The sequence below is a fragment of the Arvicanthis niloticus genome, chromosome 4, assembly GCF_011762505.2.
Source record: "Arvicanthis niloticus isolate mArvNil1 chromosome 4, mArvNil1.pat.X, whole genome shotgun sequence".
NCBI classification, from domain to species: Eukaryota; Metazoa; Chordata; class Mammalia; order Rodentia; family Muridae; genus Arvicanthis; species Arvicanthis niloticus.
Window position 1 is genome coordinate 4,075,496 of NC_047661.1, and position 72,089 is coordinate 4,147,584.

General features: G+C 37.7%; 1 pseudogene; it reads left to right on the forward strand.

Moving 5' to 3' along the window:
* Positions 1-40,773: 40,773 nt before the first annotated feature.
* Positions 40,774-40,897, forward strand: LOC117708044 (small nucleolar RNA SNORA17; annotated as a pseudogene).
* The last annotated feature ends 31,192 nt before the right edge of the window (positions 40,898-72,089 follow it).

Sequence of the window (72,089 nt, forward strand, 5' to 3'; positions counted from 1 at the left end):
TGATGTTTAAAATGTCTAGTGGTTTCAGTGAAATAATGATCTTAAGGGTAAAAGAAGACGCAAAATTAAAATTCTGGTATTTATTATTAAAAATTATTCTTTATGAGTAAGTGAAAAATATGCAGCTATAGCTGAATTATTCTGCATAACCAATGTGTAGTTTGGAATAAGAGACTAATTTTAATATAAATGAAGAAAAAATTAATCTAGGCTGTATACATACATATGATATGTGTGTTCTGATAATTAGAGATTTTAACGTGTTGGATTCAACAGTAGTAAGATAAGAGCCAGGAACAAAAGGCTTTGGTGGTTCTATTTGTTATTTTGGGTTTGAACTTCCGTATGCAAATGTCTATCTCTTTTGTTGCTTATAGGATTTGAGTGATTCCTAATTGATGAGGACCTGCTATGGATGGTGGTGGTTTGGGCTTGTAATATGAAAAAAAAATATGGTTGTCTAACAAGTGCTGATGTTTTTCTTAATATGGGCATACATTTAAATTTCTCCAGTCTTTCTTTCCTCCCCCCTCTGCACAAAGCAAAATACATTCAGCTTAGAGCTGAAGGAAATGCTGGTTGAAGCCACATCTCCTGATTCACCCAGGCATTAGCATTGTCTCCGTGGCCTCCTTCTGCAGCTTTATATGATAAAACAAACCACATCAAATGGGCTAGTCTGTAATATTAGACAAAATGTAATTTCAGTTTGGTTATCATATAGTGTTCATTTCCCTAAGGGAGGGAAAAAATTAAATTTGTAACCTTAAGATTCCAGCTGCAGCACTGGAGAGTGAGAGCGGTGTCATCGGCGTTTACCATTCACTTTATGAATTAGCCTGAATTTACTTGTTTCTATCGGGTGTCGACATATTTCTGAATACTATTAGCATAGCAATCAGGGCTGTTCTCAGGTTATTGAATGGTGTGTTGACTTCCGAAATAAATAGATATGCAGTGTGAAGGGCGAGCTGTCACTTTAGGAGAGCTTTCCTGATCTAAATTAAAAGGCACTTCTAATTGAAAACTATAATAGCAGGAGGGTTAGGGAGACAATGAAACTGCTCAGTCCCTTTCAATTTTCTCAGATTCTGTTAGTGAATGTTAGAAAAAAAGTAAAATGAAAATATTAAATTACAAATGGCAATTTAAGCCACAATATTAAATTATACCTAAATAGCCATATTGCAGTGAAGCAATTTTGGATGCCTGATTTAAAGACTGAACACGAGCTTTCTCCATTATACTCTAATCTCACTGTTTTATCACTTAACATATAATTCCATGTTTAAACCAGCAAGTGTGCCTTTATCTATGAAAGAAGGGATCAGTCTCCAAAGACTTTTCATTTTACATTCTGTGATCACTCATTCAGTGTTGGGTTCATTTTTGTGTGTCTTTTATCAATACCCAACCAAACATATAAGAAGGAATCTCAAACTCAGGACAATCTCATTAAATCTGTAGTGATTATTCATTAGCTGTCAAACTGAAGTATTTTCAGAAATTAACAACAGTAAATCACTTATGAATTTTACTAATATATGGAATTACTAGCTATTTCAGCTACATGAAGAGCTACCAGCTGTCTGAGTTTATATGTTTTGGTCCTTTAAGGGTTAACAATTGAGGCCTGTCTATAGCTCATTTCTATAGTAACAGCAAGACTGAGACTTTTTATGGGCACCTAATAATTAGAAAGTGCTAGAAGGTATAACAATATAATGAATCAAAACTGATAGACTTGTGGGTTTCCATAGAAACATGTATAATTATGATAATCGGTCCCTGGCGAACCCTCCGAATCGTATACATTCAGTTAAATGCAATAAACATTAGGCACTATTTAGTGAGCTGTGATGCAGATTGACAGTGTGAGATACAGTGAGGCTATGAATAAAATCGCTGTACAGTTTATCTCAAACTAATTTCCCCGATTGCTTTAATAGATGTTGTGTGTGATTGTGAAAAATTGGAAGTGTATTTTTGTTAGTGGTAAAGCTAACAAAGATACTATTTCATAAAATGGCTGACTGTTAATTTCAGTGCACATCAAAATGGGCTGTGGAATATTATTCAGTGTGAGACCCCAGAGTCCTCAGAGCAAATGGCAGATCAGGCCTTCCTTTGCTGATTCATTTTAAAAGTAAATCCTAAATCGTTTTATGGTTGTTTATTTTATTTTTTTTACCTTTTCTCTTCCCTTGTTCCACTTTTCATTTTCTGAAGAAAAATTTTCAAGTCTGATTGTAGAGAAAACTAGTCAATGCACATTTACTTCTTTTATTTCTGATCTTAAAATAGCAATAATTTCTTTTGGTTATTTTGCTCAGTTAGCTTTAAATATTTCTGTAATTTTTCAGTTTCTATATTTAAATGAACTGGACCTTCATACTTGCAAAGGTGTGAGAAACTGCCAGAATTCCCTACAATGTAGGGAACAAAATGATACATGCATTGTGTACTCTGTGTGTGTGTGTGTGTGTGTGCATGTGTGGGAACTGTGTGAGACAAGCAGGATTTTACCCTGTTAAATATCATCATCATTATTTATTTATTTCCTTCCTTCCTTCCTTCCTTCCTTTCTTCTTTTATTTTTTTTTTAACAGGAGATTTAACACTCTAGTAAGGAAGAGCCTAGACTGTTCTCAGGAGGAAAGATGTAGCTGAGATAAGGTGAGGGGGAGGAACTGTATGAGAGTGTGTTACTAGAAAATGACAGAAGAGGCAGGGAGTAGAAGTATTTAAGCTATGTGTTTGTGTGTTGATGTTGTGTGTGACTGTGAAACATTGTGAAGGGAGGGTATGCACATGAGGATGAGTCTGCATTATCTACCAGTATTGCCCTCCATGACCAATTTCCACGACACTTCTCAGAAAGACTTCATAAGAGAAATGTCTTGTGAATTCCCCCTGAAGCAGATGAGGAAGGATGCAAATTTGGATTTAGGAGTTTGGAACCCTTTATAGGGACAGGGTCAAGCTTCAGGATGAAACCACACAGGTGTGATGCATTATTTCTTATACTAAATTTAATAAACAACGTGAATACAATGTTTCTTGGGGATAAATACTTTTCTGAAACAGCTTCAGGGCTGCTCCTAGACCACATGGATTTGTCCTGTGGGTTTTACTGAGTCTCATGCTGTTTCAAGATTCAGCATGGGGGGCTTTTATGTCACAGAGCAGTGCATGCAGAGCCTCTCTCTTCTTCATGACTGTGTGACTTCCTAATACTATAATGGTGTGGCACAAAAGATTCCAGCTCCTGCCTGGCAGGAGCTGAAGTGGAGAGGGTGTGGGGGAGGGATCTTAGCCATATTCTCTTTAAAAACACCATTTCCTACCATTTCTCAGTCTTTCTGGCTTCCAAAGACCGCAAGCTAAGGGGAGAAAGCCCATAGGTTTTTCTGCTTTGCACGACAATTGCAAATGCTTAAGCAGTTCCCCTTCCAGAGGAACTCTTTTGGCATCCTGTCTCTCTCTTATCTGTACTGAAAAAAAAATAAAACAATAAAGAAACAATTATGTCTAAGTTTTTTTATTTTCAGCTTATTTCATATGCTTTATCTTTTATTTTCATTCAAATTTAGAATTTTTCTTTGCTCATAGTTTAATCCTCTGACATTTCACAGGCAAAATTCATACAAGTATTTATGCTGTTATTTGGCAATATCTGAATGAAGATATGGTCTGTCTTTATATGTTTGTGAATATATTAGTGTGTTAGACAATAAATAGGCAGAAATGTACTATTAGGTACATATACATATCCACACATAATACACTTGTGGCTTAGACTTGAAGATATGCATATATATGAATGACAATTCCACATTACTTTATTTTATAAACCTTTTACCTGGCTTGGTAAAAAAAATATATATATGAATCTGCATTTCCAGGGAATACATAATTGTTGTGTTGTAACTACCTCCAAATCACTAATTTCTTTTACTTATTTTTCAACTTACCCCACTGTCTTTCACATATGTACTGCTTATATAAGAGACTCATATTAAATGTTGACTGTTCCATGTGTTTAAATGGAGCTGGAAAAACATCTTCTCTACTTTGTTACTCATTGCAATTAAAAGTCCTCTTGTCAGACATAAATGAAATAATTTTATTTTAATTTTAACAGATGCTTATTGAATTTTCTGTATGTAATAGGCACAATGTTTTTCAAGTGAATATTCACCACTGAAAATATATTTCTGCCTCTTATTCTCCTAGGATCGTATTTTGAGGTCAGAAAGTTGAGTCAGATAAGTAAATGGGTATTAAGTGGTGATAAATGCCAGGAAATAAAATAAATAGGAAGTATTATGTAGACAATACAGATAAGCTAAGGAAATGCTTTGAAATTATGTGGTAATAGTAAGAAATAAGCCATATGCAAACTCCATAGCATAGGTTACATGGACATTAGAGTATAAGTATTTACAGCAGAATATTTTTAAAAAAATGAAGGGGCAAAATAAGTATTTGTTGAACAACTAGTAGGTGTTTGGTACTCAGTTAACCTCTATTCTGTATATCATTTACTACATTTGTATGCTCTGAGATTTGGACAAATATTGCTACCCATAGTGTACCAGGAAGGGAGCTGAAATTCTAAGGTCACATTGCAGATACACTGAAACTTAAGCCAGCTCATCACTTTCCCTTGCTGTATTAGCAACTTGGCTTCTTTATACCTTTAGAACAAAGGATAGTTGGCATCTTCATACCACACTGATGGTTATACAATCTTCTGTTTCTTTTTGTAGCCTGAGTATTGTACTTCTGAGGAAAGGTGGGAAATGTAACCTGACTAGACAGATCTAACTCACCAAACACTACTCTGTACCACACAGCTATTATTCTCAACAGTTTTTATTCAAAACCATCAAGGATTTGTAGGTAAAAAGTCCTTTACATGACTGAATCTTTGCTGTTTATTTTTAGCTGAGTAATGAGTTGCTGTGAGAATCCATTTATACTTTTTATTGCATTGTGTATAAACATTTGTTCCTACTGCATGAACTCTGAAAGCCTTTTTGGAGTGCGGTGTGTTTGAATACCCTTGCTTACCTCTCTTGACTGAGCTTCTTCAATCATCAGGTAAAAAGGAAGGAGGTCAAATGGTTAAAAATGTACCTATTGCCGGGCGGTGTTGGCGCACGCCTTTAATCCCAGCACTTGGGAGGCAGAGGCAGGCGGATTTCTGAGTTTGAGGCCAGCCTGGTCTACAGAGTGAGTTCCAGGACAGCCAGGACTACACAGAAAAACCCTGTCTCAAAAAACAAAACAAATAAACAAACAAAAAAAAAACCCAAAAAAACCCAAACAAAAACAAACAAACAAAAAACCCAAAAACCAAAACAAAAGAAAACAACAAAACAAAACAAAACTTACCTATTCTTTGTTCAGAAGAGCCTGAATTCATCTGTTCATCAGAAGTTTGGAAAGTAGAAGTAATAATATCCAACTATGTTATAGCTAGATTAGTATACTTTTTTTTTTTTCACGAAGAAAGGTAGACATGAGTTTAAATAAGAAATAGTATTTAACATGATCATTTATGATAGTAATTTTAAAGATTGGTAGGAAGAGGCAGGAGGATTGCTACAAGCTTGTGGAAAGCCTGCCCAACATAAAAAATTTCAGGCTAATGCATGGGAGCTTTCCTCAAGAACTATATTAATTTGCTGATTATAGAAAATAAGTATATGACACATATGCTGTATATATGCATACAGCAATCCTCATTATCAACTCTAATCAAAAGTGATGACCATTTGATAGGACTATTAAATTTAGTTAGCATTCTTATTTCCTAAATTAAAAATTATTGATTCACTTACTCACAAAAGGCAATGAAATGTAAAAATTATAGGTAATGTATTTTATAAACAGCATAAATCTTGTTTTTTAGAATTGGTCTAATCAATACTAATGACCACTTTAGTGATGTAGTAAAAATTAGCTAATATGCTCATAGATGTGGCTAAATGCATTGCTTTTATTTGTGCACTTACCATTTCTATTTTCTTAAAAATGGTAAACTTGGCTTGGGATGTGCCTCAATGGTAGAACACTTACATAGCAAGTGCAAGACTTTATGTTCAAGCTTCAGTGTTGAAACACATTAGATTTATATTGACCTTAGCCTTCAAATGTATGTGAGGAGTGCTTTTTAGCTTTAATGCTTTTCTAGAGAAAACAAAATAAAGAGTAAAGGTTTCTGTCATGTTTTACTTATTCTCTTATACTGTTCTTTTTTTTTTTTTTTAAATTCATACAACTTAGTGTACCAATTACTCCTAATGTTGCCACTCATTTGACAAATGGATATTCATGAATTGTTGTTTGGTTTTAAAATGACAAGCTTTCTTACTGTCCTCTTCAGCAATTTTGTAAATAACATTGTTGTTATATATGAGAGAAGGACAAGAGAACTTTCTATCTGAACAATGGTTGGTGCTATTTCAATCCTTTTTCTCCTGTCAGTCTTATCTAGGCTAGCCTGCTGATGTTGATGCCAAAAGCACCTAGGTAGACCTAAGTTTGAAGCACAATTGGATCTCCTGATTCTCTGATCAGTCTGTATACTCTGACCTTAATATCTCTCTCTCTCTCTCTCTCTCTCTCTCTCTCTCTCTCTCTCTCTCTCTCTCTCTCTCTTTCTCTCCCTCCCTCTCTCTCTCATACACACACAGACACACACACACAGACACACACACACAGACACACACACACACACAGACACACACACACAGACACACACACACAGAGACACACACAGACACACACACACAGACACACACACACACACAGACACACACACACAGACACACACACACAGACACACACACACACACACACCCCACATTTACAGCCTTCAACTAGCTATTATCTTGAATAACACTAACGAAAAATACCCAGCTCTATAACTGAAATACCATTCTTTAGTTTTTATTCTTTAGGAAAATTATCTATCCATTATCCAAAAGACTTTATTATTATTCAAGACAAGATCATTCAGTCAGTATATGTGGCACTGAGGTTCAGATGTTCGTGATACACTGCTACATGGGAAAATAGATAAAAGCAAGAAGTGATATACTATTATATGCATGCTATAAAAAGAATAAGGATATCCAAATGTAGATATAGTAGAAATGTGAATAATTATCCTCACATTTTCTAGAGTCCCTAAAATAAGTAACCATTATTCTTATAAAATAGCCTTTTAAAATATCGTCTACATTATAATTATACCATATACACATATGAAGAATATCATATATGCATATAAAAATAAAAACTGAAATCTTATCAAAATTTATTTTTGAATCATAAGACTGTGTTTAGATATTTAAAAATCTTTCCTTCTAAACTATATTTTTCTCCAGTTTGAATGTATGACTTGAATGAATTGAAAAGGGATGCAATGTTTCCTATTGTCAGTGATAAGAGTTTGTTCAGAAGGTGAGAATAAGGCAGTTTCCCAGTGGCTCTTCACAAAAGAGGTTCTGGCATCCTGTGTCACAACATAGGCAACCATGAGGCCACCAGCACTTTGGCACAGTCACCACACCATGGTGACAGTTGCATTGTGAGAATGTGTGCCATGTTCTTTGTTTTGTAATCCTGGAAAAGCAGGCTGATTTTATCCAGAATTCATAGGACTCTCAGAGGCTTGAGAGATCTTGTTTAGCACTTTTCTTTTCTCTTTTACTTTTGGTACCAATGATCATCTGAGACAGAGTTTGTTTCTACTCGTACCTACAGATGTAAGATATGGTTACTAAATTCAAGCACTATTGCAGGAGTTCAGCTTTGGTGGGGCTCTGGAACTTGAGGACAGATGTGTGCTATCTAGGAAAGTGAAGACAGTAACCATCTGTTTACTTCCAAGAAAATAGCCCCAAATAGCTTGGCTCATCTTTACTTAAACAATTACAATCTTCCTTACCTGAGCAGTGACATCATTGTTTATTCTATTAAAAAATTATAATATCAGCATTATAAAAACTCTATCATTACAAAAAGCCCCCAATATTTTCCTCTTTATTGTCCCCTCTTATGGGTCAATCACCCAGTAACATTATTTTGTAGTACAAAGCACAATTTCAGCAAACCAAAAAGAAATGTGTAGACAGACATGTCCTGTAGTCATGAGCAAATACCCTGGTGGTAGCAAATATGGTTTACAGTTATGCAAGGTGAGATAGATTACACATTTGTAGGTATAAGACCAGTCACCAAATAGCACTTCCTGTGTTAACACTTTTTAATTGAAGACAGAGACATGTTTATTGTACCAAGTAACAATTCCTGATCTGCATCTATCAATTCCTGATATCATCTCTCCAGGAACCCTTTTTAAGTCTCTATTGATCAGAAATAGCTTCCCTATTTTAAGTCTCCATTGATCAGACATAGCATCCTTATTTAAAGTCTCTGTTGATCAAGTACAGTTTCCTCAGATCAGTTACACAAGCAGAATATATTCTCCTCCACAACTGCCACAGGCTTACTCAGTGTGATTGCAGCTGCTTCTCTAGCATGTGTGTCCCAAAATACCCAGAATTAATGGACACATCAGGAGGATTGATAGAGGCAGAGAGAGGAGAGGAAGATTTTATCCCTCAAAAGAGTATTGAGGAAAATGTGGATTCACCCAGAGGAAATTAGCCTGCAAGATCATGGTTTTTCCAGTGTCCAACAAGTTAAAACTAAGTACTTTTGTGAATATTAACAGCATAATGAAAGCAAGAAGACCTTGTAGCACACATGATCTAGGTAATAAGCATAGAGGTCACCAAGTTTACCACAGGTTCTTGCCAAAATGGGAAAGTGTAGGTAATTGGCTGGAAAAGCAGGGTTCCTCACACTGGGCTGTGGGTAATTGGCTGGGAACGCTCTGGGTTCTTCCAGGGTGAAGTTAGGCATGATGCCTCACTAAAGGCCTCTCCATGGCTCCTCACGGGTGGCCCCAATGACACAAGAAAGTCCATGGGTTTTTACAGGTTTTAATGTCATGTTGGATGGTGGATGGCTCTGTATGCACCGCCCCCCCCCCCAAACCTAGGGCAGACCTGAGTTAAATAGGGAGAAAGAGAAGGGGGAGGGGCTGGGGAAGACTCTTTAATGGCCTCCACCCTCTGGCTTTCAGGCACCTCATTAGTATGTAAATCTCTCTAGGACCTGAGGCCTGTTGACTGTTGGCCATACACCTCTCTGTGGGAGTGGTTGTTGGAGGGCTGAAGCTAAATAAAAAGAACCAGGGCCCCAGAGCAGAGCTGAACTCCTGCCATCTGTAAAAAGTTCCGGGGTGCCAAGCTCCTGCTCGACCAAGCACCCAAGCTGCTTCTCACAGCCCACCACCCCACAACTCCTCCTTTTTTCTTTTTAAAATAGAAGGGGGGGGGGTGTCACTGTCATTTGTAGTGAAAATTTTGGATGAGGAAGTCAAAAGAAAATACTATGAAGGCAATAGGGTGTGGCACAATTAAGCCACAGGGTAAGGGGAGCTGGGGGTGAGGGTTAGGAAGGCAAGGGATCATTGAAACAATTAAACACAGGTGGTACAGTTTGAGGGTAATAACATCTGATTAATCTAAATAGACATTATGTTTTCCTTACTAACATGTAACTTTAGCTATATGACTTTGGCAAAGAGTTCACTTGTAGCTGGAAGGTCTGGATCTGTCTTCTGAAGGACTCAGCATGTGCCTCTGGGTTTTAGCGTGTGTCTGAGTCTTCAGCATGTGTCTCTGGATCTCAGCTTTGTGTCTGGGTCTCAGCATGTATCTTTGGGGTCTTCAGTCAGACGAGGTGGCTGGAAGAAGGTAGCTTGGCATTGCAGAAAGAATCCAAGAGATAGTGTTGTCTTTGCTGGACTTGTGGGAGCACCTATAGGATAATTGAAGACCCCCATACTCGGGAGACCCTTCCTCAAGTCTCAGGAAATCACGACCACCCAAAGATCACAAGAAACCATACCTGGATGCAATCAGCAGAGGTTTATTAGGGAAAAGAGATGGCAGCCAGTGGTCTGACCACGTACTCATGCAGGAGTAGGGTCCGACCCCAATATCCAGTCCGTGGAGCATTTTAAAGAGAAAAACTACAAACCCAGGGAGTGGGGCAGGGGTGAGGGGTTGCCAAGGATACATAACATAAGAATAGCAAAACATTCCAGAGAAACCCACCCTGAAAGGTTAATAGCCATGGAAATTACTCAGTACAATCATTTTTCTAAAAAATGTAGTCTTACCAAGTCACTTTCCCCTATACCATCATTACAAAATATTTCTCACTTCCTCTGGTCACAGCCCCACTTAGACGACTTGTATTTTTTATGGTCAGGAATGCCTTCCTGCCTTGGGCCTCTTCCCCCCTGAATGTGCCCCAGGGAAAGTGAAGGCCTGAAATCTTATTTTCAGTTCCTTGTTCTGGAATCTGCACTTTTCTGCTCAGGTCTAAGGCGAAAAATCTACACATATTTCATAAAATGGCCTTTATAGTTTTTCACTCTACATAATCACAACAGGGAAGCAGCACCCCGGCAGGGGGATGTCTGCAAAGGGTGTGTAGCAAGCATTAGGCTACTTGGGAGCAAGCAAGTCATGGTTTGTCACTGAGATCCTAGAAAAGCAAAAGTGTTTGAGAAAATTTAGTCTTAGAAGGCACCTTTGAGTCTGCTTTGGGTGGCTGAGGAAGAAAAATATCATGTTAATTATGTATCTGGGGTAGGCAGCAACAGTCTGTCTATAAAAAGAAACTAGTTTTTAATTAAAAGCTGAAAGTGGTGATCAGCATGTTGATTTAACCTGTGGAAGAAGATTAGTGTGGGGAACCGACAGAAGGCGGCTATCATCCTTGCAGCCATCTTGAGCCATATACCCTGACAACAGACTTGTTTACAATAGCCTACAACAGCTGAGTACACTCTGGTAACATCTTGTTGTAGATACCCAGGATTTTCCCTTGGGTGTGTGAGACTTAAAGGTGCGTGACTTAAGGGCGTGACTGAGAGATCGGATTTAGAGACAAGGCCTAAGGGCATGACTTAAAGGCATGACTTAAAGGTGTGGCTTAGAAGTGAGACATATAAAAGGCGAGAGGCAGACAGAAGAAATGATTATTAAGTATTAGGCACTTGGAGGAAGAACTTGGAATTAGACATTAGGCACTTAGCACTTGGAGAAAGAACTTGGAACTTGAAGGCACTAGGGACTAGGAACTAGGGACTAGGAACTCAAGACTTGAGACTTGGAGAGAAGAAGAGAGAATGAAGAATAAACGGGATTGAATCACACTCTGTCTGGTCTCCATTCCTTGAGTCTGTCCTCACTCTCTCTCTTGCTGAACCTCGACCTGAAGACTGGGCAGTGTGGGCTCTAACATTTAGCCCCCAAGGCTTTTGGCAGTGTGGGTTCCAACACTGATAGAGCGGTCCCCAACATTTTTGCCCCCAAACACAAGGCAGCTTGGGCCGCAACAGATTAGATGACTTTTGAACCTTAAAGAAATCTTAAAATTTGAAAAAAAAAAAAAAGTTGGACATATATCACAAGTGTTAGAGAGAATAGGAGACATTTAAACATAAAGAAGAAAATTTTTGCTTGAAAAGCACAAACATTGTTGCTTTAGGTGTTCTTGTTAGGGAGAAAAGGAAATGTTTAAAATTTTTGGTTGAAAAACAGGAACATTGTTGCAGGTCTTCCTGTTGGGGAGAAGAAGCATTAATAGTGGGTTTAGAAGCAGTGGGGGGAGGGCCTTGCTCTTCCATGTGCTCTAGCAGAGTAGCCAGGGTATTCCCCCTTTGTTTTTCTTAGGAATCTTAAATGTAGAGAAGGAGAAGAAGGCTAACTTTGAAGAAAGCTTAGAGGAAGAGACATAGAGGCTTGATAGGAGAGTCAAGAGTCAGAAGGAGTTTAAGGCTGTGTCTATGGGAGAGACACTTGGAAGCTGGATTTGAGCTGGCAGCTCCTGGGGCAAACTGGCAGGTGGTATGCATTTTTTTCAGGCTCAACTTGGAGTTTCTAGCCATGCAAAAGAAACTGTCTAAGGAACAGAGGGGCTGGGTAGCAAGCAGGATTTCACCCCTGTTGCCTCAGGCAAACCAGCTAAGCCAAATAGCTGTAGCCTGCTGCAAATGAAGGGAGCAGGGAAAGAAGTTGCCTGGCAGAATGTTGGGGACTAAAGTTTGGAGCCAGTGATCTTGACAACTTAGCAGGGACTGACCCCTGGGGGAGGGACAGAGAGTGGAGATTAAGGAGTCTCCACCATCTTGTTGAGTTGGAGAACTCGAGTGGGGAGAGAGAAAGAGAGAAAGAAACCTATGTTAGCAGGCAGTACTCAAAGACTAAAATCGGTGCTCCTGAGAGCTCAAAACAATAGGGTCCAAGGGAAAGAGTCTTAGAACAAGGGTCACAGCAGGCGCTGTGGCTTGAAAGACAGTTGTTAGCTGTGAAGGAGCCTCCTCTGAGGAGCTGGGGGGATGGGCAAAGTGGAGGCTAGGGAGTCCGCCATCTTGCCCTTGAGCTGGAGAGCACATGGAGAGGGAGAGACAGAGAGAAAGAGGAGGAGAGAGGAGTTAAAGCAGAGAAGCTGACCAGGAACATATTGGAGAGAGGAAGAGAGGGACCTAGTCTTTTTGAACTAGGCAGGAGCTGGTGGTAGCTAGGAATTAGAGAGAAGATGCTAGCAAGGAACACCTGGAGAGAGAAAGAAAGGGGGAGACAGAAAGAGGCCTGCTGAGTCTTGTGAACTAGGCTGGGGGTTACTCCCTATCTTAAAGTTTCCTGGAGAGGCTTTTTTGTGGGCACCAGCAGGGGGTGGGGCACTCTTGGAGCTGGCTCTGCCCACGTCCTCTACCACCTGTAGGGAAAGATGTAGGCTCCGGTGTGGGCATGAGTCTGTGTTGTCTTGTGGGTCCGTGTGTCTGTCACAGCTCAGTTGATTAGAACTGTGGCTCAGCATGGCAGAAGCAGAAGTGTGGGATCTTTGAGTTGGTTCCATGCTCCACGGGGGGGTGGGGTGGGCGGGGGGGGGTGTGCTATGGCCCCCATTCAGTGGGGATAGTTCTCACTCAATCTGAAGTTCCATGGGGTGCAGAGCTCCTAGGTAGGGACCCCCGGGTAAGAAGGCTTGTGGGGATCGACTGGTCTTGTAGAGTGAAAAATTATAAAGGCCATTTTATGAAATATGTGTAGATTTTTCGCCTTACAGAACTCAGGACTGAAAATAAGATTTCAGGCCTTCACATTCCAGGTGAAGGACACTTGCTGGATTACATTCCTCAAGCCTCTTCTACCTATGGGTGGGAGAGGCCCAAGGCAGGAAGGCATTCCTGACTACAGATAAAGATGCTGCTACCTAGGTGGGGCTATAGTCAGACAATAGTTAATCTGAAATAGTTGGTAAAGGTAAATGGCAGGATAGGACACAATAGCATGGTAAAAAACACATTTTTGAGAAGAATGAGTGTGCAGTGATTTTCACATGACTCTAGATCATTTGGGCTAGATTCTCTGAAATGTTCCACTGTTCTTGGTTACCCCTCCCTTGGTCTTCCCAGTGCTATGTTCAAAATTTGTAATGCAACCATTCATGTGTAAGCTCTCAAAAATGCAACCATTCATGTGTAAGCGCACGAAAATGCCTTCCTTCCCCCACCCCATGCTATAAAAGACCTTTTAACCCACCACTCAGGGCCAAAACCCTGCTCTTGGAGCTAAAGAGCTTGTCGTTTTGACCGGGCCAGCTTATTTCCCTAATAAAGCCTCTGCTGATTGCATCCTTGTGATGGTTTCTTGTGATCTTTGGGTGGTCGTGATTTCCAGAGGCTTGAGGAAGGGTTTCCCAAATATGGGGGTCTTCAGCCTCAGACTCCTGGGCTCCCAGGTGTCACTGAAAACTTCAGAAGAGTTGAGACTGGGGGCAAGCAGGCCAAACCAACCTGCAGCCAAGAGGGGCTAGAGGGAAAGCTTTGGTGGGGCCCCACAAGGTGAGCGTCTGCCTTGGTTGAATAGGTGGAGAATGATTAACTAGAATGTGGGTGTGGGCATGGCTTCTTGAATCTTGTTGGGCTGTTGTGATTCCCACGGCTCCAAAAGACTGGAGCATGGGAGTCTTGACTGAGTTCACTCTGCTCAGGGCACCAGGTGAGAGTGACAGGGGTGCAGAGCTCTTGGATTGGGGATCCCTGGGCCCCAGAGGTGACCAGAGACCAACTGGTCTCAAGCCCTTGGGCTCTCAGAGGCCTCGGAAGGACCAAGAAAAGGGGGCATGTGGGAGCACTACCAGCTAGGCCATAGCCAAGAGAAATGAGGGTGAGGGGAGAAGAAAGAGGCTCTGGAAGTACCTCACAGGAGAGAGGTTATTGTACTTGCTTGGTTGCATGGGTGATCAAGTCCCACATTGGTCATGCCAGCTGTAGGTAATTGTGGATGGGAATGCTCTGGGTTCCTCCAGGGGGAAGTTAGGCATGGCTGCTGTAGCTCAATGGTTCCTCATGGCATGACCCCAATGACACAAGAAAATCCATGGGTTTTTACAGGTTTTAATGTCATGGTGGATGGTGGATGGATCTGGATGCACCCTCATTCAATCCCAGGGCAGACCTGAGTTAAATAGGGAGGGAGGAGGGGAGGAGCAGGGGAAGAATGTTTAAGGGCCCTCTGCCCTTCAGGTACCTCATTAGTATGTAAATCTCTCTAGGGCCTGGGGCCTGTTCCTCATGACTGTTGGCCATACACCTCTCTGTGAAAGTGGTTGTTGGGCTGAAGCTAAATGAAAAGAACCAGGGCCTGGGAGCAAAGCTGAACTCCTGCCGTCCAGGTTCCAAGGTTCTAAGCTCATGCTTGACCAAGCACCCAGCTGCTTCTCACAGCCCACTGCCCCACAGGAAAGGGTTTCCATGAGCACAATAGAGTCCCATCAGTAAAGCACTCATGTGCAGTTTTGTACAGATGCTGCATGGCCTCCACCACACTATCTTCCCCAAGCTTCATATTTTCCTTTGTCACACTAAAATGCTATTTGAAAAATAGTCTTCCAACATACAAAATGGAATCTGAAAAGTAGCAGATCCAATTGGCAAATGAAGAAAGAAAAAGGGATCCAATTTTAGCATCTTGCAAGCAGACTAATGATTTATGTGTCCTTTATGTGTGATTATGTGTGCTTTATGTGATAATACTTTTATTCACTTTTCAGTTTCTCTTGAACCGGGATATATTAATTTTTGGTTTATTTTGATGCAGGTATAGATTTGTTTATTTAATAATCTAGTGCTGAACTTGGTTTTGAACTGTTAATTATTTCAATTAATCCTATCTTTTTGACACATAGAGGTGGGAGGAGAGAAACTGAATGAAAAATAACTTGTAGAACAAAAATACTAGTACACATTTCTAGTAATCTTAGAAGCAGCTAAATTAGTATCTACATGCCCTATTAAGAAATGATGAAGAAAAGATAGGACACTCACCTGCTCATAGAGCTTTCTTACTGGCTTTGCTCCAAAAGTCTCAATCTGCTGCCAACTCTTCCATGTCTACCATCCTACCCAGACACCATGCCCTTACCCCAAACTCAGGAGGACATCCTAATCAGGTACAGGCCAGATCAGCCAGAAGAACAAGTAGGCAAACTCAGGTAGAGACTTACTGATAAAAGAGAGACCCCCACCTTCTGCCAAAATTCCAAATAGTTTGCTCATCCATGGACCTCCTCTATTCTCTCAGTGTTGCTTCCCTTCTTTCCTTATCATCATGTCCCAACACCAACTTGGGTGGGGACCCCTGCCAGAATACCAGGCCACATAAGACCAGAAGATCAGATAAAAAACAGAAATGAAGAAACAAAAAACTCACCTAACCAAGCCAAAGTCACTGACACCAAGATCAATAACAACTACAAACCAAGATGCCTAGACAGCCAAGACCAGTGAGAGAAAACAATAACAGCCAAGGCAATATGTCACCAACAGAGCTCAGTTATTCTACTTCAGCAAGCCTTGAATATTCCAACATAGCTGGAACATAAGAAAAAGACCTTAAATCCAACTTTATGAAGATGGTAGAGGTACCTTAAGAAAAAAATAAATATCTTAAAGATACTGAGGGAAGGACAAACAAAAATTGAAAAAATGAGTAAATATTTCAAAGAAAGCAAAAAAAGTTGGACAAAGAGATAAAGAAAATTAACAAAACTGTTTAAAACCTGAGGAAAAAAATAGAACAAAAACAACAGCAACAACAACAACAACAAAACAAAACAAAGAACTCCCACAATTCTGGAAATAAGAATATATAGGTAAGCAAATAGGAACGGAAAATCTAAGTAAGTAATACAGATACAAGCATTACTATCACTAACAGAATATAAGAATATAAGAGATGAAAGACAGACTCTCAGCTGTTAAGAACATGATAGAAGAAGTAGATGCATCAGTCAAAGAAAATATTAAATATAAAAATTTCCTGAAACAGAAAATCTAGGAAATCTGGGATACTTTAAAGAGACTAAACTTAATAGGAGAAGAATTCCAGCTCAAAGACCAAGAAAATATTTTCTACAAGATCATTGAGGACATTTTCCTAACCTAAAGAAAGAGATGCCTAAAGCATACAGAACAACAAACAGAACCAGAAAATAAAGTCTTTTCAATACATATCGATCAAAACATTAAATACAGAACAAATAAATAACATTAAAAGCTGCAAGGCAGACCAATGGGAATTACACCAAACTTTTCAATGGAAACACCAAAAAACCAGAAGGGCCTGGACAGATGTCTTGCAGGCTCCAAGAGAACACAGATATCAACACAGACTACTATACCCAAACTTTCAATCATCATACCTAGAGAATTGTACGATAAAGTCAAATTCAAGCAATATCCATCAGCAAATCAAGCGCTATAGAACATACTAGAAAGAGAACTCTAATCCAAGAAGGATAACTACAAGCAGGGAAACTCAGGAAACAAATCATCTCAGAACAGAAAGCCAACAGAAGGGAGACACACACACACACATTTACACATATACATATACTACCACCACCAAGAAACTAACAAGAGGAATAAAAATCATTCATCATTAGTATCTCTCAGTATCAATGGGTTCAATTTCCAAATAAAAATGACAGCCTAACAGAATATATGTTAAAAAAGGATCCATCTTTCAAATACATGCAATGAATATACTCCAACATCAATGATAGCCATTATATCAGAGTAAAGGTTTGAATAAAGACTTTTCCAAGCGAATGGACCTAAGAAAATAGCTGACATAACCATTTTATTATCTAGCAAACAGATTTTAAACCAAAATCATTCAAAACAGATAGAGAAGGATACTTCATAGTCACAAAGGAAAAATCATTTTTAGCAGCTTTTTAACATAAATTGCCCAAGTACAAGGGAACACACATTTGTAACCAAAACATTGCTAAATCTTAAATCACACATTGATAGTTGGAAACTTCAATACCCTGCTCTCACCATTGGGCAGGCAGAAATAATGAAGCTTATAAGATGTTATGAACCAAATAGATCCAACAAATTTCTACTGAACATTTCACCCAAAACACAGTGGAACTGTCTCCAAAATAGGGAACATACTTGGTCACAAAGCAAGTCCCATTAGATAAGATAAAATTGAAATAACTCCTTGCCTTCTATCAGAATACCATGGATTAAAGCTAGATTTCAACAGCAGAAACAACAGAAAACTTATGAATTCACAGAAACTGAAGACTTCTCCACTGAACGAATACCAGGTCAAGACAAAAATAAAGAAAAATATAAGAGTCCTGGTATTCAATAAAAATAAATGTACAACATATAAAATACTGATTGGACACAATGAAAGCAGTGCTAAGAGGAATGAAAGTTCATAGCACTATGTGCCAACTGAAAAAAAAAATGGAGAAATCTCATATTAGCAGCTTAACAGTGCATCACCTGAAAGCTCTAGAACAAAAAGAAGGAAGCACACCCAAGAGATGAAGATGGTAAGAAATCATCAAATGTAAGGCTGAAATCAACAAAATAGAAACAAAGAGAACAATACAAAGAATCAATGAAACAAAGAGTTGGTTCTTTGAGAAAATCAACAAGATAGACAAACCCTCATCTAAACTAACTAAAACACACAGACTATCCAAATGAACAAAGTCAGAAGTGAAAAGAGAATACAACAGACATCAAGAAAATCTAAAGAATCTTTAGATTCTGCTTTAAAACCCTATACTTCACTAAATTGGAAAAGTAATGGACAATTTTTCAATAGATAGTACTTGCCAAAAATAGATCAAGATGGCATAAACAATTTAAATAGATGTCTAATTCTTAAGACAATAAAAGCATTCACTAAAAGTTTCCCAACCAAAAAGAAAGAAAGAAAAGAAAAAAGAAAAGAGAGAGAGAGAGAAGGAGAGAGAGAGAGAGAGAGAGAGAGAGAGAGAGAGAGAGAGAGAGAGAGAGAGAGGCCCTGTGCTACATGAATTAAGTGCAATGTTCTACCAAACTTCACAAGAACAACTAATGGCAAAATTTCCCAAATTATTCCACAAAAAGAAACAGAAGAAACATTGCCAAATTTATTTTTGAAGCCAAAATTACCCTCATATCCAAATCACATAAATATAAACAATGAAAGAGAATTACAGACCAATTTTTCTCATGAACATAAATGTATAATACAACAAAATACTTGCAAACCTAATTCAAGAAAATAATAAAAGATAATTCACCATAATGAAGTAGTGTTCATCTCAGAGATGCAGGAATGGTTCAACATAAAAAAAAATCTGTCAATGTAATTCACCAAGTAAACAAACTGAAAGAAAGAAAGAAAGAAAGAAAGAAAGAAAGAAAGAAAGAAAGAAAGAAAGAAAGGTAGAAAGGAAGAAACAAAGAAAAATATCATCATCTGAAAAAGCCTTTGAGAAAAATCAAACACCCCTTTCTGATAATAGTCTTGGAGAGATTAAGATATAAAGTACACACTTAAACATAATAAAGGCAATTTAAAGAATGCCAATAGGCAACACCAAATTATTAATTAACTGATGTAGAAAAACTCAAGGCAATTACACAAAAATCAAGAACTTGACAAGCTATCCACTTTCTCCATGTCTACTCAATATAGTACTCAAATTTCTAGCTGGAGCAATAAGAAAATGGAAGGGTATCCGGTGCATTTCAGTTGGAAAGAAAGCAATGTATTGTTATTTGCAGATGATATGCTAAAATACATAAGTGACCCCCAAAATTCTACTGGAGAATGCCTACAACTATTAAACTTTTGATTAAGTAAATGGAGTAACTAAAAATCTTAAGACGGCTACTCTGACTCATTTGCTTGTTTTTGGTACCCTTTTCCTCCTACTTGGTTGCCTCATCCAAACTTCATATGAGAGTATATGCCTAGTATTATTATAACTTGCTATCCTTTGGTTGGTTGTATCCTCAAGAGTCCTTTTCTGATGGGAAAGGGAGGAGTGGATCTGGGAGAGAAGCCAATATGGGGGAGGGACTGGGAAGAGTGTAAAGAGGGGAAACTGTTATCAGGATGTAATTTCTGAGACAACAACAAGAAATAATAATAACACATAATTTCTATCTAGTAAAACACAAGATTTTTTTAGCTTGTAGAAACATGGCTTTTTTGTGTCCCTTTTCTTCTTTTATAAAATGTAAAACATTTTCCAACTTCCTCCCTTGTCATCTCAACTTCTCATCAAAATCACTTTGTGTTGGGAATGACCTTGTTTATACATTAATGATCTAAGTCAGCCATAGGCCTAAGTCAGACATAGGTGCCCACTGACACAAAGTCTTGGTCTCTGTGGGAAAGTACTAACCTTAGAACAGATAGCTATAGATCTTGTAGACAGGAAGCCTTGATGGGAAAGTACTAGCCTAGACCAGAACAAATGAATAATAGATCTTGTGGACAGGTACATAGTGACCTGTTCCATCCTGCTTCTTCTGCGAACTCTTCACCCAGCCAATACCCTGTTCTGGAGAACATCTGTACTCCCCATGAGATCACCTGCTCTACCCAGAAACAAAGAAGACCCTACGTCATCCCCCTCCCCATATCCTGCTTCTATGTGTATATAACCCCTATGTGGAAAAATTAAAAATTGACAGCTTGATCAGACTCTAGATAGGCTGTCGGTTTTTTGCATTCCCTCACCCCCTGGTTCTTTCTTTCAGGTCTTCTGATCCCAGTTCAATGCCCTGTGGAACTGGAGCAACTATGTAGAAGATAACAGTTCCTAAGAGGAAGTCAATGTCTAGTGTCAGAAAAACCAGTTCTTAGCTCACCCAAATTCCACACCTGATATTTTTCCTCAGTCCAGAACCCATTGCTACTTAATCAAGAAAGTGCACTCTTCAGTTTAATGTCTATAAAGAGTTGTAGTTATTGCCTTCCTCAGTAATTAATTATTAGTAGAACCAAGCCAGTGTCTTTTACCATACCTTGGGATTTAGATTATATTTTAATATCTGGAAAAACTTTGTCCCAGTAAGAAGTATCCAGAAAGTATGTAATGAATCTGAGTATTCTTATTTACAAAGTTACTTTCTTTGTGTATTTTCCTAAGAATTAAGTGTGTAAAACTACTTGAATGTTTCCTTTTCTTACCAGGAAAGCTCTAGTGGTGTTGCCATAACAAAGTCAAGTAGCACTACCAGTGCCACTCTAAATTGCCACAATCACAGTGGTGACAATACTCAGTAATTTCAATGTGCCAAGCATATCAAGAGTTCATAGAACACAGTCACTGAGTTCTCACCACAAGCCTTTACCTTAAGATTTGTCACTATTTCTAAGTTTCTACTGAGGCACTGAGGGCCAGTTACATTCAGGTAAAAGCCAGCAAATTGTCAGGAGCAGCCTTGCTTGTACACTGAAGGCCTAAAATCAGCCATACGCCTAAAAACAGCAATAGGCCTGACATACATGCCTGCTAACACAAAGTCTTGGGTCTTTGAGGAAAAACACTGAAACAGATGGCTAGAAGCTATTGTAAACAAGCAGCTTTGGTGGAAATTTGCCAGCCTGAATAGTCATAGACCTTGTAGATACGTAGCCTTGGTGAATAGTAGCAACTTAGATGAGGAAAAGTGAATCATAGGCAGAGTCATAGCGATCTGTCCCCTGAACCTTCACCCAGCTGACACTCTGTTCTAAAAGATATCTGTACTCCCCCTGAACACCTTTGCTCCTGCATCATCCCCTTGCCCACATCCTGCCTTTTTGTGTATATAACCCCTGTGTGAAAAAGTAAAAAATGACGATTTGATCAGCTTATAGACAAACCATGGTTCTTTGTGTTTTTGCCTGTTTCCCCCACTCTCTTTCAGGTGTCCTTCCCAGACCCCTGTTTAATTCCCTGCTAGTCAGGACAGCAAGTGACAGACCTACAGTTGGAGCCACACAATCACTTTTGCAAGTAAATCAATACTTAATTTTTAACTTGTTTTTCAAGGTTAAAATTTCTAAAGCAGTACCTTACATTAGAATTTAATACATAACAATTGAAAATTGTGGCTTGTTACCAATATAGTTATATAAATCCTTACTACCTGCTTATGCATGTTTTAAAGATATTTGTCTGTTTAACTTTGACTTGTTAGTTATTTTCTGGATGGTTTCTTTATTTTCTTTCTTACTTTGCCATTTATAAAAGAGTAGATTAGCTTAGCATCTCTTTTGCATAGTGTAAAGATAGAAACAGAGAAATATGTGGTATTGGATATAGAAATATATTGTAAGTCTTCCTTTGTACAATTGTTATTACAGTTGTTTCATTTAGCTCCTAGAATAAGAACATTATTCTTGAGCATTCCATGGGCATGGCAACCATTATCTATCTGGCTGTGCCACACATGGATGACAAGAACCAAATATCATTTCCTACAGCAGAGCCTCCTGCCTTTCCTGCTTGATCTGGACAATAAAACAAAGCCATTTTTTCCTGCTGGCCCATGTTGTCATTTTATATAATACTAAGAAGCTCTTGTCTATGTTACCAACATTTCCACAAGCCATAGATAGCATCTATCAAGACCGCTAGTGAGTCTATGTTATTAAATTCTTGCTTCACATTTGTAGATTTGACCAATGTTTCACAAGCTCTCATTGGTGTGCAGGAGTGGCAGATTAATAGATGCTTTCATTATCTAACAGGAAAAGATGGCAAAGAAATACACAAAGATACTTCAGAGAATAATTATTCCTTTGGAGAGAAAGCATGACATTAGTTGAGAATTTTCCTTTTGTAATGGTGGCTTTGTTTTAGAAGTGTGAACATTTTTCTTGTAAAAGAACCTTTTTTGAATCATATATGTGCACTTCAACAGACTTCCTTCCAAGTTCTCTGTTTCTTTAATTCAATTGGTTATAGGTGCCAATTATTTATACCAAATAAGAAGGAAAATGTCTGTTATGGCATTCTAATAGTCAAAATGATTTTGAATATTTGTGTTCCATTGTTTTACCAAAAGGAGTAATATTCTAGGTCTTAGTTTTACATACTTAAAAAACACATTTTGAAGGGAACTTCTTATTAGGTCTACTCTCAAGGATTTGATGGTAAATACAGTACTGAAGTTCCATCTCTGGCTGAGCTTCCATCTTAGCAATATCCTGAGTTTGCCTACCACAAATTGGACTTACTTCTCAGGAATGCCCTTAATTCTGGCTGACCCACTCCAGAAATCTTACGGTGAGTGAGTGTCACAGGCAGGAAAGGAGAGGATAAAAGGCAGGCTGAGCTTCCATCTCAGCAATGTCCTGAGACTGTCTAGCCCAAAGCAACAATTCAATAGCAGCATTTGCTCTCGTGTTCCTGACAGAGAGGTGAAGTAACCTAGTTATCTCACATCAGCAATATACAGTAAATCCAAACTTCATTCACAGCAAATTCTGCTTCTGACAATTTCTTTCAAAACTGACTCCCTCCTAAGCAGTTAATGATAAGTTTTGGTTGAGGGTGCAGCTCTCTGGAGCAGCTCCTGCTTAGCATACACAAAACCATAGGTTCCATGCACAGAATCCCAAAGAAAAACAAACATCCAAACAAATGAACAAATAAGCAACCCTAACATACATTCATTGGTTCTTTATTACATTTCTCTTTCCAAGTATTTTACCTGTGTGCCGTGTGTTGTGTGTGTGAGAGAGCATGAATGAAATCAATATTAAGTCTTTTCCTTTACTTCTCTCTAGCCTAATTTTTGAGACAATCTCTCATTGGACTTGTATAAGGTTCAGAAAGTCTAGCTGGCTAGTGAGCTCCAGAAACCTGCCTGTCTCTGCCTCTCTGGCACTATGATTACAAGGAAAGTGCTACCAAACTCAGGCTTTGGTCTAAACTCAGTCCCTCACATTCTGAGCAACAGGCTCTTTAGTAACTGAGCTATCTTTTCAGCCCATTTTCAAGATTTTTATTTTTGGATGAATTTATTAAAAGCAAAATGTCCCTGGAAACTCAACTGTAAGAATAACTTCTCTTTGTTCTTGATACTACTCACCATGTAAGAGGTATGGTAACTCCTAGGGCATCACTGAAATGACCTGCTTTGTGTTGGTTAACATTGATATACAAATGCCATTTGTGTTGTGTGTGGAGCCCACTGTATAGGTGGCTTTTCTTTGAGGGATAGAAAAAGGTACTTTTAAAGTACATATTGGGAGTTATGTGCCAGAAGCTCTGTTGAGAAGGCAATACATGTTCTGAAAGCAAATAATAGACAAGAAATCACAGGGAAAAAAACAACAAATACAAAACCAACAACATTATAAGCATAATGAAGATTGAATTATTTTCTGCCTTAGGAATTTTAGAGCTCAAAATTAAAATTGCTGCTATTTACTCTCTTTGTTTAAGTAGTGTTAAACAGTGAGAAATTTGCTGCTGCAATACATCCCTAAGCTATTTAAACAGTTTAAACATAAACCTTTTATTGCTTCTATCTTAGTGTTAGATTTGTATAGATTTTAGGCATAAGCTTCTTTTAGGTTACAGTCAAAACATTATGTGTTTAAACATACATATTATTATTCAAAATATAATTCCAAACACAAGCAAAACAATGCTCCTGAAAGCTAAAAGAATAAAACCAAGCTAAGTGGTTAGGGTGCTGCTGTAGCCTTCAACTTACACAATTCTATTAGTGAAGAAGCAAAAGGAACATGAAGGAAAAGACAGAAGGAAAGGAATTGGGGAGAGGGAGAAGAAGGAGGGAAGAAAAGAGGAAGAAAAGCACGAGAGGATACAATGAAATGCAGGAACAAAGAAGAGAAAAAGCAATGGTGTTTTCTATATTTGATCCTTCAGTTAAAACCTAAACTAAAGACACCTTCATCAAGAAATTCTTCATTACATAATCGATTATGACCTCATAGCCTTGGTGGTTGAGAAGCTCCAGGGCAGGAGACTCAGGGGCCGGAGTTCTTGTCATCTTGCAGTGTTTAATCCCTTACCCATCCAGGAAATGATGAACAAAGTAAGTATTATAAAGGGATATCATGGGAGCATCAGTAAGACAGCACTGTCCATGCTCCCAGTCATAAAACATTTTATAGACAAAGTAAAAGACTAGGTAATACCCTATAAGTTTATGTTCAGGAAATGCTAACAGACCTGAGCACTAAACAGTCTCTGCCACATGTGGTTTTTCTGTTACAGTATAGTCACTTGAATTTAAGAAGAAAAGGAGAATTATAGTTTCTGAAGGAGCTGAACTTTCTTTCTTAATTTTTTATACCTAAATTCTAAGCACAAATGCTGACAATTAATCAGCTTAACTTAACTGTGGAAAGAATCTGTTTTGAATTCTACGGAGTTCCTTGTTATTCACCAGTATATCTCCCCTATTGGTGCACTTAGATAAAACCTCTTTTCTTCAGAAAAGTCCAGGAAAATCTTTAGTGGAAAAGTGAGGTATATACTCAGTATACTCTACTGAGATAGCATAAGATAAGCTGAACATTTTCTGTGTTAAATAAACACACTTTAGATTTCTCTACATTTAAATTTTGCCATGAACTTGCCCTTTGATTTTGACATCTCTCAAATGATTTTCTGTTCTCATATACATGAATACATTTTAAAATTTTTTGTGTTTTTTTTTCTTTTCCCTAATTCCATATCATTTAATAATGATAAGAAATGTAAAGCATTCATGCTTCACGTCAGAAGTTATACTTTTATATTCTTATAATTATGCAGACAAGGGAAGAGAATAAAATTACTGGAGTAAATGTAGCTTCTATACAAAAGAAATCTTGTTAGAACTATAACTATTACAATGGCATAGTAAATATACAGACTGAAATATGCAGCTATTTTTCAGTATTATTATTATACTGTTGCTATTACTAGAACCAATTTACTATAGATTTACTAGGCAAAATATTAGTTACTCTATTTTTCATGTAATAACTGTAATTTGCTATGGTTTTATGAAAAAACTAAAATGCTATTATAATAGATTTTATTATGTTGTCCTTATAAGTTGTAGAGAGGGACTTTCAGGTTGTTTTATAGGTTGGCTTTGTGCAAACTGTGTGACCTAGGGGATGTCACTTGAGCTTTGCTCATCCTTATTTTTCACTGTGTTAAAAGAAACATTCATTAAGCATAAGAATTCTATTAAAATATAAAGCCTCATGCTAATTAATTGTTTTTTATCCTCTTCCTGGATTAATTAAGGTGAAATTGTAACTTTTGTTATTAAATATATATGTTTGCATGTTCTTTGTCCCCACAGTGGATTAAGCACTGACAATAGCCATGATATTTGCTCTAAACATAAATAATGAAAACAAGACCATGTGTTGGGAGGTCCTTTTGCTCATTACTATTTTGTTGCAAATGTTTTGCCTAGCTAAATTCTTCTAAGCTTTAAATATTTTCCCATTTCATGCTGGAGTTTTACTGTAATCTCTAGTCTATCATGAGTTTCTGCTTCTATATATTGCCAGACACAGCAAAGCTGTTCACAGAATCATTTTTGTCACCTATTGATGTATTGTTCTAGTCCTGATATGCAACACCAAACTATAATCAAGAATACAACTGTGCCGGGTGGTGGTGGCACACGCCTTTAATCCCAGCACTTGGGAGGCAGAGGCAGGCGGATTTCTAAGTTCGAGAGTTCGAGGCTAGCCTGGTCTACAGAGTGAGTTCCAGGACAGCCAGGACTACACAGAGAAACCCTGTCTCAGAAAAAAAAAAAAAAAAAAAAAAAAAAAAGAAGAAGAATACAACTGTGAAACTGTGAGGGCTGGGGGCGAGGGGGACTCAATGGGTAATGTGTCCCTCCACAAGCATGAAGATATGAGTTCAGATGTCAAGTACCCATAAAAACAAGCCAGGCATGATGACACATATTTGTGGAGGGATTTGCAAAGGCAAACAGATCTTGGAAGTATGCTGGGTTACTAGACTGTTCAAAATAGACAGTTCTAAGTGCAGTAAAGAAAAAAAAAAAAAGATCCCACATAAAAATTAATGCAGGAAAAGAAACTGATGAATACATCAATATACCAATTTCTGAACTCAATATGCCTATACATATGAGCATATGCCAGTGCACATGTGACTACCAAACACACTCACACACACACACACACACACACACACACACACACACACACACACATACATGAACATACATAAAAGCAAATACATTTTTTAAAAAGCACAAATGGAGAGAATTATATGTTATATGAAATCTATTATTATTTTAATTTCCATGAAACTTCTGCACCAAAAATGCATTCTGAGAGTTTAGTCAATTTAATCATGTTTACTTTTATTTTATGCATTAATCTACTAGTATTCTAGCAAAGCAAGTTGTTATATAATAAGTAATACTCCATTATTCCTTCTCTGAAATTTTGTAACATTTGGGAGAGATCATTGAGACAGAGAGAAATCAAGATAAAACTGATATTAACTGAAATAATTAATTGGAAATTAACTGAATTAACTGAAATTAATTGGAGTAGTAGATTTTTTCTCTTTGTTAATATCATCTTTTGTTTTTCTTTTTTCTTTTATTAGTTATTTTATTTATTACATTTCAAATGTTATTCACCTTCCTGGATTCCCCTTCAGAACCCCCTTATACCATCCCCCTTCTTCCTGCTCCTATAAGGATGCTCCTCCACTGACCCACCCACCAATCCCTCTTCACTGTCTGAGCATTCTCTACACTGGGGCAACAACAAGCCTTCATAGGACCAAAGCCACCCCTCCCATTGAAGCCAGATAAGGCCATCCTCTGCTACATATGCAGCTGGAGCCACAGGTCCCACCTTGTGTACTCTTTGTTTGGTGGTTCAGTCCTTAGTCGCACTGGGGGGGGGGGTCTGTCTGTTTGAAATTGTTGTTCTTCCAATGGGATTGCAAACTGTTCCTTCAGCTCCTTCAGTCCTACTTCTAACTTCTCCATTGGGGTTCTGTGCTCAGTCCAATGGTTGGCAGCAAGCATCTGCATCTGTACTTGTCCAGCTCTGGCAAAGCCTCTCAGGAGACAGCTATATTAGCAAGCACTTCTTGGCATCAGCAATAGTGTCTGGGCTTGGTGGTTGCATATGTGATGGATCCCTAGGTGAGGAAGTGTCTAAGTGGCCTTTCCTCCAGTTTCTACTCGTCCCTATATTTCTTTTAGATAGGAGAAAATCTGGTTTAATAGTTTTGACATGGGTGGGTGGCCCCAAGTAGATATGCTACAAAGCAAAACAGTAAAAACTTTCCTATGTATCTACACTCATGGTTCAGGACAGAGCTACAAGGTGACTCTGAAAAGGCACGTTTTCCCTATAGCAGAAGGACAGACAAAGGCCTTCTAGACACATCAGCACTAGATAGGATGCTATCCTAGTGTTCAGCAAGCTCAGACCTTCTTTCACAATCACAAATCAAATGAATTGCTAAAAAGAGCAATGGAGTGTGTCTTAGTTTATTTTCATGTTGCTCTAATAAAATATATCAACAAAAAACTTACGAGAAATAAGGTTTATTTTAGTTCACAATTCTCAGTTACAGCCCACCATACCTGTGCCCAACATATTTGAAAAATCACAGCATCAAGAGCTTAAGGGAGCTGGTCATGTCACATCCACAATCAGGAACACAGAACTTGTACCCAATGCATGCCCTCTCTCTGTCTCTGTCTGTCTCTCCCTCTCCCTCTCCCTCTCCCTCTCCCTCTCCCTCTCCCTCTCCCTCTCCCTCTCCCTCTCCCTCTCCCTCTCCCTCTCCCTCTCCCTCTCCCTCTCCCTCTCCCTCTCCCTCTCCCTCTCCCTCTCCCTCTCCTTCTCCCTTTCCCTCCATTTCCCCCCTCTCGGAAATGGTGCCATCCAAATTGTTTTCCACCTCAAGTAACTTAATGATGATAGGCACATACTGACATAATCAGACCCTACTCTTCCTAGTGATTTCAGATTGGCAATTGAGGTGAGTTATCAGAGAGTGAAAGCTTGGCAAACCTTATTTCCTTATTTTCAAAAGATCAATAAAGGAACAGGCAACCTCAAACCATATTTAGAAAGAAAAGGATTTGGGGAATCAAACTAATTTTATATAAATCCCGGTTTTTGCTGTGTTATCTATATGATCACAATAATATTAACACACCAGACCCACAGCTTGGAGTAGGAAGCTACAATACCCAATTCGTTCTATGAAGCTACAATTACACTCATACCTAAGCCACACAAAGACTCAACAAATAAGTAAAACTACACACCAATCTCTATTATGAATATTGATGCAAAAATACTAAATACAATTCTCGCAAACTGAATCCAAGAACACATCAAAGCAATCATCCATCATGATCAAGTAGGCTTTATCCCAGGAATGCATGGATGGTTCAATATTCAGAAATCCATCAATGTAATCCACTACATAAATAAACTCAAAGAAAAAAAACACATGATCATCTCACTAGATGTTGAGAAAGCATTTGACAAAATTCAACATCCTTTCATGTTAAAAGTCTTGGAAAGATCAGGAATTCAAGGCCCATATATAACATAGTAAAAGCAATATACAGCAAGCCAGTAGCCAACATTAAGCTAAATGGAGAGAAACTTGAAACAATCCCACTAAGATCAGGGACTAGACAAGGCTGCCTACTCTCACCCTACCTATTCAATATAGTACTGGAAGTCCTAGATAGAGTGATTAGACAACAAAAGGAAGTCAAAGGGATACAAATAGGAAAGGAATAAGTCAAAATTTCACTATTTGCAGATGATATGATAGTATACTTAAGTGACCCTAAAACTTCCACCAGAGAACTCCTAAACCTGTTAAACAATGTCAGTAAGGTGGTTGGATATAAAATCAACTCAAACAAATCAGTAGCCTTCCTATACTCAAAAGATAAACAGGCTGAGAAAGAAATTAGGGAAATGACACCCTTCACAATAGCTACAAAAATATAACATTTCTTGGAGTGAATCTAACCAAGCAAGTGAAAGATCTGTATGACAAGAACTTCAAGTCTCTGAAGAAACAAATAGAAGATATCAGAAGATGGAAAGATCTCCCATGCTCTTGGATTGGCAGAATTAATTTAGTAAAAATGGTCATCTTGCCAAAAGCAATCTATAGATTCAATGCAATCCCCATCAAAATTCCACATCAATTCTTCATAGAGATAGAAAGAGTAATTTGCAAATTTATTTGGAAGAACATAAAACCCAGGATAGCTAGAACTATTCTCAACAACAAAAGAACTTCTGGGGGAATCACAGCCCCTGACCTCAAACTATATACTACAGGGCAATAGTGATAAAAACTGCATGGTATTGGTACAGAGACAGGCAGGAAGATCAATGGAATAGAATTGAAGATGCAGAAATGAGCCCACATACCTATGGTCACTTGATCTTTGACAAAGGAGCTAAAACCATCCAGTAGAAAAAGAACAGCATTTTCAGAAAATGGTGCTGGTTCAACTGGAGGTCGATATGTAGAAGGATGCAAATCAATCCATTCATATCTCCTTGTATAAAGCTCAAATACAAGTGGATAAAAGAACTTCACTTAAAACCAGATACACTGAAACTAATATCAGAGAAAGTGGGAAAGACCCTCGAATACCTAGGCACAGGGGAAAAGTTCCTGAACAGAACACCAATGGCTTATGCTCTAAGATCAAAAATTGACAAATGGGACCTCATAAAATTGCAAAGCTTCTGTAAGGCAAAGGACATTGTCAATAAGACAAAATAGCAACCAACAGATTGGGAAAAGATCTTAACCAATCCTACATCTGATAGAGGGCTAATATCCAAGATATACAAAGAACTCAAGAAATTATACTCCAGACAACCAAAACCCTATTAAAAATGGGGTACAGAGCTAAACACAGAGTTCTCAACAGAGGAAACTCGAATGGCTGAGAAGCACCTTAAGAAATGCTCAACATCCTTAGTCATCAGGGAAATGCAAATTAAAATAACCCTGAGATACCACCTCACATCAATCAGAATGGCCAAGATCAAAACTTAGGTGATAGTAGATGCTGGTGAGGATGTGGAGAAAGAGGAACACTCCTCCATTGTTGGTGGGATTGCAAGCTGGTACAACCACTCTGGAAATCAGTCTGGTGGTTCCTCAGAAAACTAGACATAGCATTACCTGAGGATCCAGCTATACCACTCCTGGGCATATACCCAGAAGATGCTCCAACATATAACAAGGACATATGCTTTACTATGTTCATAGCAGCCTTATTTATAATATCCAGAAGCTGGAAAGAACCAAGATGTCCCTCAACAGAAGAATGGATACAAAAAATGTGGTACATCTACACAATGGCATATTACTCAGCTATTCAAAATAATGAATTCGAGAAATTTTTAGGTAAATGGATGGATCTAGAAATTATCATCCTGAGTGAGTTAACCCAATCACAAAAGAACACACATGGTATTTATTGACTGTTAAGTAGATGTTAGCCCAAAAGCTTGGAATAGCAAAGACTCAACCTGCAGACCACATGAAGCTCATGAAGAAGGAAGACCAAGTGGGAGTGGGGATTCCTCAGTTCTACTTAGAATGAGTAACAAAAATGCTCAAGGTAGCAAATACGGAAACAAAACATGGGACAGAAACTGAAAGAGGAGCCATCAGGAGACCATTCCACCTGAATGTTCATCTCATGTACAGTCACCTAAGCTAGACACTGTTGAGAACTCTGTGTATGGCTGGCAGTGCATGCTGTCAGGAACATGATATATCTGTCTCCTTAGAGGTCTGCCAAAGACTAACACATTCAGAGGATGATGCTCACAGTTAACCACTGATATGATCAGGGGTTTCCCAATGGAGAACTTAGAGAGAAGACTGAAGGAGCAGAAAAGTTTTGTGACCCCAGGAGGAAAGCAAAAATACCAAACAACCAGGGCCCTCCAGGGTCTAAACCACCAGCCTGGGAGCACATAGGGAGGGACCCATGACTCCAGACGTATATGTAGGGGAGGATGGCCTTGTGGGGCATAAGTGGGAGAGGAGTTTCTTGGTCCCATAAAAAACACAAAGTGTGGGGGGGTGAGGGTGGGGAGGGGGTAGGTGTGGGCACTGCCTCATAGAAGCATGAGGAGGGGGGATGGTATAGGAGGATTCTGGGTGGTGGGAGGAAGTGGGTAAGAGGATAAAATCTGAAAGGTAAATATAATACCCAATTTAAAAAAGAGAGATGAAAAAAAAGGAAAAAAAAAGGAGAAAAAAGAGAAAAATAAAGAAAAAAATAAAGAAAAAAATAGGAGACTTAATAACACAAAGGGAAGGATTTAGAAATTTAGGAGACAGTGCGTGTTAATGGAAACAGCATCATAGAAACTGAAAGATCACAATTGGAGCATAACTATACCAATTTGTATCAGTAAGGTACAAGATAGACCTGATACCCAGTCCATCCTTTTGTTGTTGACTAAACAGAACCTCTTTCATCTCTCCTAACTAAAACACTTAGTTCTGAACCTGGCTTTTTTCTTGGCTTTAGAATGAATGTCAGCTGAAAAACATCCTCTCAAATCTTTTCTCTCAAAGTAAATAGCAAGGATTGGCTATGAGACGATAAGTCTTCAATCCTGCCAGAAATCCAGAATGACTGAATTAACTGAAATTATGGGAAGCATAAAGCATAGCTTCTAAAACTTAGCCAATGTATCTAGACTGCTGAACACCTGGACAGTCCCTATACTACAAAACATTGAAACATCAGATCTTCAGCCTCTGGCCCAGGATCATCTGACAGACCTAGTAATGCAGAACTGTTAAGTGCTGATTACTGTGTCTTGGCAGATATAATCAGTTGACTATTCTGCAAGTCTATCCTTTTCTGGACAGTAATTTGTCTGTAGATGGAAAGAGGCAATTCTTGACTAGTGGCTGTCTCATCACAACTGGAGTAACTCCAAAGATGCTCAATTTCTTCTTAGAATTCAAAGACAGGGCAGCTGTCAGGAGCAGACAGTTCTGTAATCAAAATGAACATTAATACAGAAATGTTTGTAGTGTCAATTCTGTGCATTTCTGATGTTTTGAAAACCAACTATCCATGTAAGGCAATCTGGACTGTTGTCTGTTAACTCCCCTCAGCTATTTCTAAAATATAGAAAACACCCTAACAATAAACTCAGAGCCATGGATTTGCTATAGTCCCTTAACTCACAGGCTAACCATCTCAAATCAGTTAGAAAAGTTAAAGAAGGACTGGGTCTAAGCCTTGTATTCCTAAATGTGTTATCTAGGCACAATGCCTATGAGAATAACAATATTAATCTCACTTTTATATCAATAAGATACTTGTACCAATGAATACCTTAACTTTGAAACCAAAGTAAATTTTGTACCATTTAAGAAATTATAACTTCATCTTAATAACAATTATACAGATTTCTATCAATAGGTTACGGCTATGCAATGACTCCTAGCTATTCCTCCCTGTTCCAACAAAACCACTACTTTTCCCTAAAAAGACAGCCCAATATTAACCACCTCAGTCCCCAAACTCAGGGAATAGGTGTGCCAACTCTTCATTAACTTCTTCAAGCTGATTATTGGTGTTGAGATATTAGAAGAGGGGCAGAGGGAGAGTAAATTGATAAGCCTCTGATGTCTGTATCTTTCCTGCATCCAGCTGTAATTTCAGGACATGAGAGGTTTGAGCAGGTCTGCTCAGTTTGCTTGATGAGTTGATACACCAAGGCTGTGTATTCTGCAGTATACAATCCTCCAAACAAATTTTAGTATCAATATAATCTTTGGTTTGAATTCTGAAATCTTGTCTTCTGGCAGCCTGCCTCTGTCATGTCTAATTCATATAATTCTGGGACTTTCTAAGAGGGTGTACTCCCACCGTCCTCCCATTCCTGCCTCCCTGCTTTCAAATTCCCCAACACTAGGGAATCCAACTTTCAGGCACCAAGACCCTCCACTTCTACTGATGCGTTGCAAGGCCACCCTCAACTACCTATATGGGTGGAGCCATAAATCCCTTCCTTTGTGTTCTCGGGCTGGAGATTTTAGAATGGCTTCTCCAGCTTGTTTCATAGGACCATTTGCTTGAAAAATTGTTTTCCAGCCTTTTACTCTAAGTAGTGTCTGTCTTTGTCACTGAGGTTGGTTTTCTGTATGCAGCAAGATGCTGGGTCCTGTTTACATATCCAGTCTGTTAGCCTGTGTCTTTCTATTGGGGAATTGAGTCCATTGATGTTAAGAGATGTTAAGGAACAGTGATTGTTGCTTCCTGTCATTTTTGTTATTAGAGGTGGAATTATTTTTGTGTGGCTATCTTGTTTTGGATTTGTTTCAAGAGGATTACTTTCATGCTCTTTCTAGGGTATAATTTCCCTTCTTGTATTGGAGCTTTCCCTCTATTATCCTTTGTAATGCTGGGTTTGTGAAAAGATATTGTGTAAATTTGGTTTTGTCATGGAATATCTTGGTTTCTCCATCTATGGTAATTGAGAGTTTTCTTGGGTATAGTAGCCTGGGCTGGCATTTGTGTTCTCTTATGGTCTGTATGACATCTGTCCTGGATCTTCTTGCTTTTATAATATCTGGTGAGAAGTCTGGTATAATTCTGATAGGTCTGCCTTTATCTTTTACTTGGCCCTTTTCCCTTACTGCATTTAATATTCTTTGTTTTTTGCATTTGGTGTTTTGATTATTATGTGACAGGAGGTATTTCTTTTCTGATCTAGTCTATTTGGTGCTCTGTAGGCTTCTTGTATGTTTATAGACATCTCATTCTTTAGATTAAGGGAATTTTCTTCTATAATTTTGTTGAAGATATTTACTGGCCCTTTAATTTGGGAATCTTCACTCTCATCTATACCTATTATCCTTAGGTTTGGTCTTCTCATGTGTCCTGGATTTCCTGGATGTTTTGTATTAAAACCTTTTTGCATTTTGCAATATTTTCTATGTTATCTTCTGCACCTGAGATTCTCTCTTCTATCTCTTGTATTCTGTTGGTGTTGCTTGCATCTATGACTCCTGATTTTTTTTTCTAGGTTTTCTGTCTCCAGAGTAGTCTCCCTTTGTGATTTTATTTTTTCTACTTCCATTTTTATGTCCTGGATGGTTTTGTTCAATTCCTTCAGCTAATTGGTTGTGTTCTTTTGTAGTTCTTTAAGGGATTTTTGTGTTTCCTCTTTAAGGGCTTCTAGCTGTTTACCTGTGTTCTCCTCAAATTCTTTGAGAGTGTCATTTATGTTCTTCTTAAAGTCCACTATCATCATCATTAGAAGTGATTTTAAATCTGAATCTTGCTTTCCTGGAGATATGGGGACTTAAGGACTTTCTAGTGTGGGAGAACTAGATTCTAATGATGCCAAGTACCCTGGGTTGCTGATGCTTTTGTTCTGGTGCTTGCCTTTTGCCATCTGGATCTCCTTACTTCTACCTGTGTCCACTGTCTCTGAGTGGAGCCTGTCTTTCCTATTATCTTGGTTGTTTCAGAACTGTGTGTGGTGGGCGTTACTACTAGGGTTAGAGCTGGGGTCTAGGATCTGCTCAGTGCCCAGGCCCAGACCAAAGGGAACCAGTGCTCTGGACCATGAATTCTGGGTCCTAGTGGGTCCCAGTTACTCCCTGTTTGGGGCAGGTGTTGCTGACTCCTTACCTAAGGTACTGCCAGGGTTAGAGCTTCTGGGAGGCCTGCTTCCTCTGGGTTCTGTGAGATTGGGGGCAGAGCTGCCACTGGAATCTGCTCCATGTTTGGGCCCAGACTGGAAGGCCAAATCACAATTTAGACAGATATTTTGTACTTTTGTACTCTGTCATTCATCTTCCATTGTTTATAGTTTAAACACATCCTGAATATTTACACTCTCATTTCCCAACTATTATAGAATTATTTAAAATTTTAAGTATTTTATTGAATATATTATTAAGAACTTCTTAAAGATTTGCTCCTTGTTCATTCATTCATATATCCCCACTTCATCTAATTACTGTATACACTGAAAGAACTGGTCTCGAAGACATGGAAATGTGAATTAAATTGATATACCCATAAGGAAAAGGATATAAGGATATGAGGATATAAGGGTATAAGTTTAAATGTTTATGACACAATTAGAAATGATAGCAGCTTAGAGAAGTGGTTGTAAAAGGTCCTGTTGTAGCATCTGTTATCTGAGTAGACACAGATAGTGGATGAGGTGTATGGTACCAGGAATAAATTCTTTCCTACGCAGTAGCTTTATATCCCATTAGATGGCTTTTTACTCTCAATATCAGAACCAGTAATGTGTGTTTTAGCAGATCCTGCTATTCTGGTCATTGTTGAAGTTAGTAGATATTACAGCCGGTTATAACTATTGATTGCTTTTCTTTTTCGTTAGCTTAGATAGTTACTTCTGTTAGTATGAAATCTAGTTTTTAGGGAGTAGGCTTCTAGTTCTATTTTTCCAAGTCCTGTGTCAACAATAATATCTTGTCTTTAATTTCTCAGAAGAAACCTAGATGAATGACAGTAACTTGTATTGTTTAGAGGCACTTTCAAACTCCCTCTTCAAAATTCTGAAAGAATGATCCCCATACTTGGCACTGTGCTGTTGTCAGAAAATCTATAGCTTTTTCAGGGAGCATTATCAATATGAGTTGAATAAGTTCACTTCAACTACATGTATGTACATTTATACATTTATAAGAATACATTTATACTTATATACACAATTTTAAATACATACAAAATATAATTTTCTATGGGCTTTTCACTCTTCCTTAGGCTTATTTATTCTTACTTTCTCTTCTTGCTGTGCTGCTCTTCTTCCTGTTTCCTCAGCTGAATCTCTGTTCATCCATTTTTCCATTTCTCCTTTCATAGCTCCAGAGTCCTACCTTTTCTTTCCAGAGTTCATTCTTCCTCCTTCCCCATAGTTCCTGATTACTTTCTGGTATCTGGAATTGCTCCAGGTGGTATACTCAAATCTAAAGATTCAGAGCTGGGATCACAAATAAGAGAGTCCATACAGAGTTTGACTTCCTGGATCTGGGTTATCACATTTATTGTCTTTTGTAGTTTTATCTATTGACCTGTAAAATTCACTTTTATTCATATTGAATAATATCCGATTGTATATTTGAACTACATTTTTATCACTCATTCATCAGTTGAAAATATTAAAGTTTTTCTTTTCCTTGCTACTGTGAATAAATCGGTGATGAACATGGCCATGTAAATATCTGTGGGGTACAATGCCATGATGCCTTCTGTTCTTGCTTTTTTGAATACTGGTATACTTTCTAACTGCATTCTAAAAATGTATCCTTATACCATATATTAAGTGTAGCTTTTTCTGCTCATTAAAGTTTATTTTTGCAGCAGATGGAGAAAATTGTAGAAAGAAGCTAATGGTTAAAATATAAAGAATAATTGATGACACAGTGCCCAGCCCCAAGTGATATACCACAGCACACCCCCTGCATCTAAAGATCAGGAAACATTAAAGAAGTAGGTTGCATAAATTTTGTGAGAGCCAGAAGACTAAATGATGTGCTCTAAGATTTTTTATTTACAAAACAGGGTAGGGAAGCCACACCCATGAAATCACATCAATACAGTTCTCTAAACAAGATCAACACAGTGGTTTTGTCAATACTGATAGGGGAACTCCCACAAAGCCTCACACTTATATTAAGAGCTCTCTTGGCCACTGAGAGTCTGAGAGAGAGAGAGAGAGAGAGAGAGAGAGAGAGAGAGAGAGAGAGAGAGAGACACACACACAGAGAGACAGAGAGAGGGAGAGACACACACACAGAGAGACAGAGAGAAAGAGAGAGACAGAGAGTCCATATTCTCCAGAGATGAGTCCGAGTCTGCATGATGTGTTATCTAATCTCAAATAGTCAATTTAAAATACAGGTATGTACTATATAGCATTAAGTGGACTTGGTAGTCTATGTCATATATGGGTACTAAATATTTCCTACTAAGATTCCATTTTGTAAAGATCTCAGAAATGCTACCTTGCAGTATTGTTAAAGTTTCTCTCTCTCTCTCTCTCTCTCTCTCTCTCTCTCTCTCTCTCTCTCTCTCTCTCTCTCTGTGTGTGTGTGTGTGTGTGTGTGTGTGCATTTGAAGCCTAGATGTTAAACTCAGGTGTCTCCATAAAATATGCTTTAGCTTTTATTTAGAAGTAGAGTCTCTCACTGAACTTGGATCTCATTGATCATTGATTCAGCAAGACTAGCCAGCTGAGGGGAGCTGCAGAGATTCTTCCTTCTATGTCTACTTAGCTGCTCACAAGTTCTGTGGTCAAAAGATCCTACTACTATGCTTTGCTTTCCACCCAGGTGCTAGAAATAGATGTGCAGGTCCTAGCAGTAAGCACTTTACTCGTTGAGACATCCCTTCCATTTCCTCAAGTCTTGGTAATGTTTCAGGTAAAATGGCAGTTAACCATTCGTAATGAAAAAGAAAGAGGAAGTTGGGAAGGCCTAAAGAAATGCTCTGTGCCTTTTCCTTGGTCATATTAGTGTCTGTTTTGGAGAGTTCTAGAAACTATACACTGAAGAGTTTTTGTGCATGTGTGTGTGCGCGCGTGTGTACGTTTGGTTTCTGTATGTGTTATATTTCAATAAAATATAATAAAAGCATATTTCTTTGTACATTTTTACTCTCTCAACACAGTGCACTACCTTCCTTCTTAGTTTCACTACCAAATGTTTGCAAGAAATAATCTATGCCTATTTTTCCTTCCCACTCCTTCCCAGCCCATTACAATTTAGCTTTTGCCTTCCTGCTCTGGAATTGTTTTTTCAAAATAACAAGTGACCTCCTAATTGCTAATTGTGTGTCTCCAGGGCACATTGTACTTGACCTCTCCAAGGCATCTGACACTGCTGACCACCTCTTATTTGTAATCCACTCCTCCTCTGACCCATCCTCATTCTTTTCCTTTCTCTTAGCTCATTTCAACTAAGTCTTGCTTGACCTCCCCAAACACTGGTGTTTTTCAGTTCCTCTGGCTCTTCTGGCTGGCTATAAATTAGAACTAAAACCTTCCTGTCTAGAGATATGATTTTCATATTTCAAAGCAAGTTTTTAGTTTAGTTTAGTTTGGGTTTGGTTTTTAAACTACAAATTATTTTTCTACTGTATAAAATCAACAGATTTTACCCTCATATAAATCCATGTTTCTGGCATTGAAATGCTAGAAAAATTTGGTAATTTTTGAAGAAGTAACAATTTTCCAAAGTGAAATATTTGTACATTTTTAATAGAAAATAAGCCCCACTCAGGTACATTCACCAAACCCACTTTGAAGTTCTAAGGCACTTGAGTATCTTGCCAGAAGTACAGTTCTTTAGAGCTGAGCGGCCTAGCACTATAGAAAATCACCCAGGAAACTCATCTAAACTCTTCGTCCCCACATCAGGGAAAATAATACTACTGGAATTAGATAAGGCCAAAGAATGTGCAACCAAAATAGGCCATAGTCTATGTAAACACAAAAGAATCAAAGCCCAGTGTGGAGATGTTGGGTTGAAATACAACCCCATCCCTAGGAATCGGTGAATGAATGGTCATTTTTAGGTATGAGATAGAAAGACGGTTTTATTTGGCCCTATTCCAGGAGAAGATAAACATCTGAGAATATTTAGGCAGCACAAACTAATCGTAAAAATCTTTTGAAAAATGCAAAAGATGTTCTTATATACATTGTCTATGAGAGTGCTATTTGAGGGTCATTATCATCATCATTATTATTAATATTATCATTAATGTATGCTCTGTGTGTGTGTGTGTGTGTGTGTGTGTGTGTGTCTGTGTGTGTATACTTCTGTTTTCCATTTAGTTAAAGGTTGACATCAATGTGTATAATACTGGGTAGAGTCATGTCTACCTGTGACTATTAAACTGAACCATAGATACCAGTATTGTGCTACATGTGCAAGTTAGAATGAAAATAGAGCAAATGCTTGAAAAAAACTATAAATGGTTTCTGAAACAGAGCTTAGATTTATTGGCAGTAAACTCAGAATGAAAGCACCAGAGTCATGGTATTGAAAAAAAAGATTGTGAAGGAAAGGAAAAAAGAAGAAAGGAAATGATGACTGAGCAAGAGAAGGCATGCTATGCTAAAAGAGAGGGCTTTAGGGATTCATATATGATAACTCAATCCATTCAGATTTGAGTTTGTGACTGACTGTGTTACTGAAGCTTAGTAGAATTCAGAGTGCTTAGAGTTGAAAAGATAAACGACTACAAGCAAGTGGCACTATGTCTGAAGGCACCTTTTCAATACAAATATCAGAAACACGTTGTTTATTTTTCTTGTTTTTATACTACTTATCTCTGCTATTGATTAATTCATTTATACTTTTGGGGCGATAGTTGTTAAGAGTGCAATGAAAGTACTTGGCGCTTAGCACAGTGTAAACACTGGTTAAAAACAGCAACAAAATTCTTTTACTAAATCACATCTACTACAAAATAGTTCAGTGAGCAATGAATAGGTCAACAGTAGCAACATGTAGACGCTACTTTTACAATATGTTTTATACATGTATGACTTACCAGAACAGATTCTGAAGTAGAGTGGGCAGAAATTATCATTTTGTTGTAACATGCAAGACACAAGGTAAGACTAATTAATGTAAACTAACAATTAATGAAACAGGCATAGTTCATGAGACCCCATTACATTTTGTGTAATCTTTACCACAATCTCTAAACAGATAGTGAGACAGCAATAAATGCCCTTAATATTTTAACGTTTTGTTTGTTAATTGTGATTTGAACTTAGAATGCACTTTCTCCAATAATTTTCATTAGAAAATGGAGTATAGGGAATTCAATTAGTTTTTAGGTGAAAAAACAAACAAAAACAGACTTTATTTTTTAATGTTAAATGTCAATTATTTAAAGGATGTAGTTACTTACTGGCATTTTGGGTATCTTAATTCTTGCCTTTTCTTTAGACAGGCAGTTGCAACAAAATGAATATGTGAAGTGTGCATCTATGCATATGTATGTGTAACTCTTAGAGAGTTTGGAAGAAAGAAAGGGAGGAAGGAAATTATATAATAATATAAAAACCTTGAAAAATAAAATAAGTATCTAATAAAGAAGAACACAATTTCAATCAGAAAAACACATTAAAATAAAATAAAGTAAAATGTTTGTACATAAAAATACTGAAAGATGCTGTTAAATTTCTTTATTTGTGCACTTGGTGTTCAAGATTCAAATTTCCTTCTCCTACACTCAGTGCAGATATGGCTGCCATGTTACATGTGTGTCTGTAAGTGACAGAGAGCTATGTCTATGCTCAGTGTTGTGACCTATGAAAATCTGAATAATTAGTAGCCTGATGTTCTCTGAAAAAGAAAAAAAAAAAAAAAAGCCAACCTGAAATAATCACCAGTCTGGTGGCAAGCAAGCCCAGACTGGCTCCCAGGACAGGAAGAATGCTGGAGAATAAAAGAACCCCAAGTAGGTCCACAATCCCTGGGTGGGAGTGAACCTGAGACAGATGGCCACTTAGCCAAGCTGAGTGAGGAATGAACCCACAACAACCATAAGACTGGCACAATGGGGCCTGGATCCCTGTGCCTGAGAAGAAAGCCACTGTACAGGCCTGGGGTTTGGGGGATGCAAGTCATGCTCAAGAGGACCCCTACCTGTCATTATAGTGCATGAACAGAGCAAAGCACTCCTTACACCCCTCTTATCTTCACCTCCTTTTAGGATTCTATTAATGTTTATCCAGTCATAGTAGACAGTGACTTATTGACACCTTTGTTTCTTCATTATTTTTGTTGGAATTAGTTTCATTTTTCTACCTATTTATTGTTATTAGGATTGTGTAGATGATCTTAGCATACTGCACTCATTAGTTGTCTCATCTGAAAGAATGAGACATCTTAATTTCAGGAAGCCCAGTCCCTTTACAGGAACTTATGATAATATTTGAGGAATGCATCTCTGAAGACACTGCAACACTAAGCACAAAGTGACACATTCTTGAAAGAGAATAATCTGTGTTAATAAAATTCTAGTTCAGACTTTGGATGCCTAGAGAGTGATACTTCTATTGTAAAAATAATTTAGAAAATTCTCCTGAGTGTGAACAACTAGCCAGAGTTCTTATTTTTACACTGTGTTCAGGGATGGGAGGCTATATAGATGGGTGTTAAGGACCACTCTAGGTTTTCTTCTGGATAAATTTCATACTACTCACTGTTTCTCAGCATATAGATCTTTCCCCCAAAGGCATTTGCCAACTCTTAAGACTGAACTGAGTATCCTATCACTCCAATGAAACTCTGGAGAGATGAGCTTAGATTTTCTGAAACAGATGACTGACCTCTTCAAACTTAATCTGTTTGTAAACAGAAGCTATTGAGTAGATTGGTGAATTGAAGCCAAAAAAAAAAAAAAAAAAAATGCAGCAAAGACCACAACAGATCTCACGCAGCAGGCAACAGGATTATTTGGGGAAGGAGTTTACACACACACACACACACACACACACAGAGAGAGAGAGAGAGAGAGAGAGAGAGAGAGAGAGAGAGAGAGAGAGAGAGAGAGAGGAGAGAGAGATGGCCATGATGCATGATGTCTGGGACCTTTGAAGGAGCACATAGCACATGCACATAGAGAGAATTCACAATTTTTAGTGACTGAAAATGTGTTACTTTTGGAGGCTTGTAATGAGGCTAGTGGTGGCTGGTACTAGGTTACAATGGGCAGGCTGGCTGGTCCTTGTTTTACCAACAGAAGCTAATAGTGCAGCCTGCCCCACAGACATGTAGGGAGAATTAAAAGATAATAAACATAAAAGAAACATAGACACTGTCTCAAGACCAAGTCAGAGAAATGGAGATAGAAGTTCTCTTAATAACTTTACCTTTCCGTTTACTCCTCAGCCATCATTGGCCATGGGGAGTAGACTGTGAATACTAGGGGTTTCTATCTTATAACACTATGGCTAGTTCAGATGTTCAGATCTGTTATCCATGCAATGAAATTTTCTGAGTGCCAACCTCACTAATTGCACAAGAATGCAAGCCAGGTGCTCCTCCAAAGCAACATTTCTGAACGGAGAATCCCCATTTCTAAATTCAGATTGGCCATGATAGGGATGGTGTGACATGATTCCCTCTCTTAAAACAGACAACTTATATGTTGCCTTTGCAAGTGTCAGTTGTTACTGTGAGTGTAAGAATGTAAGGCGTGTGTGTGTGTGTGTGTGTGTGTGTGTGTGTGTGTTACTTCTTGTTCCTCCTTTGGGAAATATTTATTCTCCCTGACAAAGTTACCAAGGTTAATAACTCCATAATAATTAGAAACAGATCAGGAGTGAGGGTATGTCTATGTCTCAGCAAATTGGTAAATGCTAAGATCTTCAGGACAGCTGTTAAAGCTATTCAAAAGGACTCTGAAAACATGAGTTCAAAAATATATAACTTCTCAACTATTTAAAATATAAGGATGCAATATGAAATGTACAGAGCTTAACAGATCTAAAAGAACAGAGGCAGCTGCACTATAAGCCAGAAAGATACTAGGGAAGGGGATAAAGAGATTTAGGGAATGGTGATCACAGGACAAGATTCCACGCAGTTAAGGCTTTGTTTGTCCTTACAGTGGCAGGAAGATTCCTGGTCAGCCTGAGACAGAGGGAGTTCTGGTTCAGCCCCAGGCATGGTAGGAATGGTAATTTTAGGGCAGGGACTGGGTTCCAACCAGCTATCTTATTGTTTGTGCTTATCAAAGGCTGGCAAATCCTGAATATTTTTTCAATGTTGAAAAAATATGCTGCTGTCTCTAAGAATCAAGGGGCTAGGGTAGTGGGATGCTGATTCATGGGGATGCAGGACAATGACTGAATTGCTATTGTAATTAAAAGACTACTCTTTTGATCTGCAAGGAATGAGCTATCCAGAGAGCTTTTAGAATAGCAAATGAAACTGTCTTAAGCAGAACATACAGAGAATAATCTGGAAAGCTGTTGATCAGAACATAGGCTATCAGCTTGTAAACCAGGAGTTGACTTCATGGTATTTGTTTCACTTCTCCCAGACTCCCCCCTCTCAGGAATCTTAAGTTTAACAGTATGCTAAGTGAAGGGCTCTAACATACCTAAGCTTGGCAATTGGGGTACCAGCAGACCTTGCCCTCCCCTCTTTCCTCTCTCGTGTTAAATTATTAGATTCCCTTATTTAGCCATTTTCACATTCCTAAAGCTGGTCATTAAGAACTATTCTCTCATTTGGCCACTTCATAGTGCCTGACTCATTTAGAGCCTGAACCCTAAGTTTCATTCAGAACCTATCCTAGCTCTTCCTAACAGGGACTGAACCCCATCCTTTTTCTCTTTAAAAGTCACTTTTTAAATATATTTATTTATTTATTTTTATTAGATATTTTATTTATTTACATTTCAGATTTTATCCCCTTTTCTCATTCCCCCCACCTCTGAAATTCCCTATTCAATCCTTCCTCCTCCTGCTTCTATGAGGGTGTGCCCCTCCCACCCACCCACTCCCACCTCCCCACCCTCAAATTCCCCACACTGGGGCATCCAGCCTGCATGGGACCAAAGATGTTTCTGCCCAATTCAGATTCTGCCACCTTGCCTCTCTGTTTTGCTTAATAAAGAATCTTTTTGTGTTGGAAATTGGTGTTTGGGTGTGTTCTATGCCTAACCAGGTGATCTGGAAGGGACCACTTCACAGTGATTAGGTACCTTCACTTAGTTTAAAAAGGCATCATAACTCTGATAAATGTGAACTATTTCATCTATATGTGAAGATTAAAAAACAAAATGACAATTCTGATGTAGTCTCAGAAAGTTAAAAAAAAAACCTTCAGAAAGTTCAGAAAACAAAGATGATTTTGATTTGGATAATTTTTTTTGTCTCAAAAATATTTATTCAGAAAAAAAATAATCTCTTCCTGAAACTAGAAAAACATAAATATCTAATGTAACTTAGGTTTTGTCACCTACACTTTTGCTAGAGATTTACACTTTATTAATCAAAATTTAATTTTGTCAAATACTTCAGCTTTTTCCCTGTGAATTTCATATCTTATGACATGCATTTTAATTTCTTGAGTGTAAATTGAGTAAAATTTGGAATATTTTCATCTTTATACTCATTGTACTCTGGCTGAGTATTTTCTCTATAAATCTTTACTTAAACGTGGGGTTAACAGGACAGCTTCCTTCATGGAATTAATATCTATCAGTGTCATTTTGAAAGCAGAAGAGCTAATACTTAATTTTGATTTGGTGATTTTCTTCATACTTTAATGTGTTTCTTTCAAGATTCTGTAATCTGTCCTTTAAAGTGTTTAATTGTATCTTTCTTTCACTGATTACCATGCTTCAGAGGATTTTAAAAACACATTCACATTTATGTAATTTTGTAAAGCATGTTTTATACTTTTCTCCTTTTTTTATTATTGTGACATAGTCTCATTACTTTTCTGTTTGTTTCAAGTGTAGTAATTTTACTAGTTTTGTAAATAATTCTGGCTTTCGATATCCTAGAATTCAGTTTGAACTTTGGAGTTGTTTTGGAAGCAGCAGGTAGTCCATTTTCAAGTCTTTTGATGGCTTGATTGAAAAACAAACTAGCCAGAGTCTGAATTTTCTATGGGCAAATATATCCTTACATTTTATAACAGTAATTTTGTCTTTCATTTGTGATATTTTGTTTTTAGTGATGTGACTTGATATCTCTGCAATTCTATGTTGAGTTAAAGGCAAAATGGATAGTCTTTGCAACAGTTTCTCAAATGTGTTTCAAATCAGCTGGCAGCAGCACCTCTCCATTAAGCAGATCTTCCTAGTTTATAGTATTTATTCAAAAGCTCATTATTTTGCATTTACCTGTAGTGAACTATATTTGCCATGCATTAGTGTAGATACTTAGATATTCTCCATTCTGATGCACTCATTAGAATGTTGCTCTGTGCCTTGCTTTTCCTAGTCATTTAAAAATAAACAGCAAAAAGGCAGGTTAAAAGTAAACCATCTGACCTGGTTTATATTTTTATGACAGATAAGTTATGAGGAAAATAAACAGTAGAAAAAGAAATAATTGTGGAGTAAACTTGCTATCTTGCCCTTAACTTTCACATGAGTTCCATTCACTGTACATAACAATAATGGGAACTACCTAGAGGGTCTGAAAGGAGATAATAAAGCTTGCTCACACCTCCCACCCAATGTCTCACTGCCTCTGTGCTTCAGGTAAGACATATTGATGGGATTCAGGCAATGCTAACTGGAATAGTGTGAAGAGCAATGAAAATATAATTAATTGAATAAAGTACAATTCTTGCACATCATATAAATGAAAAGGCATTTATGAATTTTGAATTGATAATTTTTTTAATTTATTAAGATAAATTGGTAAATACAATAGTAGAAATCTGTACTGTAAGTACTACAATCATGGTGAATTTTTGTACTGTATTCTAATATAACCAAAAAGCTAGAATTCCCTTAATCTTCCATATCAATCATCCTTCCTGACCAAGATATTCTCTCAAGAAATAAGAGTAGATAGTTCAGGAAATTTTCTTGGTTTCATATATATCTAAAAAGCATTCCCTTTAAAATTGATTTGGAGACTATTTGTTAGGACTAATGATTTAAATATTAGGAATTAGAAGTAAAGGGAATGTCTTAGATTTGCATTCTGATTTTTGCAAACAATCCCTGGAAATTAACAACAAAAATGGGGACCAGAGAGATGGATCAGTGGCTGAAGTGCTTCCTACATAGATATGAGGGTCAGAGTTCAGACCCTCAGAACCTACACCAAAACACAACATGCAAGCAATATATGTCTCTATTCCAACTACTAGAGAGACAGTCAGAGGGGTTCCTGGCTAACCAGTTCGTCTTAGTAGATCAGTGAGCTCTAGGTGCAGTAAGGGACACCATCATAAAAAAAGTAAAGCCGAGAGTAGTTGAAGACAACACCCAGTGTCACCACTGGTGTGTGAGCACGTAACTTACACACACACACACAAACATGGGCACACACATGCACATATGCCTACATTTACACAGAGAGAGAAAGAGAGAGAGGGAGTGAAGGGGGAGGGGAAGGGGAAAGGTAGAGGGAGAGGGAAAAAGAGAGCTAGGATAAAAAAAAAAATGAGGTCCTTGGTCCCCTGAAGGCTGGATGCCTCAGTGAGAGGGAATTCTAGGATGGGGAGGTGGGAGTTGGTGGGTGGGAGGGGGTACATCCTCATAGAAGCAGGAGGAGGGAAGTGGGGTAGGGGGTTTCTGCATGGGAGGGAAATGGGAAAAGGGGATAACATCTGAAATGTAAATAAACTATCCAATAAAAAATTATTAAAGCAAAAAAAAAATAGCTTTGTGTTTGTGCCCATCATATAATAGAGTTTCCTGGACCAGTCTTAGATGGTGGGTTCTTCTTTTAGGCTATATAAACCACAGGTAAGTAGGAAAATGCTGATTTAAAAGAAAGATAAAGAAATACTTACCAATTATAGCTTTGTATATTGAAAGAGTTGTTATTCTCATATCTCTCAATAAAGTTTCATCTTCCTTTCAGAGTAGTGTGAGGCTGAACAGAAGATAAAGTTTCCTGTTTCATACTAGCTGGTGTTAGCATTTCCTGGATGACTGACACATAGACTCTGGAAATTTATACCAATTCTGAGATATAAAGACATTTAGAAAGAATGATAGCTGAGTTATACTAAAACCTTGGTGGGGACCTGTCAGATGTCATGAATGGGAAGGGATATTTAGAATAAAGGAACAGCTGTGAATTACTATAGTTTTATTTTTGTTGTTGTTTTCTACTGTGAAACTATTTGCGGTTTGATTTTACTAAATCACATAGTTGCACAGTTATGATTCAGGGGTTTGCAACCCATAGGAAGAACAGCAATATCAATTAAACAGAACCCCAGAGCTCCCAGGGACTAAACCTGGGACAGTTGTGTCAACTGTCTGTATATCAGCTTCTTCTTACTTTGACCATACCTGTCAGAATTAACTTGCGAAGAGACAATGCTTACTTTGACTCATGGATACAGAGAGGTGCAAGTTTATAATCAACTGATTCTGTTTCTTTAAGGTAACAGCATATTATAACAGAGGCATAAAGAGGAACAAAATACTTACAAGCAAAAACATAGGAGGGTCCCAGAGTTCACTTAAAGGAGCAGCCTTTTTTATTTTTTGTTACTGTTATTTAAATTTATTTTATTACTATTTATTAACTTCTTGTTTTAAAAGATTTTTAAATATTAGATATCTGCTTTATTTGCATTTCAAATGTTATCCACTTTCCAAGTTTCCCCTCTGGAAATCCTCTATCCCATCCTCCCTCTCCCTGCTTTTATGAGGGTGCTCTACCACCCACCCACTTACTTGTGCCTCTCCACCCTGGCATTCTCCTACACAGGACCAAGGGCTTCTCCTTCCACTAATGTTCAACAAGGCCACCCTCTGCTACATATGCCACTGGAGCCATGGGTTCCTCCATGTGCATTCTTTGGTTGGTGGTTTAGTCCCTGGGAACTCTGGGATTCTGGTTGGTTGATATTGCTCTTCTTCCTATAGGTTGCACACCCCTTCAGCTCCTTCAGTCCTTTCTCGAACTCTCATTGGGGACCCCGTGCTCAGTCCAATGGTTGGCTGTGAGTGTCTGCCTCTGTATTTGTCAGGCTCTGGCAGAGCATCTCAGAAGGCAGTTATATCTGGGACCTTTTCACTGGGCCCAAGCTGTAAAGGGTTTCAGCATCTCTCATTAATGCTAAAATGAAGGTCAAAACACATAGGCTTTGGAGTCAAAGTATAAATTCACAATTCTCTTATCAAGTTGTATTGAGTATCCTCCTCAAAGCTCCTTTTGTGAGGTGATTGTTTTTTAACTTGGATATGCTTTAGAAAACTTACTATAATTCTTTGCATCTAAACTTACAAATATATGAATGAGGTGAAAAAATTCAAATATTCTAAAGAGTTCATATATGAGGCCAGATGTATAAAATTTACCATATTCTGAAATAGTGAGTTCAAAAATCATTTACTCAACTAATAAGATATATGCCGCTAGACGGTTTCTACCTGCCAGCTTTTGTTGAGAACCAAATTAGCCCCACGTTCAGGTGCCAAAAAATGTTGAGGCCTAAGCTGGAGTCCCTGTTCAGGCGCCAAAAAATGTTGGGAACCGCACTAGTCCCATGTTCGGGCGGCCAAAAATGTCGCGGCCCGAGCAAAAAGTTGAGGCCCGGGCTGCCCCGAGTTTGGTGGCCACTGTATCCCAGTCCAAGCTGCCACTCTGGTCCGTGGGTCGGGGTTCAGCAAGAGAAAGAGAGTGAGGCCGGACTCGAAGAATGGAGACCAGACAGAATGTGTTTCAATCCCGTTTATTTTTCAGTCTCTCTTCCTCTCTCCAAGTCCCAAGTCCTAAGTTCCTAGTCCCTAGTTCCTAGTGCCTCCAAGTTCCAAGTTTCTTCTTCCAAGTGCCAAGTGCCTAATGTCTAATAACTACTCCAAGTTGTACTCCAAGTTGTACTCTCTGAAGTGTCTCCTAAAAGTGTCTGATTCTCTACCGTCTGCCTCTGCCTTTTATATGTCTCACTTCTAAGCCATGCCTTTTGGTCACACCTTTAATCATGCCCTTAGGTCTTGTCTCTAAATCTGATCTCTACACTTCTAAGTCACACTCTTAAGTTACACACCTTTAATCTCACACACCTTTAATCTCACACACCCAAGGTATCTAAACCAAGATTATCTGAATGTGCTCAGCTGTTGTAGGCTATTGTAATCCAAGTCTCATGTCAGCATATATGGCTCAAGATGGCTGCAAAGCTGATAGCCACTTTCTGCTAAAAGTCGGCCCCCAACAAGCTTTCAATAATGACACAGAGACTTATTATCTATTAATGATTAGGCCTTATAGCTTAGGTTCATTCCCAACTAGCTCATATAACTTAATTATCCCGTGTATTGTAATCTAAATTCTGCCTCATGGCCTGTTGCCTATCCTTCATTCCAGGTACCTGCTTTTTCCTCTGCTTCTGGTTGGTGAATCCCCTGCTTCTGATTCTTTCCCCAAGTTCTTATCTGCCTGGATATCTCACCGTTCTTCTCCTGCCCTGCTATAGGCCATCAGATCTTTATTAAACAAATCAGAAGGTGATGGAGAAAAAAATGTTTACAAACACTGAGACAGGTGATGCTTCATAGAAATTACAAACAATACCAAGTTCAGACAGTACTCAGCATTCTGTTGGTACAGAAACAAACATTTGCATTTGAATAATACAAAGACAATCTTTACAGTGTATGAAAATATTATTTTAACATCATATCTTATATTTTATACCATGTAACAAAGTCAAAATGAAACAACTCAAACACAATATTCAATGCACATATTTATGCAATTATTTTTTAGTTCTATTTAATCAAAGTCATTACTGTTAGAAGAAGCTTAAGACAGATGCCGAAACATGGTATATATGATCTAATTCTTCAATCACTTTTATTAGTAACTCAAAATCAGGCTGCTCCCAAGCAGTGAAAACCAATATGGCTGGCTCTAGAAACCTGCTATTATTTTTCTTTGTCAAGGAATCTTTATTGAATTATAGCCAGAATTAGACAGGGGGCACTCTTTTCTCAACAGAACCATCACTATAAACAAGTCTTTTAATGCTGAGAAGAATAACTTCAGATATCCTTAAGAATGATAATGTAAGTTTGGTGGATTGTAAAGGGAGTTTTCTTTTCTTTCTTTTTTTTTTTTGAAATTATTTTTTTATTGGATATTTTATTTACATTTCAGATGTTATCCCCTTTCACCATTCACCCCCTTCTAGAAACTCCCTATTCCATCCCCCCTCCTCCTGCTTCTTTGAGGATGCACCCTCACCTACCCACCCACTCCTACCTCCCTACCCTTGAATTCCCCCAAACTGAGGCATCCCATCTTCACAGGACCAATGACCTCCTCTCCCACCTATGCCCGACAAGGCCATCCTCCACTACATATACAGCTGGAGCCATGGGTCCCTCCCTATGTGTTCCCAGGCTGGTGGTTTAGACCCTGGGAGCTCTGGTTGTTTGGAATTGTTGCTCTCTTCATGGGGCCCGCAAAACCCTTCAGCTCCTTCACTGAGAAAACTCCCAGCGGAGTTTTCTCAACAATACAACAAGACATACTCTTGAAAAAAATTGAGTTGCTTTGGTATTTCAGATTAATGAGTGCTTAATTTTCTTCAAAATACAACAAGAGTTTTATATCAATTGTGTTAGTTTTAAAACCAAGACTATGAAATGACTAGATTTGTGTTAAATCATAAATAAAAATTCAAGTAAAAGTATCCTGAGTACATCAAAACAAATTTGTGAATGGAGTCTAAAGTATAGACAGATACATTAAAACACTGTGACCATGTCACCCTGGTACTAAATCACTGCCAGATGCTATTTTCATGCATCACTTAGAAGATACTTAATGCAGAATATGTTGAAAAGCTGTTATTGGGCTTTTTCAAAAGTACCCAAGAAATAGCCTTCTGTCCAATTGTGTTTTTTGTCAAGATAAAAATATTAGGCCTTTGAGATTTATAATGGTTTTCTTCTGAGTGAATATCAAGTATAGAAAAATTCTACTCATTTTTTGTAAATCAGTAAGTACTTGATGGCAAATATATGTAGAATAGATATCTACGAGTCAGGAGAAACAAGACATAGGGCAAGAAAGAAAATGCTTAGCTTTATGCCAAGGTTCTATTATAGAGGTTGTAAATATAAAGCATTGAAAGAAAATGATGTATTTTTACACATTCTGGCTTGAACATCACATACATTAAGGCCACCATGTGCACACTGGTGAATAAAGGCAAGGAACAGGTAATGGCCACAGACCTGTTACAAAGCAACTTGGTCAATCCCACATCCTCTGTCCACACAGAAATATCATCCCAATGTGCCCTGTCATGAGGGGTGGTGACTTGAGGTATCAAATGACAGAATTTAAAAAGAACATGTTGCATCCATTGTATAAATATTGTTTGTAGAGAAACTGTTTTTACATCACAGTGGGCAAGGGCTTGCTCATCTGTGAATCAATATGTATTTAATACTAGAGTCAGCTATACACCATAATGGAGGCCACATTTGGGATCGCCCTTAATTTATGGCCCAATAAGTGGATGTACTTTCTCAGCTGACCTAATTCCTGTTTTATTCCTTTAATGTTTTCAGACCTGAGAATTAAAGAGATAGTACAGCAAGATGTCAGTTTTTTTGAAATAGATAGAGTTAAACAAAGGACTGATAACCTGGCACACCCAGATGTCCTTGGGGGAAGATGTCAGGTCAAATCAGATTGAAAATGTAACCTAACAGGAATGGCAGAGAAAATATTATGTCAACCTCCTTCAAGCTCCATGAGCTTTTCCAGTTTTTAAGCAAGTGTAATGATATGTTTTCCACATTGCTGTGAATGTTGTTATGTAAATAAAAAAGTGAGTAGAGTTAGAGCTTCAAATACAACATATTGGAATATTACTTTATTATTTTGAGGAATAGTTTTAGTTCTGGTTGAATCATATTTCCAGAGTAATAAAAACGAAAGGAGGATAGAACATTTTTAAATAAATACTGTACATTTGAGTAGGGCAGACACACTAGTTCATGTATCATTTCTTCCATTTATTAGGTTATATCACGCTCTTATTATGGCATGAGATAATTACAACAATATTTTGTGTTTATGAATGGTGAATGTTATGCAAATGTCTTATGAGTATTCATAGCATGGTCTCTATCATTTACTTTGTAAACATTCATTTAGTGTCTATCATGTCCTAGGAGCATCATTATACAATAAGAAAAGGTATTTCAATACTTCAATCTGTAGCTTTGACACTTTGATATGCTCTACTACTTAGAAGGCATTACAATGTTAGTGTCAGGAGCCATAATAGGACAAGCTAATAACTATCAGATCATCATCCTGAAGAGGCCTGCTTTGGATTATTTTATAATCTGTGACAGGTGTATTCTTAATCAGCAAGGCTGTATGTGACTCATTTTTAGGAATGATTCCTGCTATTAATATGCTTTTCCTATTATTATTAAACAAATATAACAATCACTAAATAATAGCACACCCTTTGGAGCAGATCTCTGCAGATCCATTAAGATGTACTGTCTCATAGTGATGTTATATAGACAAACAGATGACTTCTTAAGTCTTAATGATGATCCTATAAGAATTCCTAAAATTATTTCAATAATTATTAAGCACTTTTATAGCGTGACTGCTTTTAGGTCATTTTCTGATAGTCAAAATTGTGATGAGAACTCTGCCAGTCTCCCAAGTGTCATCAGTTAATTGCTCTTAGATAGTAACCAGACTTTTTCCTACTCAGAGCACATTCCAAGAGGTTGTAAAACAATTAACCAAACGTCATTAAAAGGGAACTAACAATTTATTGTAGGTGCTGGGACAGAAGATAAAATATTGTCTGGGTTTACCTATACAAAACTTCACTAATAAATTAGTTACAGTTTTAAAGCTTCAGTGAACCTGTGGAACTAGACAGGTAATGGATGTTTAGCCAGATAATTATTCCTAATAGATATGCATGTAAATATTCTTTGTTGGAAATTTCTATTTCAATCTATGATTTGATTTTTGGTGTGAACTTGTGGTGAAATTTGTAACATGTGATCATATATTCTGAAAGATGTATAAGTACTGAGGATAAAGAAATGAGAGGCAGATAGAATAGAGAGAATTTTTCCCTTTTTCCCACATAGAGTAGAAATTTCCCCTTTCCCCACTTAGAATCTTTCCACTGTTCAAAGACAGAGAGTATATTTTTCAGGTGTTAGCTTCTCAAGGCTGCTGCTCCAAATGAGATCATTGTCCAGAGTAATGAGAGCAGTTGGGAATCTCTTCCCCTCTCTATTGCTTGAAGGTCAACAACCATCTGGTCAAACCATGCTGGTTTTCCAACTGAGAGTGAAAACAGATTTTTGAATCTACAACAAAGGGCATGGCTGAGTCATGGAAAATGTTGATGACACAGTTGCCTTCATCCCCTAAGAATGTGCATCTCAATTTTCTATAAATGGACTCTTCATCAAAGTGTCCTATAATGGAAATATTAAAATATATTGGTCATTATAAAAGGGGAAAAGATGAACAGTGAATGAGTTTTTGTTTGGAATGACAAGGAAATTACAAAAATGAGAAGGTTCTCCTTGAATAATAAATCCCAGTACTATCTTTTTTCATATTTTTTATTGGATATTATGTTTACATTTCAGATTTCATCCCTTCATCCCATCCCCCCCACCACCCAGGAACCCCCTATCCCATCCCCCACTCCTGCCTCCACAAGAGTGTGCCCCCACCAACCCCCCACTTCCCCCTCCCCACCCTCGAATTTCTCCCCTTCATGGGACCAAGGATCTTCTCTCTGACCCATGCCTGACAAGGCCATCTTTCCCTAAGTATACAGCTGAAGTCATGGGTGCCTCCCTTTGTGTTCCCAAGCTGGTGGTTTAGACCCTGGGGAGCTCTGGTTGGTGGGCACTGTTGCTGTCCTCTTGGGGCCACCAATGCTTTCAGCTCCTTCAGTCCTCTAACTTCTCCATTGGGAACTCTTGATCTAATCAACAGGTAGCTGCTAGCATCCACCTCTGGATATGTCAGACTCTGGCAGACCTCCTAGGAGACAGCTACATCAGGCTCCTGTCAGCATGCACTTCCTGACATCCATATCAGCGTCTATCTTAGGTGACTGCACATGGGATGGATACCAAGGTAGACTGGTCTCCAGACAGCCCCTCCTTAACTTTCTGTCCCACACTTTGTCACCATATTTGCTCCCTTGAGCATTCTGTCACTCCTTCCAAGTAGGACCGAGGCATCCACACTTGGTCTTTCTTCTTCAAGAGCTACATGTGGTCAGTTAGTTGAATCTTGGCTATTTCAAGCTATTGTCCTAATATCCGCATATCAGTGAGTAAATACCATGTGTGTTCTTTTGTGATTGGGTTAACTCACTCAGGATGATATTTTCTAGTTCCATCCATTTACCTAAGAATTTCTCGAATTCATTATTTTTAATAGCTGAGTAGTACTCCATTGTATAAATGTACCACATTTTTTTGTATCCATTTCTCTGTTGAAGGACATCTTGGTTCTTTCCAGCTTCTGGCTATTATAAATAAGGCTGCTATGAACATAGTGGAGCATATGTCCTTGTTATATGTTGGGGCATTTTCTGGATATATACCCAGGAGTGGTATACCTGGGTCCTCAGGTAGTGTTATGTCCAATTTTCTGAGGAACTGCCAGACTGATTTTCTTTTCTTTTCTTTTTTTTTCTTTTCTTTTTTTTTCTTGTTTTTTTCTAGACAGGGTTTCTCTGTAAAGCTCGGGCTGTCCTAGAACTCACTCTGTAGACCAGGCTGGCCTCAAACTCCCAAGTGCTGGGATTAAAGGCCTGTGCCACCACAGCCCAGCTCACCAGACTGATTTCCAGAGTGATTGTACCAGCTTGCAATCTCACCAACAATGGAGGAGTGTTCCTCTTTCTCCACATCCTCCCCAGCATCTACCATCACTTGAACTTTTTATCTTAGCCATTCTGACTGGTGTGAGGTGGTATCTCAGAGTTGTTTTGATTTGCATTTCCCTGATGACTAAGGATGTTGAGCATTTCTTAAGGCGCTTCTTGGTCATTCGAATTTCCTCAGTTGAGAATTCTTTGTTTAGCTCTGTACCCCATTTTAAAAATAGGGTTATTTGGTTGTCTGGAGTCTAATTTATTGAGTTCTTTGTATATATTGGATATTAGCTCTCTATCAGATCTAGGATTGGTAATGATCTTCTCCCAAATTGTTGGTTGCTGTTTTGTCTTATCAACAGTGTCTTTTGCCTTACAGAAGCTTTGCAATTATATGAGGTCCCATTTGTCAATTTTTGATCTTAGAGCATAAGCCATTGGTGTTCTGTTCAGGAACTTTCCCCTTATTCCTAAGTATTGAGGGTCTTCCCCACCTTCTCTTCTATTAGTTTCAGTGTATCTGAATTTATGTGAAGGTCCTTTACCTACTTGGACTTGAGCTTTGTACAAGGGGATAAGAATGGATTGATTTGCATTCTTCTACGTGCTGACCACCAGTTGATCCAGTAACATTTGTTGAAAATGGTGTCCTTTTTCTACTGGATGGTTTTAGCTCCTTTGTCAAAGATCAAGTGACCATAGGTGTGTGGGTTCATTTCTGGATCTTCAATTGTATTCCATTGATCTTTCTGCTTGTCTCTGTACCAATACCATGCAGTTTTTATCACTATTGCTCTGTAGTACAGTTTGAGGTCAGGGATGGTAATTCCCTCAGAAGTTCTTTTATTGTTGAGAATAGTTCTTGCTATCCTGGGTTTTTTGTTATTCCAAATGAATTTGCAAATTGCTCTTTCTATCTCTATGAAGAATTGATTTGGAATTTTGATGGGGATTGCATTGAGCTTGTAGATTGCTTTTAGCAAGATGGCCATTTTTGCTAAGTTAATCCTGCCAATCCATGAGCATGGGAGATCTTTTCATCTTCTGAGATCTCCTGAGATCTTCTTTGATTTCTTTCTTCAGAGACTTGAAGTTCTTGTCATACAGATCTTTCACTTGCTTGGCTAGATTCACTCCAAGATATTTTATATTATTTGTGACTATTGTGAAGGGTGTCATTTCCCTAATTTCTTTTTCAGCCTGTTTATCTTTTGAGTAGAGGAAGGCTACTGATTTGTTTGAGTTGATTTTATATCCAGCTACTTTGCAGAAGTTGTTTATCAGGTTTAGGAGTTCTTTGGCAGAAGTTTTAGGGTCACTTAAGTATACTATAATATCATTTACAAATAGTGAAATTTTGACTTCTTCTTTTCCTATTTGTATCCATTTGACTTCCTTTTTTGTCTAATTCCTTTGGCTAGGACTTCTAGTACTATATTGAATAGGTAGGGTGAGAGTGGGCAGCCTTGTCTAGTTCCTGATCTTAGTGGGATTGCTTCAAGTTTCTGTCTATTTCATTTGATGTTGGCTACTGGCTTGCTGTATATTGCTTATACTATGTTTAGGTATGTGCCTTGAATTCCTGATCTTTTCAAGACTTTTAACATGAAGAGATGTTGAATTTTGTCAAATGCTTTCTCAGATTTAGTGAGATGATCATGTGTTTTTTTTTTTCTTTGAGTTTATCTATGGAGTGGATTACATTGATGTATTTCTGAATATTGAACCATCCCTGCATTCCTGGGATAAAGCCTACTTGATCATGATGGATGATTGTTTTGATGTGTTCTTGGATTCGGTTTGCCAGAATTTTATTTAGTATTTTTTGCATCAATATTCATAAGTGAGATTGGTCTGTAGTTCTTTTTCTTTGTTGGGTCTTTGTGAGATTTAGGTATAAGCGTAATTATAGCTTCATAGGCCAAATTGGGTAGTGTTTCTTCTGTTTCTATTCTGTGGAATAGTTTGAAGAGTATTGGTATCAGGTCTTCCTTGAAGGTCTGATAGAATTCTGTACTAAAACCATCTGGTCCAGGACTTTTTTTATGGGGAGACTTTTAATGACTGCTTCTATTTCTTTCGGGGTTATGGGGCTGTTTAAATGGTTTATCTGCTCCTCATTTAACTTTGGTACCTGGTATCTGTCTAGAAAATTGTCCATTTCATCCAGATTTTCCATTTTTTTTGAGTATAGGCCTTTGTAGTAGGATCTGATGATTTTTTAAATTTTCTTAGTTTCTGTTGTTATGTCTCCCTTTTCAGTTCTAATTTTATTAATTTGGATACTCTCTCTCTGTGCCCTTTGATTTGTCTGGCTAAGGGTTTATCTATCTTGTTGATTTTCTCAAAGAACCAGCTCCTGGTTTTGTTAATATTTTGTATAGTTCTTTCTGTTTTTACTTGGGTGATTTCAACTCTAAGTTTGATTATTTCCTGCCATCTACTCTTCTTGGGCATATTTGTTTATTTTTGTTCTAAAGCTTTCAGGTGTACTATCAAGTTGTTAGCATATGCTCTCTCCAGATTTTTTTTTTGTAAGCACTTAGAGCTATGAGTTTTCCTCTTAGTACTGCTTTCATGGAGTCCCACAATTTTTGGTATGATGTGTCCTCCTTTTCATTAAATTCTAAGAAGTTTTTAATTTTGTTCTTTACTTCTTCCTTGACCAAGTCATCAATGAGTAGAGTGTTGTTCAGTTTTCACATGTATGTGGGCTTTTCATTGTTTTTGTCACTATTAAAGACCAGCCTTAGTCCATGGTGATCTGATAGGGTACAAGGGATTATTTCAATCTTTTTGTATCTGTTGAGGCCTGTTTTGTGACCAATTATATGTTCTATTTTGGAGAAGGTACCATGAGGTGCTGAGAAAATGTTATATTCTTTTGTTTTAGAATGAAATGTTCTATAGATATCAGTTAAATCCATTTGGTTCATAACATCTGTTAGTTTCATTGTGTCTCGGTTTAGTTTTTTTTTTTTCCATGATCTGTCAATTGTTGAGTGTGGGGTGTTGAAGTCCCCCATTATTATTGTGTGAGATGCAATGTATGCTTTGAGCTTCAGTAAAGTTTCTTTTATGTATGTGGGTGCCCTTGCATTTGGGGTATAGATGTTCAGAATTGAGAGTTCTTGTTGGTACGTGTTTTTTTTTTTTTTTTTTTTTTTTTTTTTTTTTTATGTGTATGTAATGTCCTTCCTTATCTTTTTTGATTACTTTTTGTTAAAAATCAATTTTATTTGATATTAGAAGTGCTACTCCAGCTTGTTTCTTGGGACCATTTGCTTGGAAGATTGTTTTCCATCCTTTTACTCTGAGGTAGTGTCTGTCTTTGTCACAGAGGTGCATTTCCTATATGCTGCAAAATTCTGGGTCATGTTTATGTATCCAGTCTGATAGTCTACATCTTTTTATTGGAGAATTGAGTCCATTGATATTAAGAGATATTAAGGAAAAAATGATTGTTGCTTCCTGTTATTTTTGTTATGAGAGGTGGAATTAGGTTTGTGTAACTATCTTCTTTTGGGGTTGTTGAAAGACTACTTTCTTGCTTTTTCTTGATTGTAGTTTCCCTCCTTGTGTTGGACTTTTCCATCCGTTATCCTTTGAAGTGCTGGATTTGTGGGAAGATATTGTGTAAATTTGGTTTTGTCATGGAATATCTTAGTTTCTCCATCAGTAGTGATTGAGAGTTTTGCTGGGTATAGTAGTCTGGGCTGGCATTTGTGATCTCTTAGGGTCTGTATAATATCAGTCCAGGATCTTCTGGCTTTTATAGTCTCTGGTGAGAAGTCTGGTGTAATTCTTATAGGTCTGCTTTTATATGTTACTTTGCCTTTTTCCCCTCACTGCTTTTAGTATCTTCTCTTTGTTTTGTATATTTGATGTTTTGATTATTATGTGATGGGAGGTATTTCTTTTTTGGTTTAGTCTATTTGGGGTTCTGCAGGTTTCTTGTATATATAAGGACATCTCTTTCTTTAGGTTAGGGAAGTTTTCCTCTAAAATTTTGTTGAAGATATTTCCTGTATTTACTGGCCGTTTAAGTTGGGATTCTTCACCCTCATCTATACCTATTATCCTTAGGTTTGGTCTTCTCATTGTGTCCTGGATTTCCTGGATGTTTTGTGTTAGGAGCTTTTTGCATTTCACATTTTCTTTGACTGTTGTGTCTATGTTTTCCATGGTATCTTCTGCACATGAGATTCTCTCTTCTATCTCTTGTATTCTGTTGGTGATGCTTGCTTCTATGACTCCTGATCTTTTCCCTAGGCTTTCTATCTCCAGGGTAGTCTCCCTTTGAGATTTCTTTATTGTTTCTTCTTCAATTTTTAGATCCTGGATGGTTTTGTGTGATTCCTTCACCTGTTTGGTTGTGTTTTCTTGCATTTCTTTATGGGCATCTACCTGTTTACCTATGTTCTCCTCAAATTCTTTGAGAATGTTGTTTATGTCCTTTTTAAAGTCCTTCATCATCATCATGAGAAGTGATTTTAATTCTGAGTCCTGCATTTCTGGTGTGATATGGTGTTCAGGACTTGCTATGGTGGGAGAACTGGGTTCTGGTGATGTCAAGTAACTTTGGTTTCTGTTGTTTACATTCTTATGCTTGCCTTTTGCCATTTGGTTAGCGCTAGTGCTACCTGTACTCACTGGTTCTGACTGGAGCCTGCCTTTCCAGTTATCTTGGTTCTGTCATAATTCCTCATGGTCTGAATGTCTCTGTGATCCTGAGCTCCAGTTGTTCTGGGTACAGTGGCTTCTCTAGGATATCTCAGGATATGGTCTCCATGGTAGTAGACCAGCTAGGTGTTTGCTGCTCTGAGTATAGTTGCTCCTCTAGGATGTCTCAGGATATGGTGTCTCCCCCTCTGAGTTCAGTGGCTCCTTTAGTTTGCCTTGGGATATGGTGTCTTCTGCTCTGCAGCTCTGAGGGCAGTGGCCTCTCTAGGATGTCTCCAGATGTGTTTTCCACAGGGGAACAGACCAGCTGGGTATCTGCTTCAGCCACCAGGATCTGGGCAAGGGGCAGAAGGGGAGTGGTATTCCACAAGGGTGGGGTTTGGGTGCTAGGTGTGCCTTGGGGGCTCCCTGCTGCCAGTTGTGCCTCTGGGGCATAGGGTGGTGGGTGAGTGCTCCTACCTGTAGCTCTGAGGGCAGTGGCTTCTCTAGGATGTCTCTGGATGTGGTTTCCACAGGGGAGCAGCCCAGCTGGGTGTGTGCTCCAGCCACTGGGATCCAGTCAAGGGCCTGGTACTATCTTTTAAATATAAAGGATAAATCCATTTCACAAGAATCTGTCAACTCAGAAAAATAATAAAACACAAGTTATATACTTTAGCATTATGCACTTTGAATGTTTTTTCTACATTTCTACTGAAATTATCTTGCATTATGAACAAGGTAGTGACCAACATATTAAAGTAAATAATGATGAGTGTTCCTTCAAATTTTTGACAAGCTACATGCTGACCTAGCAGCCATGTATTGTTTCTGGTTTCCAAGGCAATTAACAAATATTGCTTGATGATAAACTCTCCAGTTGTACTACAACAGATATTATAAATATTATAAAATAAACAGTTTTAATATAAAGTATAATGCTGAACGTAAGTAAGGTATCTCTACTACAATTTCAAACACAGTTTTCTGTACTTGGTGAAATATTTAAAATAAATTTTTAAGTACCAGATGCCTTTTTTTTCAACTTATTTGAAAAATATTAAATATTCTATAATTAATTATGTATAGTGTATTTAGACCTTCAATTTATAGGATCAAAACTACAGGGGTCTTCATAGCAGCCCTAAGTAATTCCATTTTGCAGAATAAAAACATTATTAATGTTCAAAAATTAGAAAATATACCCTCTTTGATCGTTCAGGAATAGATTTTTCTTCAAATAGTTGATTTCTCCTAGAAGAATATATGACTAAACAAACATGTTAGTTGTAATAAAATAAAAATAGAACTAGAAATTTACTTTCTGTTAACTGAATTCTAGAATTTATCATCTCAAATCTGTTTGCCCTGGGATTAAGAAATTAAAAGAAAAAGTTGCTGACCTGAGGACTGTACAGTCACATTAGTTATTTTGGTAATTCTAGCACTGAAATGGAGCATGAAACAGAGACCGTCACACATTTCAGAGTGAGAACTTTGTATATCTTATTTTAATTTATAGTTCAGCATATAGATTGGGCATCTGCATGGATGTTTAAAAAGTAAAAGGATTTACTGGATGCATGGAAGTTCTGTAACTGGTGATGCAGAAAGAAAAATGGTTTTCTCTCATATGTTTCTAAGAGTCTCTCATTTTTTTGAAATTATTCTTTGTGTGACTTCATTCATTTTGATGATATTTATTAGTAAAACACTGTTACCAAATGCATTTAGGTGCAACAGAATTTTGCTTATGTTTCCATTATTGTTTAGTGGAGACTATATTTAGATTACCAGTAAAAACTAGTCATTTGGAGCCTAAATAAGAAGTCTCAAATAATTTTTTTTTCTTTTTAAAATAAGCTTCTGCAGGTTTCTTAACATAGTAGTAAGTATACTTCTGAATAATTAAAATGATATCATCAGATGACTGAAGCAGTTTGTCTCTCAGACTATATGAAGTTTTGCTAGATGAGTGTACCAGCCTCTTTCTCTCATCAGCCTCGCTACTCATCAATAGTCTGTGTGGGGGCATTGTGGAAAGGCGTCCATGTGTATGTAAAGGGAGAGAAGTCATGGAAAATTGGACCTGCCAGCAACTCCATTTTGGACTCTGAGCAACCAGAACTGTTGAAAAATCATGTTTTGCTCAGATCATCCAGTCTGTGATAGTTGGCCACAGCAGCTCTAGCAAAGTGGAAGCAAAGAAACAGTGACTATGTCTTTGAAATCACTTATTGTTGTGGGTAAAATTTAAAATCATTGGCTCCCAATCTGGCTTGTTCTTAATCAGCAGCCATCTTCCCAACTAGCCTAGGCCTGAACCCACGAGCAGCTCAGGCATCTAGAGACACCAGCCATGCCACCCACGAAACACCAACTTGGGAGATGGTTTTGACAACCTTCCACACTGTCTCCACAAGGCTGGGCTGAGCCCAGACCATCCCAACATCTATGCGATATTCTGGTAGAAATGAGACGCTAATGCTTCAAGGTTAATCAAAGGCTTTATATGTTTGATAATGCTCAATTAACAAGATGCTCACATAATTAGAGGTGTGTCCCAATATCTGACCTTGATATAAGTTTTTACCCTGGACTGCTCTCAATAAAAGCCTGGCTATCCATGGCTCCTTCATCTCTCCCTTTTGCTCCTCCTCTTTCTTCTCCCCTATCTCTCCTTATTCCTCCTCTTCCTCTCCTTATTCCCACCACCATAGCTCCTCTCAACTTGCCAGAAAAATTTCCCACTATAACTTATGAACAATAAAATTGATTCACTCTTAGACTATAAATTCCAAAGTAAAAAACAAATGATCAAAACAGAGAAAAATAGAAAATCATTTCCTGTATGAAAAAGTTGGAAAATGGTTTAAAAAAAGTTAAGTCGACTTAGAGGATAAGTCAGGTTTTGCACTTCTCTTCCAGTAGGACAGTGGGAAAATCATCCTTAAGGTGCAAGAGGTTTAGCACTAGAGAAGATGTGGAAGCCAGTCACCAATAAAGAAGCAGAACATTTCAGAGAAGAACCATTCACAGGTTCTTAAATGGGGAAGAATTAGAGTTCTGAATACAGCGTGGCAAGCCAAGGCAGAACAGCTACCATCTTCTGGAAATCTCTGCAACCAAACCAACATCTCAGATGTTGGGAAGTTGCAATGTGCTTTTCCTGTCATGAATATTTCTTATTTTTTTATTTTTCAGTATCTGTGTGTCCTATGGATTTTTAGTATCTGAAAATCACCAAGTACTTATCTGCTCTGAGATCAATATGTTTGCTTTTTAATAGAGTAAACAAAAATCTTTGAATGACATTCCATGAACCACATAGATTCTACTCCCAATTCCATTCCCAATTTTGAAAGATTTTTATTAACACCATCATCTCTATCTTAGGTTGAGAAAATTAATGTATGTCTCCTTTTTAGATCTACACCCCATTTAGTGAGACAGAATAAAATAAAGATTATATTATAAAAAGAGACTATCTCTGATATTGTTTAGAAGAACACAAAATAAGACTATTGACAAATAGACTGCTAAGTTCCAAGGGGATCTGGCAGGTTGAAGGTGAACTATACTTCTTTTTATAGTAGAAATGAGGAACAGAATATCCTAGTTAAAAAAAAAAAGAACCTGTCTACAAATAGACAGACATAAAAGTTATAAAAATGTAGTTACACTCTACCTTTCAACTGTATATTAATGGACACTTTATTTCAATATAAGCATTCCAACAGTCTCGTATGTACATGTTATAAAATACAATTAGATTTTAATTATGAAAGATTAGACTCCTATGGCTTTGAATACTATAGTGGTTACTTTTCATGTTGCTGGAACCAAATGCCTGACATGAAGTAACTTATGGAGAAATGATTTATTTTGATTCATGAGGCAAGGTATAAAATTCATTATGTAGGGAAGCATAGAATGAAAAACAATGGGCTGATGGTTTTATGACATACACAGTCAGAAAGCAGATAAAGAAGAACGCTAGGACTCAGCTAAGTTCCTCCTCTTCCTCCTCGTTTTCACTCTGGTTCCCTAGCCAATTGCATGTTACTACCTATACATGAAGAGGTTTTCTCATTCAGTTCAATCTAACTGGAAATGCCCTTGCAGACATACTCTGAGGTTTTCCTCCTAGAAAAACTGAAATCAAGTTGCAATGGTAATTAAGATTAAGCCTAATTAGAGATATAAGAAATAGATATAAAAAGTGAAAAATTATTTAAATAAACTGATTCCTTTCACCTTAATACTTTATGGTTACTCTTACACTTTGGGTTAGATATTACTGCCTTCCCTTTCATTTTGCTGGAGAAGCACACATAAAACCAATTATTTATGTAAACTAACATATCTGCACTAATAAATCAAACAGAAAACAAAATACATAATGATAACCCAGTGAATTGTGTAACCATTTACATAGGATGGGCCCATAAAAGGTTACTGGAACTATAATTTCTTTTGTTTTTAGAATTGTTATCTAGTATATTTTACCATAAGACATTGTTGCAGTTCTTGTGATATAAAGATAAGCAAGCCTATTCTACTTCTATCACATAGGAGGGATTACATGTCATATGTGAACACATGCAATAATTGTCATCATAATAATATTTAAGTTGCTGTTTTCTATAGTCACTGCAATATACTTTTACTTTTAAATGGCATCCTACTTATAAAAACATATAGTATAAAACAATGGTTTTTAGTATTTATAGTATAGTTAATAGTTTTTATAGTATAAAAAAATATACCATGCCTAATCCTTTAGTAATTTTATATATTGTATTTATCACATTTTTTTTTATCACACTAACAGGCCACATGGCATCATTACTATATAGCAAGGGTCATGTAAGTTTATGTTTACACAATAAAATTGTCAAACTGAAAACTCCTTAAAATAGAGACACTTCACTATGAGACAGACTATACATTCACATATACATAACCAATGCCTATATACTTTCATATACACAATTTCCATGAGGGACTGTACAATTGTAAGCATTGCTGTTCAAATGCGGAGACCCTCTTCAAGTTGGACAATATCTTTTCCTTTTCTACTCTCACCTTAATATTGTTATTAGATAATGCAGAGGTGGACAGCAAAAAAGTACTTGAATTTTGAAGTCCTGCAGATCAGCTCTCAGAGCCCCCTACCCTAAACAATTTTGATGATATAGTAGTTCCATGTATAAAACCTGTATTCAGGCCTCATTGTCAAGGTCTGATTTGCCATGATTTTGGACAGTTTGCCATATCTATTTATGGGTTAATTTTCTCATGTCTAAAATATTGATCACAACAAGTGTTTGTTATATTTGATTGTCTAATGACCATAAATTCTACTGCCCTAATATGCTTACTTGTTCAAAGTGACTTTACTAATACTCTTGAAGAGAGGTATAATCCTTTGAATCTGATTGGACTTGTTTTTATAAATTCAATATATAATGTACAATTGTACAATGATATAATTTACTAACATAGGCTGTGTGAATAGTCTTGCAGTTTCTCCTTTTGCCTTAACAGGATCATGCTGTGAAGAAGTCCAGAAGTTCAGCAAGACAAGCCCAATGCCAGGCACTTTTGTAAGTTCAGGTAACCCTATCTGCAAATGAAAGTATATTAATAAACTTATGAAATATCCAGCAGAAACAACGAGAAAGGTTATAGCACAATAAATAATTCTTATGGCTATATATCTCTGGTGTCAGGTTTAATCAGATGATTATTATTTAACATTCTGAATAACTCAGGTTTTTTTTTTTTTTGTTTTTTGTTTTTTTTTTTTTTTTTTTTTTTTGTTTTTTAAGACAGAGTTTCTCTGTGTAGCCCTGGCTGTCCTGGAACTCACTCTGTAGACCAGGCTGGCCTCGAACTCAGAAATCCACCTGCCTCTGCCTCCCAAGTGCTGGGATTAAAGGCATGTGACACCACTGCCCGGCCATTAGTCAGTTGAAGTCTGATAATATGAGTTTAATGCCTGGAATTCAGATATTGGATGTAAAGAACTACAGTGGCATAATCTTTTAGGAGTAAACAACCACTCTATGCTTAGACATAAGACCTACCCCATGAGATAGAAATCATGTTTGACACTGCTTGGGGTAGGCAAGGACACAAGAATAGTTAAGCTAAACAGTTAGGAAAACAAAATAATACTGCTTTGCTAAAGAAATCTGGTAATGCAATTACTTCTAATGTCAATGTGCTACATTATATGTGTCAGGGCCTGTTGGATTGTTATTTACTACATATTCAATTAGAATGTATTGGTATATGTGTAAAAGTTTGCCATATATTTTAATCTTTTCTTGCTACACACACACACACACACACACACACACACACACATATATATATGTCAAGATTTTGATTTTAACTTCTGTGCATAACCATTCAAATATAGAATTTTGAGATTACTACTAATTATATTGTACCTTTTAGTTTATAAGATATGACTTTAAATGGTTTTTTGTTTTTGGTTTTTTTGTTTGTTTGTTTGTTTGTTTGTTTTTCAGAGACAGGGTTTCTCTGTGTATCCCTCGCTGTCTTGGAACTCACTCACTCTGTAGACCAGGCTGGCCTTGAACTCAGAAATCCACCTGCCTCTGCCTTTCAAGTGCTGGGATTAAAGCTGTGCACCACCACTGCCCAGCCTTTAAATTATTTTTATTCATTTTTTAAGTGTATATGTAAAGTACTCAAGAGTCTGAGTATTCACATTTGTAAGGCACTGGAGTTTGAATAGTAAAAATAGGATTCCTCTTTTAGATATATAGTCACTTATTAAAGCTGAATCCAATGACTATTTTGGGAACCCAAAATATGAAGTCCAAGATGATTCTGACTTCCATGGGAAACTGAATAAAGTGTCCTTTGTACAATTTCCTGATGCTTTTCAATGTGATTTTCCTGGAAACTGTTCTATCCTTGGCAGTTGTCTGTCACTGACAAAATTTGGCAACATCACATATCTTTTCTTTATCACTATCATATAAATTTTGAAATTTATGAAAATAGTTATATAATCTATACACTATTTCTACACCCCAACTACTTACAGTGTAAGAACCGTATTAGTAGGGTCCATTTTTTAAAATCTCTTTCATTTCTTTTACTCTTGTGCTGGCTTCCTTCATGGAATTGGACTTAGAAGCTGAATATAGACCTCAGAGAGTTATCTTCAATTAGCTATTGGATGATGTGTTTTTCTGAACATAGAGAGGAAAGCTTTCATAATATTTGTTTTTTGTGGAAGACTCCAACCCTATAATCCATACTGCTGCTGTGCATACAACTGTTGGGCCTAACACAAGGTCTAATCTCCATTCAACCTGTGCTCTTCAGTCAAGTACATAGGTGGAGGGTGCGATGAACAGGCCTCAGGCCCTAGAGAGATTTACATACTAATAAGGTACCTGAAGGCCAGAGGGTGGAGTCAATTAAGCATTCCTCCCCAGCCCCTCTCCCCTCTTCCCCTCCAGATTTAACTCAGGTCCGCCCTAGGTTTTGGAAGGCGTGCGTCCAGATCCATTCACCATCCGTCATGTCATGTCAATAAACTGGTTTGGAAACCCAAGAACTTTCTTGTGTGTTGGGGCCTCGAAGTGAGGAGCCGTGGAGAGGCCTTTAATGAGCAGCTGGGCCTAACTTCCAGCTGGAGGAACCCGGGGCGTTTCAAGCCAACTACACACAGCTTGGAGTGAGGAACCCTGGGTTCCCCAGCCATTTTTTTTTTTTTAACCTACATACAACCATCCTATTTCTTCTTGAATTTTGGGATTAGAGGCTACTGCCACTTACATAAATATTTATGAAGAATTAATAACTATATTTGTATCCATATTTTATCCCCAAGAACCAGTGTAATAGATGTCTATGCCAGGTTCTCAGTGGTTCTCAGTGTTTCATTGAAGCACAGTGGTTTTCAGTGTTGCTAATGCCACAACCTTTTAACGCTGTCCCTTATATGGTGGTATCCCCAACTTATTGAGGTTTGGTCTGTTGTTATGTATTGTAATGGTAAATACTGTCCCTGGTTACCTCACTGATGAGAAAAATCCTCATGTATACTAAATGATGCTATATAACCTTGCTCATAAATATAAAAACTATATTTGAATAATGATGCATACAGCCTATAATTGGAGAGAAGAGAGAGCTAGAAAGAGCTTTGGTTCTGGGGATTTGGAGTCTGAGCAGAGACCATGAAGAGAGAGGAAAGAGAGGAGAAGACACCATGGGGTAAGTGATCTTGAGAACTGGCCACAAGGGCTTCACAGATGTACTAAGAGAAGCCCAAATGAGCACGACAAGTTATATCTCAGGGTTATTGATAGGGAAATAGATAAAATAGCATAGAGGGTTAATATCTACCTAGCTACAGTGCAGTTAAAGCGTATTATAAGTATAAAAGTTTGTGTCTTTTATTCAGTTAATAAGCGATCATAAGTGTGGTAGAAACCCCTATTAAATATTTAACACTAAATATTTGCCACTTCATAACTATACTGTTGCCACTCTTAAGAATCGTAATGTAAATTTGTAATATGTCATATATCTGATATGTGACCTCTAAAACGGTCATGACCCACAGGTTGAGAATTACTAATATAGCCACAAATAACTACCTAAAATATCATGTGACAAACTAAAGAATTTTCTTCAAGATGGTATTTATACGAAAACTTAATCATCTATAGAAAGCTTCAATGAAACAGAGGAGACAGATGTGTCAATACAAGGAACATAGTTCTAGACTTGAAATAAGGATACACTCTGAATATAGAGCACTAAGTGCAGCCATGTGGCATAATACAGATCTGGAGACACTCTCTAGGCCTTTGGGAAGGATCATTAGATCTTTTCATTAGCTCTGTGGCTTTTGTTGTAGAGGGATGTTAAGTGTTTAGATTAGTAAGACCAAGAATTGGCTTTGACTTTTTTTTTCTACCTGCTTTTATCATAGCTTTGTTTCTTTAGCCCAGTAAACTCTACTGTCTCACTGGCAGAGTTTTTACTGAAAAGAAAAGAGGAAGACAGGCAACCTCATGTCTGAATAGTGCTATAAGAAGAGGTCTACAGAGAAATTTTAAACATACTGAAATTCAGCACACATATTTGACCACAGTCACTCATTTCTTTTGCAGTAAATAATCTTGTTTTATTTGTTTGTACCATGATAGGTCTTCAGGAATCATATTTTCTGGACTGACAAATAGAAAACAGTGCCGTATGCAAGATGGATACCATATTCCAGGTACAATTATTACCTACATAGTCAGGAGTCCAGTCAACTGGACTTTCATTAATTAGTACATTATGTTTTTATTTGGGCAACTGAAGATCAGCCTGCCAGCTTACACTAATCTTTTTCCTTTTCCTATTACTGATTTCTGACATCTTAGAAATTCATTCCACTCATGTGTACATTTCTAATACTGATCACTACAATTTCCATCATGTTTTCTTTCATAACCCCCCATTGTAGACTTTTCATATAATATTAAGCATCTACTCTTTTATTTGCCATTCGTGTTGAATTTTAAGAAAGCACAAAGTTAAAAGGTATGGACATCTATTATTCCTCAGTAAACTGTTCCTTGCCCTCCTTTGTAGGGCAGCCACTATCAGTTCAAAGGGAGTTATGCTCCACAAGGGATATTATAAGTCTATCCTACTGTGAATATGGTCAAACACATACAAACCTAAAAAAATCAAGAGCCTTCTGTGAAGACAGCTTGCCTGTATCTTTAGACAATTTCTATCTCAGGTCTCCACCCTAGGATCTGGTTATGCTCTGTGGGAAATTGAGATTAATGACAGGATACATATAAATAGAAATAAACAAAATAGAAAGAACAGAAATGGAGCCACAGAGCTGAGAAAATTAACTTAATCTTGGGCTGAACACATACACACTGTGAAATTTTTCCTATGGAATATTCTGCCCAGTAGTATTTCGATAAGAAATACAACATATTTCTATCAAGGTATTATTTTACTAGCAAATTGTTGAGCTGGGATGAGGAAATACTGGCCATTGCTATATTTGAAGTTAAGCAATTTCACTCTTCTTTGTAGGGCAAAAGAAGGCTACAGTTCCTTTCTCTTTAAAACCATAATGTATTTCTCCATAAAGAAATTCCAAATTTCTCAGTTCTGTAGAAATTCCGTAAAGTTTTATCTTTTTTCATTATGTTAGAAGTCGGGATTTTTTCCATATTGCTGCAATTTAAGCCTTCTGAACATTAGGCAGATATAAATTATCTACAAGCATAAAAAAAACTTTGATTAACAGGCCATGGAATTGCAGATATTAAGATTGCCCCCCAGAGGGAGCCCATATCGTTCCACAAATGCATTAGACATCTAGTTTGAATTACAAAGAAAATTAATTAAAAAGTATATGTTTATATGTAATGTGTATTCCCTGGAGTTAATTCTAAAACCCACATATATGCAGAATCTAATAAAAATGAAATTATGTTAGCTGCATATTTTACTTAAGCAATTTGAGGAAAAGGATAAAAGCAGGTGCTACTTAATGTTTCATTCAGGAAGCTTTCTTGGTGCCCGAACAGCTCAGAATGGATTACAGTGCTCTGTGCACACTGGAGAATTCTGCATAGCTGAAAAAAGACCATAACTAGGTTACAAAACAGTGATTTGGGGTTGCTATGAGCAGCTCTGCTTCTATTCTAGCTGCAGGTTTCTGCATTATTTTAGCCGTGTCCACAGAGATTCTGCAGAGCTGCTGGTGATAGGAAGATTCAGCATGTTCTTTTAACAAGGCATCATGGATGCTGAAAAATGCAGGCAGTCCTGAGGATTGTTTGCCATTTTATCAAGATACCTCCAGGAAGAGTATCTCTGCCATTCTTATCTATCAGATGACATAGCCCTCATATTCCTAGAGGAGTGGAGGTCTAGAAGTAAATGTATTCTGACATCCAACACTTTCTCATATTTTGTTTATTCTGCAGACATTTTATTTTGTTAGCTTTTTATGCTGTTTTTGTCCTTTCCTAGGCTTTTCCCCTTTTGGTTACCATGGAAACAATTTTTCTGGGAGGGGAGGAGCCTAATAGCATCCAGGAGTGTGAAGTAAAGTCAATTTATATCATGGCTTGTGAAATATTGAGAGTTTGTTATGGTTGTTATTACCACATATGGTAAATCAATCATTCTCAGGAGCAAATTTCTAAATATTGATATGTGTGCAGGAATTATAGAATTATAGAGAACCTTGCATTTCAGCAACTTGCAGGCAACCTTGAAGATCTCTGCTTTTCATTCTTGAATAGAAAATAGATTACCAGTAAGAAAAAAACATATTATACTTTAAATAATTTTTAATCTATTCCAAAGTATCAACTACTGTCTAAAAAATGTAAATGATTGTTATAATAACGTAATGTAAAATATCTTATTTTACCACTTTCAAAGCTTATGTAGATGTATTCATTCATAGTTCTTTACACATAGCTTATATGTAGCTCCTGCTCAGGTGCTATTCCAATCTTCACTCTCAGTCCCACCATTCCAACTTTAAATCAACAAGTAACTGTCCTAATCCAGAGCAGGCAGGCTTTAAACACTTGTTACAATGTGTGTGTGTGTGTGTGTGTGTGTGTGTGTGTGTGTGTGTCACACACATGATCAGGATTTTTGTTTCCAGGTTTTAAAATAGCCTGGTTTGTCCCTCCTCTAGAAACCCAAATTTGTTTATTTGGTTTCACTTGCAGTTCATTCTGTTGTCTGTTTTCTCTCCAAGAGTTGTGAATGAAGAGACGACAAAATATTGGGTTATTTGTGCTCTTGAAACAGATGCCACCTGAGCGGTGACAGGTATTTTTAAGTACAATCTTCTGCATTCACCTAACACTGCCATTTGAAATATTTCAAACCCTGGCCATATTCTTATTCATCTTTCACTGAAATGAGTCACTTGCATGTGGAAAGAACAGGTGTGGGGGGAGTGGGACAACAGAGGTAGAACTATTTGGATAGTCAGACTGATTCCACAGATGGAGCCCAAGGAAGAAGAGTGAATTTTCATGTTTGTCTCTGAAGGAGTACAGCCACCTTTTCCTTCTTCTTGTGTTTCATCAATTGATCCACAATGGCTTCTTACTCAAAAGGTGGTTTGGAAACACAATTGCTGCTACACTAGGGAATCTGACAACTCTGTAGACAGAGATGCTTGCTTATCACACTGTTTATTACCTCACTACCCTAGAGAAGGAAAATTCTTCCCAGAAAAGATCTGAAGACA